The sequence below is a fragment of the Miscanthus floridulus genome, chromosome 15 (genome assembly GCF_019320115.1).
Source record: "Miscanthus floridulus cultivar M001 chromosome 15, ASM1932011v1, whole genome shotgun sequence".
Classification (NCBI taxonomy): Eukaryota; Viridiplantae; Streptophyta; class Magnoliopsida; order Poales; family Poaceae; genus Miscanthus; species Miscanthus floridulus.
The window spans coordinates 59,581,557-59,653,645 of record NC_089594.1 but is presented as its reverse complement, the minus strand read 5'-3'; the positions used below and the strand labels follow the sequence as shown (position 1 = coordinate 59,653,645).

Below are 72,089 nucleotides of genomic sequence, written 5' to 3'. Positions count from 1 at the left end.
AAAAATAAAAAGGAAAGGAAATAAAATAAGGATGAAAACATAGAAAACTATAAAGAAAAGAAAAAGGATCAATAAATAGAAGCAAGGAAATAAAACAATAAAAAGAAAACAAAAGAAAAAATAAAGGAAAGGAAAAATAAATAACGAAATAAATAAATAAGAAAGAATATGAAAGAGAAAAGGAAACATCAACGGACCATAAAAAACAACAGTGCAGCCGGCCCAATAGAAAAACATCAACCTGCTGCTGCCTCCCGCCTACTCTTCGGCGCACGGCTCCGGTCCGGCCGTTGATTTCCGCAAAGCACTCACGGGGCAGGTGGTAGCTTCCTCCACTCTCGTCATCTGAGTCAAAGACCCGGTAGAGGAGGGCAGTCATACAGAGATTGTTGGGGAGTTCGGTCGCACATCCGATCATGTGTAGATGTATCTGTCATGCATGCATGCTCATCCTTGTAGGTAGAGCACGATGTGACCTGGTTCATCGACTGGCACGGGGCTAGGATACGGAGGTGAAGTGACGAAGTCCAGGCTTCTAAATTAGAAGGCCTAGTTGCTGGCGAATGTGGAGGCATGGTTGAGTTTTGCCATCGAGTCAGCGACGAAGTCCAAGACGACAAAGGTGATGATGCAGCCAGCTGGTGCGAGATCACTGATCTCGTTGATGAAGAAACCCATCAGATCCATCTAGATGAATATATGCATGACAAACCCCATGAGTAATTATGTGTATCACGCATAGTGGATGGAGTAGCATTCAGGATGGAGAGATTATACTAGTCCAGGCAGGAGTGCTCTACATCCAGTATATATAATGGCTTATATCACGTGTCTCGAAGGTTCGCTTAAGGAAGGATATTGAAAAAACGCCCGTGTCGTCCGACTTCGGGCGGCTCAGGCGGAACCCACCGTGCCCACCGCCGGGGCGCCTCCTCCACACCGCCTCCCCCTCGCCGCTGCCGGAGCGTGCCACAGGAGGCTGGTGGCCGTGAGGATGGCAGCTGCGGGGCGTTCTTCCTCGCTATGTTCGCACGGCTCGGCCGGAATATGGCGCCGCCGCCGCTATCTGCTCCGACGTCCGCAGCCCGCGGGCCAAGATCCGTCGTTCCCGTGCGTGGATCCGCAGACCCCCGACATGGATCTGTTGTTTCGGCGGCTCCTGGGCAGCGGCTATCCTCTCTCTCTCCCTCTCTCTGCTGGTGATGGCCAAGGCACGGTGGCCGACGGCGGCTTGCTCCCGCCGTCCCACTACCGATCTGGTGCGGCCTTCACCGGATCCGGTGGCCCTGTGGCTGGATCCGGTGGGCCCCAAGAAGGAGGGCTCTCTCATGGAGGCAAGCAGCGGGGCGGCGCGCGAGCGCGGGCAAAGCGCCGGGAAGCTCGTGCTTGGCGTGCTGCAGTGGCGGCAGTGTCTGATGCGGCTGCGAGGGGTTCACCAGTGCGGTCTCGGCAGTGGCGGCGGCGGCGGCGTGGGCTCGTGCGCCGGCATGGGCCCGACGGCGCCTACTATGCACGGAGGTGGCCCTGCTGTGCTGCTGTCCGCATGTGCCCGGCGGCACGGGGCTGGCTTCGGACCTCCGCTGGCTGGGCCCGACCGAACAGCGAAAGCATCGCGCCAAGTGCGAGGGGAGGCGCTCCACCTCCGCTTGGTTATTTTGGTTCCTGGTGCTAGCTCCTCCATTGGCTTCGTGCAACGAAAGTGTCGCGCTAGGTGCGCGGGGAGGTCCTTCACCTTCGCACAAGCCACAGCTGCTGCTGGGCCTCTCCCCCTTGTTTCACCGATGTGAGATGCCTCCTGCTCCCTTCCTCATCTTTCTTCTCTTGAGCCTGCCTAATTCTGGCTAGTGCCTGCTACCGTGACTCTGCGAGTGTCTGTCTTAGGGGCCTCTACTCCGTCGGCACTCTCCTTGTTGGTGGTGTCACTAAAATCAAATGCCAGGTTGATCCACCTCTTCCACCATCCCCCGTTGTGGCTTTCTCCCCATGGATGGTGTTGGATGGCGGTGCGTGGAGCCAGGATGTGCTTACTAGTGTTCCTCCAGCTTGTAGGGAGATCGTCGGGTTTGGTGGGCTTCGGTTTGCGAGCATCTTTCCACCTTTAGTTCCCATTCTATGTGCGGTCCCTCATGGTGGAGGGTGGTGGCAGAACGGCATAGCCACGAGGGGTGGGGTGGGGTGGGTGTGCAATGGCTGCAGTTCTGTCGACGAGTATGTTGTTCGGCGGTAGCTCTTGTTCGACAAATGGTGGTTGTCCATGGGCCGGGGTCTTGGCTTGTCTTCGAGGTTGTACACTTCTTGGACATGGCTAGCAAGCAAGTTTGACTCCTATCATGGTCTGGCGAGTGTCCACCTTCGGCGCCTCTGCTCCGTCAGCGGTCTTGTGGGTGGTGTCATCAAATCTTATGTCAGGTTGTTATCAACCTCTTATGCCATTCCCCTTCAAGGATTCCTACCATTGTTTTGGCGTTGGATGATGGTACGTGGAGCTCGGATGTGCTGCGAAAGGTGTTGCCTCCAGCTCAAAGGGAGGTCGTTGTCTCCGGTGTGCCCTGGTTGGCGTGTGAAAGGTCCTGATGGCAAGAAAGGGGGGTGAATAGCCTATTGAAAATTTCTAAAACAACACTTAGCAAATGTGTTAGACAATTAAATGGTGAAGTGAGTGTTGCGCTAGCCGACTAAAAGACTAAGCCACCTACCACAATTCTAGTGTCTATAATCTCTAAGCACACAATGGCTATGTCACTACACTAAGTTAGTGTGCTCAAAGACTAACTAAAGAGCCACACTAACCACTACACCCGACACAAGCTTGCTCTTAAAACTAATTACACTAAAGAGCGAAGCAACACTAGAAAAGTAAATGCAAGGTAGGGGATGTGATGATTATACTGTCATGTAGAGGAATTGAGCCAATCACAATGGAGCCAATCAATCGCAATCAATCACAATGGATACCAAGAAATCCTCGGACAATGGTGACATAAGATTTTTTACCGAGGTCTACTTGCTTGCCGGCAAGCTAGTCCTCGTTGTGGCGATTCACTCACTTAGACGTTCACGCGCTAATTGGCATCACACGCCAAACCCGCAACCGGGTGCCGCACAACCAACACAAGATGAAGATCACACAAGCCACGAGCAATCCGCTAGAGCATCTTTTGGCTCTCTGCCGGGGAAAGGTCAAGAACCCCTCACAATCACCACGATCGGAGCCGGAGACAATCACCTTTCTCTGCTCGACAATCCTCGCTGCACCAAGCCGTCTAGGTGGCGGCAACCACCAAGAGTAACAAAGTGAAACCCGCAACGAAACACGAAAACCAAGTGCATCTAGATGCAATCACTCAAGCAATGCACTTGGATTCACTTTCAATCTCACAAAGATGATGAATCAATGATGGAGAAGAGTGGAAGGCTTTGGCTAAGTTCACAAGGTTGCTATGTCAATGCAAATGGCTAGGAGAGTGAGCTTGAACTGGCCAAACACCTTTTATAGAGGCTCCATCGAAATAAAACCGTTGGGCTCATAGAGCAGCCCAACTCGGGGTGACCGGACGTGCTGGTCATCGTGACCAGACGCACAGCCCCTAGCGTCCGATCAACGGATGCTTTCCACGTGTCCCCTAATTAAACTTCTACCGACCAATCCCAACAATCGAGATCCAACGTTCATGCGGTTAAGTTGAGATTGAACGCAGCTGAGCAAGACCGGATGCGCCGGTGACGGTTCTGCCCACGTCAACATGCCTTAACTAGACGCACCGCTCCCCATGGCTTCACGGCGTTAGGTCATTTCCAGTAAGCATCCAGAGAATAAAAACGGTAACCGAACGCGTCCGTTCACAGGTGATCGGATGTCGCTTCAAGTCTGGTCCTCTCTGGCTCGCGAAGAAGCACACATTAGCGTACGTCATCCCCTGATCGGACGCAGGCCCTGCGCGTCCGGTCACTTTTACTATGCTGAGTCCGGTCATGATCCAATCGAACCCGAGCGCGCCTGCTTCGCAATAAATGACCGAACGCACCCAACGCCGTGTCCGGTCACACCAAAAACCGTGTTTGGTCAGTGAAAGACTCCTCCACTTCACCAACTTCGCCACCCTTGCTCAAATGTGCCAACCACCAAGTGTATCACCTTGTGCACATGTGTTAGCATATTTTCACAAACATTTTCAAGGGTGTTAGCACTCCACTAGATCTAAATGCATATGCAGTGAGTTAGAGCATTTAGTGGCACTTTGATAACCACATTTCGATACGAGTTTCACCCCTCTTAATAGTATAACTATCGATCTTAAATGTGATCACACTCAATAAGTGTCTCGATCACCAAACCAAAAAGCTCTTATCAAGTTTTACCTTTGCCTTGAGCGTTTTATTTTTCTCTTTCTTCTTTTCCAAGTCCAAGCACTTGATCATCACCATGATATCACCATCATCATGATATTCACCATTTGCTCCACACTTGGAATAGTGCTACATATCTCATGATCACTTTGATAAACTAGGTTATCACTTAGGGTTTCATCAATTCACCAAAACCAAACTAAAGCTTTTAGCGTGTTTCTCACCACCTTTAGTTCCCTTTCCATTGTGCTCCATCGACAAGAGAATGGCTTTGGATTGGTGTAGCTACGAGGGGTGCTGTGGATGCACAATAATCGAGGTGCATCGACAAGTATGTTGTTTGGTGGTGGCGTTCTTCGGTGATTGGTGGTTGTCTTACTGGTTGTCATGTCTTGTCTATGACTTGTACTGAGTTGCTGTAGCAACTCTTGATTTCCCCTCTCTGTTTTGTCCCTCCACACCCTCCTCTTCTACACTTTGTACACCTTCTGGTATGTTGGAAGTACGTTGCATGTGTTTGAGCTTTTAGCTCAATCGATTCAATATAAGTAGGTGGGAACTCCCCCCCCCCCCCCCCGAATTGATCGAAAAAAATATTACGTGTCTCGAATGTTGGGATTTGGTATGCATATAGGGGTGCGCGGATGATCATTGTGGGATCCCTACCCCCGTGTTTACATAAGTTGATAGGTAGGGTTACGTGGGAATCACCCCCATCACAGTCATTGGTTCTATTTTATATTTGGTTACAAATTAGCTCCAAGTTAATCGGAATACATGTGCACCAAGTAGATGAGATACCCCGGACAGATAAGATCCATTATTAACCAATCGGCCCCTTTCACTTTGTCCGGGGGGGAGGAGTTATAGCTTTTGTGAGGATACCTGAGGTCTACATATTCATCACCCGAATACTGCTCTCGCCATGGCTCGCACAAGGTATGCGAATGTGGAGCTCATGTTGTTACCCCTTGTCTATGGTGTAGGCTAGACAAGACCCGTTCAGAGTCACGGGAGAGGCTGGTGTTCACAAACTGGAGGTGTGAGATTACGTCATGCAATAGGGTCTGTTTGGTTGGTGACCAAAACTTGACACGTCAAAGGTTAGTCATGCCATAATTTCTTCGGCAGCTATTTGGTTCACGACCACAACTGCCAAACTTTCTTAGCACACTGTCTCACATGTCATAGACTCATTTTTGAGCCAAAGCTTGCCAGAAGTGTGGCTTCGATTTTACTCGTCACACTTTTTGTGGTAGCCACAGTTTGTCGAAGGTTAGGCATGGCAAGTTTTGGTCACTCACCAAGCAGGCCCAAGCATGTGGTGTCGCTCCACGACAACCATCGTACACATGGTTTAGGAGCTCTTCTAGCACAAAAATGGTGCTAGGGAAGAGGGATGGCTATGACGAAGTGCACCCGTATATTTCAGCCAGCGCGTAGCGTGGTTTAACGACACCACCTACTTTTTTTGACGTGTTGTCGATAGAATATCATCGGTAGTCCTCCGAGGGGTATCCCATGAAGGTAGATTGATCGACAGAGGAGCGTGAGATCAAGAATAAGAAGGCAATAGAGACACACGAGTTAGACAGGTTCAGGCCATCAGTATGACATAATACCCTACTCCTGTGGTCTGTTGTTTGTATTAGCTATCGTATGATATTGCGTAAGTTTGGAGGGAGTCCCTGCCCACCTTATATAGTCCGGGGAGCAGGGTTACAAGTCGGTTAGATTTAAGAGATAACCGGAAAGTAATAACTGATTACAGGAATCTTGGGATCATACATATCCTAACAGATCTAGTAGTATCTTTAGGATATCTTCCAGATGTCTTGTGGAAGGCGTCGACCAGAGTCATGCCCCGTAAGGATTTGTCTTGTGGGTTGGGCCGCCCCTGAGGGCACAGCCCATGTGGTCTGTCGTGGGTATCCAGGGTCATACCCCCCACAGCTAGTCCCCGAGCGCCTTGTACTCGTAGTGCAATGTTGTCTTGAGCTTGTCCGAGCAGGTGCGAATGAAGCCGAGCAGTCGAACTCATGGTCCAACCACCATAATGAGTTGCCAAGCAGTTGTGAGTAGTTGCCGAGCAGCGTGTACTGTCATTGAGCAGCTTGAATTGTAGCCGAGCAGCATAACCTAAGCATGGCTTGCCATAAGGGTGTAAGGAGCTCAAGTTCAGAACCAAAAATTTCTTCGCAGGGGAACAAGTGTGCCCACTTAGAGTTCGACCACGAGAAAAGGAGATAGTCTTCTTCAACTTCTAGAGGCGTGGAGTCCTCACGAATAAAGCAGGCACATTCACCGCGAGGTGAAGTGTGCCAACTTAGTCCTCGAGCCTGATAGTAGATGACATAGTCATGTGGTTCCAGGGTCCAAAGTAGAAGAATAGTAAAAGACTAGCCGAGCAGGCAGCCAGTCCTCGAGCGAAGCTTTGAAATAAGAGAGAGCACATTCACCGCTAGGTGAAGTGTGCCCACTTAGTCCCCGAGCCTGACAGTAGGTGACGTAGTCACGTGGTGCTAGGGTCAAAAACTTAAAAATGATAAAAAGATCAGCCGAGCAAACAGCCAGTCCCTAAGCCGTTTATAGAGATATCTGAAAAACCCAATTGTGGAGAAAAAAACCAAAGTAACGGTTGTACAGTAACTATTACCGGGCCTCAATAAATGGTAGAGAAGTCGGCGATTTATTCAGCGAGTGATAACCAACGGTAGCGATAAATTAGCAATGTGGGATGCGGTTGCATGAAAGCCCATGTTACGGCCCAACAAGCCACGTCGGAGAATTCAGGGGGGGCACAAATCGTGGGAACGGTTTCCCAAAAACCCTCGAATGCGAAAGGGTGGGGAAAGTGCTTTATAACTGCGCCGTAGCATCCCTTGTTCATACCTTTGCCACTTTGCCATTCTGTCTTCATCCTTAGCCCTCACATTTTCAGATTCGCATCCACGCACGCTCCCGATGCCAGTCCCCATCCAGATCTGAGAGATGGCACAGAAAAGGAGAACTATGAACCCGAAGAAGGCGAGCCCAAAGAAGGCAGGAGCGGGAGCCAGTCACGACGAAGAGTGTGTGCCATCGCGCATGGGGGAAGCGGAGCTCAAGAGATTGGTGGAGGCAGGCGTGCTTCCTGACCGCGTCAGCACCGGATGGCGACCAGCCAATGCTGAGCCCTTCCTGATGCCTAACACGGATGAAGCTATAGTCTTCGAGGATTATTTTTGGCGTGGGTTGGGGTTCCCTGTTCATCCTTTCTTGCGAGATCTATTGGAGTTCTAGGCGATTAGTCTCTGTAATCTCCATCCTAACACCATATTACACATCTCGATCTTTATCCATTTCTATGAGATATTTCTAGGGGTTCTGCCACACTTCAACCTCTTCTAGTTGAAGAAGAAGCACGACGGTGGATCCAAGGTGGTCGGCAGTGTATATCTACAGCTCCGGGATGGAATGGCCAGCGAGTACATTAATGTACCACTGAACACTTCTCTAAAAGGGTGGAACTCCAGGTGGTTCTACATGAAACAAAGTCACCCTGCAATCCACTACGACGTCCACCATATCCCAAAGAACCAAAAAAGCTGGTCAGAGAAACCGAACAGTGATGACATGGAACAAGTAAGGGAGCTCCTCAACCTACTTGAAGGCGTAGAGATTAGCAGCGAACTAGTGGCGGCGAGCTTCATAGTGCGCCGAATCCAGCCCTGCAAGGAGAGGGCCCACCTAGGCTTTGACTACAGAGGTGATGACGACGGGACCCGGGAGAGGATGGAATGGCTGATGCAACAAATTGTCCTAGAGTGGGTCGTAGAGCTGTTCGCTCCTAGTGCCTCGTTCCGCTGGCCAAAGCAAACGAGGGCCTTCAACTGCACAAACCACCTCCTTAGGTAAACATCTTGATTGTTTTTGCCCAACACTTATAATCCTGACACATTGTCAAGTAGTGAACTGATGCACTTATGCAAAGATCCATTCGCAGGAAAGAGCAGTGTACTTCTCTGATGTGCTGAGGGGTGATTGGCCGAGGGGTGTAGACACCCGGTCATCGGCTTGGCCTGAGGAAGATATGGCCAGTGCTTCGTCAGAGTCCGGGGATGGTCGGACAGAAAATTCGCCCCTAGTATTAGAGAAAGTTCGGGGAAAAAGAGTAGCATTAGACGAGCTGGCCTGGAAGAAGAGGAAGACGGTGGCTGCCTATCCCCTCAAACCAGGCGACATCTCGCTTGGTGGTGACCAGACCACTCAATAGCAGAGGACCGCGGTGCTCGAGTGGTCGGAGGACGACAAAACTTTGGTGGCTCCTCCACTGAGCACTAAAGTACCTCCGCGCAACACTCGCGCGGAGGAACAAGCGAGGAGAGGCGAAGAAGTTCCCGAGCAACAGGCGACGGGAGTCCCGAAGCAACAGATGACGGGAGTCCCTACACAACAGGTGGAGGGAGTCGCAGAGCGGCAGGTGGAACAGAGGCCAACGGTGGAGGAAACCGAACCTCCACCCCAGAGTACGGGAGTCGACCCCATGGCCACGCCTAGGTGCTCGGGTAGGCATCATCGGTTCAAGAAATTGTTCGGACAGACCAAACTGTGAGTATACTTTCCTTGGAGTTACTTTGTTGTCATTTCTTAGCTTTTTTGGTGCTTGATGAACTGATGTGATGTAGAGTAAAACGTATGGAGGGTCTGACCCCACCAGTCTAGACTGTTGAACCATCGAGGGCTGATCCCATAGTGGAAACAACGCTGGTAGCTACCGTCCCTGAGTCCCCGAGTGCTCGGCAGCCAGAGGAGGAGTCAAACGCTGCTGCTGGCGATCTTGGCAACGGTGAACGAGCAGCGTTGGCGACAGACGGATCAGCGGTAGTGCCCGAGGCAATGGCGGGAACCACCGTGTCATCGAGAGCAGAGGCTAGAGTTGTCGACAATGTGTCAGAGTCTGGGCGGTGAAGCCGGTGGTGCCCGTGGGACAAACGGCACCTCCTGAGGCGTCATAGGGCATGGTCAGAGCCGCTGTCCGGCCACAGAGCCCCCCCGGTGGTGCCTCGAGCTACAGTGGAAGAGGACGAGGTGGAGGAGATCAAGCGCGCTGAACCTCGACCCCAAGCTGTCCGAATCCTCCGCAAGCGTGGCGATGAAGTGGTGGTTATCGAGGAGGAAGATACCACCAGGGAGATGAGGAGATTGAAGACCGCCCTCGCCGGACTGATGAAACAAATCGAGGTCAGTACTGCATCTGGAGTGGTCATCTTTGACGTTGATGATCGAAGTTCATCATTATAATTGTGTATTTGCAGGGGATAACCCGGACTACCAAGCAGCGGCATTAGCTAATAAAGAGGATGGAACCCCTTGCCGAAGAGAACAAAAAACTTAGAGAGGCGATGAACCTGATGGAGAGAAACATCCGGAGAGCCCGACGCGAGCGAGACCTTGCTGAGTCCAACGCGCGAGATCTAGAACCCTAGAAGGGGGTCCTAGCCGAGCAGCTGGCGGCTACGTCTGAGCAGCTGCGGTGCAAGTCTGAGGAGCTAGTGAGGGCCTCCACGCAACTAGAACAGACTTCCGAGCAACTCAGAAGTGTATCCAAGCAGAAAGCAGGTATGGTATATCGGTGAATGTGCTTTGTATTGCTGAACAGCCATATTTTTGGCAATAACTGTTGTACTTGTAGAGCAAAACACGGAGCTCATCCAGCTGCACCAAGCCCTCAAGCAACTCCGAGAAGAAAAGGCGAAGGAGACAGGGCGAGCAGATATACTGGCCGAGGAGTTGAACGGTAAGTATTCCCTGGTCAGAGTTAATGCTGAAGTAGTTTCCTTTCTTGACGCAACTGTGTAATGCTTGCAGACTACCATCAGAGGGTCAAAGCGCAATTCGATGTGCTGGAGCAGGATGCACAAACACAGAGGGACAAATTTGACGCCATAGTTGCTGGAGTCAAACCAGTGCTTGACTGCGTCGACCTGGAGGTGACTCCTCAAACCGATGGCAGGCCGCCACGCCCGAACATCGTCATCGAAAGGTGCAAGAAGGCATGGGAGAGCTTCAAGAACTTCAATCGCGACGCCATTGTTACCGGCATTACTCATGCCCTTGCGGTGGTCCGGTCCCACTATCCATCCTGAAAGTATCTAGGCCCCTAGTTGGGTTTCAGTGATTAGTGACAATACATGATTACTATGACTAACGTGTGTTTTGTAGAGGCAATTAAGTTAGGTCATGATAATGGAGATCGATTGGGCTATCATGGTGGTCATACCTCTACGATGGAAATCGTTTTGGTTTTCAAAGGATGGATGACAAGGTTAAGGATGGACTAGTTCTAAGTGTCAATTGGAGTTGAAGAGACACTTAGAGTAGTTTAGGACTTTGTTTTTTTCCTTTGGCCATACTATTAAGGGGGTATGGACAGGTAGCTTGACCTAGGTGAGTCTAGTGAGTTAGGTGTGGTGCACACTTGCTAAATCTAGCACTAGGTAGCTCCTAAGAAGCCCTTAGATCCATTGGAGCAAACTTCATTCACATATGATCGAGAGTTGGAAGTGAATGGAGGGTCAAATACTGACCGGACGTTGGCTTCGGGGTGACCGGACGCTGGCGCAGAGTCCGGTCAATTCATTTGATCAAGGTGAAATCGTCTGGTGCGACCGGACGTTGAGGGGTGAAGTGACCAGACGCTGAGTCCTAGCGTCCGGTCGACTCCAGTAAGGTTCCAGAGAGGGAAAATCACGACCGGACACGTCTGGTCACAACTTTAACACTAGATTTCAGGGAGAACTGACCTGAGCGTCCAGTCAACATAATCGGAGCGTCTAGTCACCCCGCAGAGGCACATAATAGTTCGTTTTTTAGCCATGGTTATAAATACTTCCTCCATTCGTGTGTGGGGTGCTTTTGCTCATTTCAACAGCTGAGAAACACCTTTGAGAGTGCCAAGAAGAGCAAGGTCCTAGTGAGGTGATTGAGATTTGAGAATCCCAAAGAGAGCCCTCATTAGTGAGATCAATAGTAGCATAGTGTGCATCCACCCTTCTCATTAGGCTTGTCGTGGTCAAGTGAGAGTTCGTGCTTGTTACTCTTGATGATCGCCATCACCTAGACGGCTTGGTGGTGATTGAGAGTTTGGTGATCATCCGGCGGAGCTTGTGGATGACCCAACACAAGTTGTCAGCGGTTGTGGATGATTCACCGCGATGGAGTCTCAAAGAATCAACCTGTAGAGAGCACTTGATCCTTGCATGAATCAAGAGGGAGCTACACCCTTGCGTGGGTGCTCCAACGAGGACTAGTGGGGACTAGCAACTCTCTGATACCTCGGCAAACATCGCCACGTTCCTCCTCCCTTTACTTTGAGCAATTCAATTCTTGTCATTTACATTCATAGAATTGTCATGCTAGAGTAGGATTAGAACATAGGTTGCTAAACTTCTGTGCGATAGATCAATAGAAACACTTTTTAGGCACAATGGGTTAATTGGGCTAACCGTAGGACTTAATTGTTGAAAGAAATTTAGAATTAGCCCAATTCAACCCCCCCTCTTGGGCATCTTCATCCTTTCAATTGGTATCAGAGCCTTGTGCTCACATATTTAGGCTTAACCACCTAGAGAAAGATGTCTCACAGGGATGGACCTCCTCCTATCTTTGAGGAGGAGGATTTTTCATATTGGAAAATCCGCATGGAGGCGTATTTAGAAGCTCTAGATGTTGGAATACTTAGAGCCGCCTCACAAGGCTTTCCAAAACCTCGGGATACTACACACCTACAAGGCGATGAGGTGAATTATGAAAAGTGGAATGCAAAGGCTCGAAACACCATCTTTAGAGGCCTTTGCAAAGATGTATTCAACCGGGTGAGGAACCATAAAGACGCCCATGCACTATGGTTGGACGTTTGTGCACTCCATGAGGGAACAAAGAGTGAGCGTGAGGAAAGCTATCATCTTGTCATGAAAAAGCTTAACTCTTTTGAGATGCTTCCCAAAGAATGTGCTAATGAAATGTACTCATGCTTGAATGTTCTTGTAGAGGAAGTCAATGGGCTTGGACTCACTCAAATGCAACCATCTAATGTTGTAAGAAAGATCTTGAGTATCCTACCCATTGACAAATATAGGCATATTGTGACCGTGCTTCATCAAGGTGATCTTTCCACCGCTACATCGACATAAATCTTGGGAAAGATCAATGCTCATGAGATGTACATGCACATCACACCTCAAGATGGCCCATCCTCTAACAAGAAGAAAGACAAAGACTTGGCATTCAAGGCTAGCTAAGAGAAGGGCAAAGCAAGACTTAAATATGAGAGCTCAAGTGATGATGAAGTTGATGATGCAAGCCTTGCTCTCATGGTGAAAAGAACCGCCAAGATGCTAAAGAAGCTCAACAAGAGTGGCATCAAGTTCGATGGAAAGAAGAAGTTCTTCACAAGCTCTAGAAGGAAGCCAATCTCAAAGATGGATTATTACAATTGTGGAGAACTTGGTCATCTAGCACATCAATGCACAAAGCCCAAGAAAGACAAGTACAAGAACAAGTACAAGGGCAAGAAAGATGACTTAAGCAATGAAGAAGAAGATGAGAAGAAGAAAAACAAGCCATACAAGAAGAGAGATGGCAAGAAGGACTTCCACAAGAAGAAGAAAAGTGGAAAGGCATACATCGTCAGTGATTGGCTCATGGACATTGATTCAAGTTGCTCATCCGATGATGATAGTGATAATAAGAAGGTGGCCGCCATTGTGATTAACTCCTCATCATCTTCACCAACACCACCGCTATCATCCTCTACACACCTATGCCTTATGGCCAAGGGTGAACGAAAGGTATCAAATGATGATGATAGTAGTAGTGATGATCATGCTAATAATGATGATTGTGATAGTGATAGTGATAATGATGAATTTGAATAACCTTCATATGATGAACTTCTCAAATTGCTAAACAAATATACTAGAATCATTAGAAAGACTAGAGCTAAGAATGACAAGCTAGAAGCTAAGAATGATTCTCTTTTAGCTAAATGTGATGTAGCCGAAAAGGCTAGTGTTGAGCTTAGAGGAGCAAATGATGCTATATCATCCAAACTCAAGGAGCTCAAATCTTCTAAGAAAGAGCTTAAAGATAAACATGATAAACTTGAGAGGATACACAGTGAGCTCATCACTAGCCATAACAAGATAAAAGAAGAATATACTACTCTTAAGATTAATCATGATAATCTTGTCATTGCTCAAAAATTTCTATCCAATGAGCCACATGATGCTATTAACAATGTTGTTAAGATTGATATAGCTACATCATGTGATGATTTGATCATTGAGAGCATTGAGCAAAGTTCTAGTAGCAAGGGCAAGCAAGTGGTTGAGGCCGATGATTATGATGAGTTTGTCAAGCTCAAGAATGACAATGAAAAGCTCAAGATAGATCTTGAAGAGATCAAAAGCTACAACACTATTATGCTAGAAAGTCTTGATCATGATAGTGATTTAACTCTTAAGAATGAGATGCTCAAAGAAGAGAACAAGAAGCTCAAGGAAGAGAAAATTAATGATGCTCTCAAGGAAGAGAACAAGAAGCTCAAGTTAGAGAAAGAGCATCTCAAGATTGGATTGAGCAAGTTTACAAGAGGCAAGCATCTTCAAAGTGAGCTACTAATAAACACTGTCATGAAGATAGATATAAGTGGCATTGGGTACTTGGCAAACCAAGAGAAGAAGGTTCAAGCTCAACAACAACACAAGTCAAAGCCAAAGCCAAAGAGATGTTTTGAGTGTGGACAAGAAGGCCATTTTGCCCATGAGTGCCAAACTCCACCACCACAACCCTTGTCCAAGCATGCTAGACCTTTTGCCTTCAATGCTCATTACATACTTAGAAAGGATTCTAGTGGAAAGATGAAAGTTATGTTCTTAGGACCTCCCAATAAGAATAGGCCTAAGAAAATTTGGGTAGCAAAGTCACTTGTTGAGAAAGTCAAGGGCCCTCAATAAGTTTGGGTTCCTAAAGCTTGATCTCTTGTATGTAGGTGAACTACAAGACCAATAGAAGTCATTGGGTAATTGATAGTGGTTGCACACAATATATGACCGGTGATCCTCGTATGTTCACCTCACTAGATGAATAAGTAGATGGACAAGAAAGAATCACATTTAGAGATAATTCAAAGGGCAAAGTTAAAGGATTGGGCAAAATGGCAATATCAAATAATCATTCAATCTCAAATGTGCTATATGTTGCTTCATTGAGCTTCAACTTGCTATCTGTTGGACAATTGTGTGATCTTGGATTTCAATGCCTATTCACCAAGAAGGAAGTGGTTTTATCTAAGAAGGATGATGATCAAGTGATATTCAAAGGATTTAGATACAACAACCTATATCTAGTGGATTTCACCTCCGAAGATGCTAATTTGAAGACATGCCTATTCACCAAAACAACACTTGGGTGGCTATGGCATAGAAGACTTGCTTAGGTTGGGATGAGCTCACTCAAGAAGATAATAAAGAATGATTTGGTGAGAGGGTTGAAGGATATGAAGTTTGAGAAAGACAAGCTTTGTAGTGCATGTTAAGCCGGCAAGGAAGTTGCAAATACTCATCCAACCAAAGCTTTCATGTCAAACACAAGAGTGCTAGAACTCCTTGACATGGACATATTTGGACCAACAACATATAAGGATTTGGGAGGAAATCTTTATTGTCTTGTCATTGTTGATGACTATTCAAGATACACATGTGTATTCTTCCTTGATGAAAAATCTGAAGTTGCATCATGCTTCAAGAAGTTTGCCAAGAGAGCACAAAATGAATTTGAAGTAAAGCTCAAAAAGATTAGAAGTGACAACGGTAAAGAATTTGACAACACAAACATAGAAGCCTATTGTGATGAAGTTGGAATCAAGCATGAGGTCTCCGCAACATATACTCCTCAACAAAATGGTATAGTTGAGAGAAAGAACTGGACATTGATCACTCTTGCAAGAACAATGGTAGATGAGTACAACACCCCCGAAGCTCTATGATGCGGAAGCTATCAACACTGCACCTATGTATCAAACCGTCTATTCCTTCAAAAGTTTCTTGGCAAGACACCTTATGAGTTGCTCAATGAGAAGAAGCCGGACGTTTCCTTCTTTAGGGTGTTTAGTTGCAAATGCTACATCTACAAGAAGCGGCAACACCTAGGGAAGTTTCAAAGACGTTGTGATATTAGTTTTCTTGTTGGTTACTCATCAAAGTCCAAAGCATATAGAGTATGAGTAAAATGCACCCTGGGTACTTAAACTATTGGGGCATTACCATCTAGGTACTCGAACTGAAAAAGCTACCACCTGGGTACTTAAACTATGGGGGCATTACCATCTGGGTACTCGAACTAAAAAACCTCCCACTTGGGTACTTAAACTATTGGGCCATTACCATCTGGGTACCGTCGCCGCCGCTGTAGAGTGAACAGGAGCGCGGGAAAATGAATTTTGATTCTTTTTCTTTTTCTGAAAATGGATGAATAGTGCTGGAATTTGTTATTTTTGCAAAAAAATAATTAGAGCTCCAAACATTCTAAAAATTTTTGTGTAGCCTCTATATGATGTACTCTACCTAGTAAAAATATGAAACTTGGAAAATGAATAGTTTTTGTATGTTTAAAAATTACCTCTTTTAATTAATAAATGAACTTTCATAAATTTTATAATTAAAATAAATAAATGTCCAAAAAGAGGCGGCCTACCTGTGCTCGCCTGCTCGCTCGCACACAGTTAGGCCACCTCTTTTTGACATTTATTTATTTTAATTATAAAATTTATGAAAGTTCATTTATTAATTAAAAGAGGTAATTTTTAAATATACAAAAACTATTCATTTTCCAAGTTTCATATTTTTCCTAGGTAGAGTACATCATATAGAGGCTACACAAAAATTTTTAGAATGTTTGGAGCTCTAATTATTTTTTTACAAAAATAACAAATTCTAGCACTATTCATCCATTTTCAGAAAAAGAAAAAGAATCAAAATTCATTTTCCCGCGCTCCTGTTCACTTTGCAGCGGCGGCGACGGTACCCAGATGGTAATGGCCCAATAGTTTAAGTACCCAAGTAGGAGGTTTTTTAGTTCGAGTACCCAGATGGTAATGTCCCCATAGTTTAAGTACCCAGGTGGTAGCTTTTTCAGTTCGAGTACCTAGATGGTAATGCCCCAATAGTTTAAGTACCCAGGGTGCATTTTACTCTAGAGTATTTAATCATATCACCGGCTTGGTTGAAGAAACATATGATGTGGAATTTGATGAATCTAACGGCTTCCAAGAAGCACATGAGAATCTTGATGATGTAGGTGATGAACCATTGAGGGAGGCTATGAAGAACATTCCGGTTGGAGACATCAAGCCTAAAGATGATGAAGATGGTGTACAAGTAATCGATCCACCTTTTTTATCAAATGTGCCAAAAGATGGTGATAAAGATAGGAGAGTAGAAAATGAAGACACTTATGTCTCCCATGATCAAATGGTGGTACAAGCATAAGATGTTGATGCTCCACAACCTCCTCCTCAAGTGGTCAATAGAAGAAACACACCTCTACTACAAGATCATCCATAATATCTCATCATAGAGAGTCCATCAAACGGTGTAATGACTCGCTCACAAAAACTTGCTTCATTTATTGCACATCACTCTTTTGTCTCTTGTTTTGAGCCTACTAAGGTAGAAGAAGCTCTTCAAGATTCGTATTGGATAAATGTCATGCATGAAGAGTTGAAAAACTTCACCTGCAATGAAGTTTGGACTCTTGAAGAGCGGCCAAAAGGTGTAAGTTATTAGAACAAAGTGGGTGTTCTGCAACAAGCAAGATGAACAAGGCGTAGTTCTAAGGAATAAGGCAAGACTAGATGCAAAGGGGTTCTCTCAAGTTGAAGGTTTGGATTTTGGAGAGACCTTTGCACCGGTTGCAAGACTAGAAGCCATATGTATCCTTCTTGCATATGCATCACATCATGAAATGAAACTTTATCAAATGGATGTGAAAAGTGTATTTTTAAATGGCTTTATTAATGAACTAGTCTATGTTGATCAACCTCCTGGGTTTGAAGACCCTAGATATCCTAATCATGTTTATATTTTGTCCAAGGCGTTATATAGACTTAAACAAGCCCCAAGAGCTTGGTATGAGCGCCTTCAGAACTTCCTCATTAAGAAGGGCTTCACCATTGGGAAGGTCGACACCACACTATTCACCAAGAAGCTTGATGGGCATATCTTTATTTGTCAAGTGTATGTTGATGATATCATCTTTGGATCATCAAATGAAGATTCTTGCAAAGAGTTTGGTGAATTGATGTCGAAGGAGTTCGAGATATCAAATGATTGGAGAGCTTACATTCTTTCTTGGTTTTTAAGTCAAGCAAATAAGAGAAGAGATTTTCATCTCTCAAGAAAAGTATACTAAGAATCTTCTCAAAAGATTCAAAATGGATGAATGTAAGCCAATCAAGAAACCAATGTCAACTAATGGATATCTTGACCTAGATGAAGGAGGTAACATGTCAACTAATGGATATCTCGACCTAGATGAAGGAGGTAACATCGTTGATCAAACTCTCTACCGCTATATGATTGGTAGCTTGTTATATTTAACTGCATCTAAGCCCAACATCATGTTTAGTGTGTGTATGTGTGCTAGATTTCAAGCTAATCCTAAGGAAACTCATTTAATTGCCGTTAAAAGAATCCTTAGGTATCTTAAGCACACACCAAGCATTGGCCTTTGGTATTCTAAAGGAGCTATATTTGAATTAGTTGGCTATTCCAATTCGAATTATGCCGGTTGCAAAGTGGATAGAAAAAGCACATCCGAAGGGTGCTATTTGCTTGGTAGATCACTTGTGTCTTGGTCCTCCAAGAAACAAAATAGTGTGGCTTTGTCAACCGCCGAAGCGAAAAACATTACCGCGGGTGCTTGTTGTGCACAAATACTTTACAAGAAACAAACTTTGCTAGACTATGGTGTAGTTCTAGAAAAAGTACCTCTTTTGTGCGACAATGAAAGTGCGGTAAAACTTACAAATAATCTGGTTCAACACTCTCACACCAAGCACATAGATATCCGTCATCACTTTCTAAGAGATCATGTTGCAAACAATGATATTTCATTAGAAGGTGTAAGGACCGAGGATCAATTGACGGATATCTTCACTAAACCGCTAGATGAGGCAACTTTTTGTTGATTGCAGAATGAGCTCAATGTTCTTGATTTTAGTAACTTCACTAAAAAATTAGCTTGTGTTGTCCCTTACATTGCATTGTAATATACAACATGTTTAATCTTTGGTAATGCATATAGGGCTTGTCTAACATGGTTAAGATAACCACCGTAAAGTGAGTGAAGAAACTTAACCTTGGATCAAACTTGACAAGCAACTAGATTTACTTTCAAGTATTGCATTGCATATGCATGAATGTTGCTTTGTCGTTTATCTTTAATTGCCCTCTTATTGCCTATTTTCTTAAAAAGAATTATAGCCTAAGGCAAAATATTTTGAAAATTTTGAGGGTTTAAGAGAGGTCACTCACATCAGTCCCAATTGGTGTTTATTTGGATCTTATTGGAGTTGGGACTTGATTGGGAACAGACAGCACGAAGGAATTTGAAGATTTGCTGGAAAAAGAGTGACCGGATGCTGCACCGGACTCTAAAGTCCAGCGTTCGGTCAGTTCATAGGAGGTGAACTGCTGCTGAGAAGGAGTGACCAGACGCTGAAATAGTGCTTTCCCATCGTCTGCTCAAATGGTGGTTCAGCGTCCGGTCGATCAAAGATGAAGGAGATAGCTTGCACCGGACTCTGGCTGCGTCCGGTCATGGTTCACCGAATGGCTCCGGTCATGATTCTAGGGGTTTTGGACCTCTCTTGAATTGACCGGACGCTGGGTGGCAGCATTCGGTCGCTGCCACCGAAGTGTCCGGTCAATTGGGAATGTGCGGTTTCTGGACTCTTTCTTGTTTCCTTTTCTATTACGTCATGGGGGCCACCATATAACCAAGTTTGAGCCATGACCTGACCTAATCCACTCGTGACTGCGCCGACATCGCCGCCTCGCCTCGAGCTCGCCCTTGCTCGGGCCTATGCCCTAGCCGCTGCAACCACCAGTGCCCGTGCTGCACAGCCTCAAGCCGCCCACGTGCCACCACGCCGCACCGCGCCCTCTCGAGCTAAGCGTCGTAGCCTGCTCACGCCAAGCGCCCGCCGCACAGCTGTTCTTGCCTGCACCCTAGCTCCACGCTGCCACAGTTGCACCGCCCTACTCCCGCTACCTGCACCTCTGCTCCGTGCCGCCTCACCATAGCCGCGCCGCCGCACCCTGCCAGTGCTGCTGTCCTGCCTTCACTAGAGTTGCGCCACTACGCTAGCACCGCCACCGTGCCCATGCCATAGCTCACGCCAGTGCCTCCCCTACCGTATTGTTTCAAGCGCCAGTGCCCATGTCACCTCTCCATGGCTGATTCCTCGCCGAACTTCGCAACCCTAACCCTAGCTTCAATGCCAACCCGGTGGTTCCCTGATTCATTCCTTTTCTCATCGATTTGCCGGTTCATCAGGTAGCAAGCCCTCATTTCTGATTTCATATCTATTGCTTGCTTTCTTAGGGTTTCATATCTCTAGATATATTGTCTTTATTTGTATATCCTATCTATTCTATCGTGCAACGAGTCGGTGCTGTTGTGGTCCCTTTGGCAGTTGACAGTTAACTCGGGGCCAATCTCGATTACAGATCGAGGCCTAGCCTCAGAAGTGACAGTTGGCAGTTGATTCTTGTTAGGGAAGTTGTTCTTTTTAGCTTCATCAGATGGCTCATGTCAAGAACGTTGGAGGAGGTCCCAGTAATGAGGACCCAAGGCCCCCGCCTCGCTAGCCTACAGATGCAAAAGGCAAGGCGACAAAGAAGCTAGCAACAAGGAAGCGCAAGTACTGTGATGCAGATACAGCAAGAGCAGCCACAGTTGCAGAGGCCACAGAGCACGCAGAGAGAGGAGGTGCTCGGAGTGGTGTTGTTATTGTAGATCAGCTTTCTCCATCTACGAGGGCTACACTTGAGCAGGTTGAGCGCCGTCATGGTGGTCCAGCTGGGACTCTCATAGTTGGAGGATGGCGTGTTTCTATTGATGAGAGTCAGTCTCAGAGGGAGCCTCAGCAGCAGCCACAGCCAGCAGAGCAGACTCAGGAGGGAGAGCAGGCCGAGGAGATAGAGCAAGCACCTTAGCCATAGCTTCACCGCTCTGGTCGTACCTGTGCTCTAGTCACACCGAGGTCAGAGACATAGTGGAGAGGTTCACGTCCACCGCCTAGACCACAGGGTCTACCTCTAATGACTCACTTGGATTTGAGGGCCACCATAGCCAAGCAGGTTCAGCAGCTCAGATTTGTGGACTTTGAGCAGTGGTTCCCGCCGAGGAGGGATGACCGAGCTTCAGAAGGCTTCTACACACATATGCAGGAAGATTTTTATAATGCATATCTTAACAGTGGGAAAGTATTCAGATCTCAGAGGGTGTGCAACATTGAGACCATTATAGCAGCAGCTAGAGAACATATTTGCCCTTACCTATCTTACCTACTAGGGCTGATAGATTTACTTGGATGGACAGGCTTATATGTTCCATCTTAGGTCCGTCAGTTCTATGCTACACTTTGGATTGGCCTGTAGCATAGATTTATTCACTTTGCTTTCAGAGGCAGAGATTATAGGCTAATGAGCATTAGGGTTAGAAAGATACTCAGACTTCAGGGGCAGCCCATCCGGCTACATGAGGTTTGCTATGGTCAGACAGCGCCTCCCAAATGCCCTCACAGCGGTCTTGTGCTCCCTACAAATCTAGTCCACCATTGCTTTATAGAGCCATTCGGTGAGGGATCGAGCAGGACACCCAGTGATCTCACTCCTACAGCTAGAGTGTTGGATGCTATTATGAGGAGGACACTGCTTCCAAGGATGGGGTATCGTGAGGGCTTGACTCACATACATCTATGGCTACTGAACTCTTTGATGTAGCAGACTGTGTTTGACATTTGGGATCTCCTTCTTTTAGAGATGAAGGATACTATTGTAGAGGGATTCAGGGGTCATAGGCAGCTACCATATGATCACTAGATTACATTCCTGATCCATAGGGCAGTTACTGTGAGGCCACCTGAGATGCTGGCAGAGTATAGTGGTGCTACTACAGAGTTCCCTGCATACAACATAACTCAGATGATCCGACATAGTGCAGTGAGGACACCCTATTAGCCGAGCTGACATCCAGAGGTCCCAGACTATAGCTCAGTAGGATGAGACCATCAGGGGCATAGCAGCTATAGAGGAGGAGATTGATGCTCAGTAGGAGGGGTGGTCGAGAGCAACCCCAGTGATAGCTCAGATGAGGACTACCGAGATATCCCTCAGATGCCTCCATGACGACATGACCATGAGGCTGGTAGCTCTAGTTCAGCTCCACCTGCACCGTAGACAGACCCTGCTCTACTTGCCATCCTTGAGCAGATGAGGCAGGATCAGGCTCGCCAGGCATAGGAGACCGCCACTACTTTTGTAAAGTTCTAGACTCAGCAAGATGAGTTCCAGCGATAGCAATAGGCGATCCAGCAGTAGTAGGCTATACAGCAGCAGCAACAGGCCATGCATCAGCAATAGCTTCTCATGCAGCATCAGCTACTTGGGTTTATGCAGCATGTTGTGACAGCTATTGGGGCTCCACCACCACAGCCTTCACCCTAGATTGGCTAGCCTGCCACCACTTCTATGACTCCAGCATTATAGCCTAGTGGGCTTCAGAGTCAGAGACAACCACCAGCATAGTTTGCTTCACCTACAGAGTAGGTGTCCTAGTGATTTGCCTAGCTAGTGATAGCCCCGCAGTTCACACCTCTTTAGACAGGCTTCACACCGGCTCAGACTTCCTCGCTGCTAGTGCTAGAGACCTTAGTCTCCAGGAGCCTTGAAGCGACTTTTAGTGAGTTGATAGGACAGGCTACTCTGCCATATTTACATGTCCTAGGTCCTTCTATAGTTGCACCTATTACCGAGACTACAGAGACGCTCCCTTCTTTTGTTGCATCATCAGAGCCGCTTACTTCAGTGATACCTGCACAGTCTATGACTACTCTAGTCCCTGATCTGACCTAGACCGCTTCAGCATCGTTTCTAGCTACATAGGATTAGATAGCTCAGAGCTCAGGGTCAGATGATGATGGCACATAGTTCCAGCTCGCTCCTCGTACCTCAGTGCCTGACTCGTTCGCTGTAGCCCCATCAACCGACCCTTAGGTTTTGGTGTTTGACGCCAAAGGGGGAGAGGGATCGAGTATGTTAGACTTAGGGGGAGCGACTATTTATCTAGGGGGAGCTTAGTTTATCTATTATATTTGGTTTTTATGTGTGATACACTATTATGTATTTGTGTGTTTACTTTCATGCATCAAACTATATTTATGTGATAGTGATATCTATGTGATCGTGATATTTGATATGTGTGCTCTCTACTTTGAATCTTTTATATGTCATATCACTAGTGTTATGCTCATTTGCTTTGCTTCCGTGTTTTACTTCGATGCAAATGAGCTTTATTACTTATACTCATGCTTATTTCATATCTTTTGAGTACATCATGTTGGCTTGTGACATATAAGCTTGCCTAACTTCTTTGTTCTTATTGTCAAAAGCTTATATGAACCAAGCATGTTAAAAACCTTAACTCTTTCACATACTCGAGGTGGCATTGTCATCAATCACCAAAAAGGGGGAGACTAAAAGCATCTAGGCCCCTAGTTGGGTTTCAGTGATTAGTGACAATACATGATTACTATGACTAATGTGTGTTTTGTAGAGGCAATTAAGTTAGGTCAGGTAATGGAGATCGATTGGGCTATCATGGTGGTCATGCCTCTACGATGGAAATCATTTTGGTTTTCAAAGGATGGATGACAAGGTTAAGGATGGACTAGTTCTAAGTGTCAATTGGAGTTGAAGAGACACTTAGAGTAGTTTAGGACTTTGTTTTTTTCCTTTGGCCATACTATTAAAGGGGGTATGGATAGGTCGCTTGACCTAGGTGAGTCTAGTGAGTTAGGTGTGGTGCACACTTGCTAAATCTAGCATTAGGTGGCTCCTAAGAAGCCCTTAGATCCATTGGAGCAAACTTCATTCACATATGATCGAGAGTTGGAAGTGAATGGAGGGTCAAATACTAACCGGACGTTGGCTCTGGGGTGACTGGATGCTGGCGTAGAGTTTGGTCAATTCATTTGATCAAGGTGAAATCGTTAGGTGCGACCGAACGCTGAGAGGTGAAGTGATCGGACGCTGAGTCCTAGTGTCCGGTCGACTCCAGTAAGGTTCCAGAGAGGAAAAATCACGACCGGACGCGTCTGGTCACAACTTTAACACTAGAGTTTAGGGAGAACTGACCGGAGCGTCCGGTCAACATGATCGGAGCGTTCGGTCACCCTGCAGAGGCACATAACGGTTCATTTTTCAGCTATGGTTATAAATACTTCCTCCATTCGTGTGTGGGGGTGCTTTTGCTCATTTCAACAGCTGAGAAACACCTTTGAGAGGGCCAAGAAGAGCAAGGTCCTAGTGAGGTGATTGAGATTTGAGAATCCCAAAGAGAGCCCTCATTAGTGAGATCAATAGTAGCATAGTGTGCATCCACCCTTCTCATTAGGCTTGTCGTGGTCAAGTGAGAGTTCGTGCTTTGTTACTCTTGGTGATCACCATCACCTAGATGGCTTGGTGGTGATTGAAAGTTTGGTGATCATCTGGCGGAGCTTGTGGATGACCCAACTCAAGTTGTGAGCGGTTGTGGGTGATTCACCGCGATGAAGTGTTAAAGAATCAACCCGTAGAGAGCACTTGATCCTTGCATAGATCAAAGGGGAGCTACACCCTTGCATGGGTGCTCCAACAAGGACTAGTGGGGAGTAGCGACTCTCCGATACCTCAGTAAAACATCGCCGCATTCCTCCTTCTCTCTTTACTTTGAGCATTTACTTTGAGCAATTGAATTCTTGTCATTTACATTCATAGAATTACCATGCTAGAGTAGGATTGGAACATAGGTTGCTAAACTTTTGTGCGATAGATCAATAGAAACACTTTCTAGGCACAAGGGGTTAATTGGGCTAACCATAGGACTTAATTATTGAAAGAAATTTAGAATTAGACCAATTCACACCCCCCTCTTGGGCATCTTAATCCTTTCACATCCGTTGACCTTCAGGCGATAGGGGGTGGATTCACCAAAGGGCTGAACGGGGCGGAGACCCAGCAACTGGAGGATGAGGTGGAGGATGCGGCGAGAAAGCTGGGTGGCGACATTGACCTATTTGGCGAGACGAGTGGCGATGGTGAAGCTTGGTGATATGCTCGGTGATATGCTCGGAGATTATCATCTGTAATTTCTAGACAATGTAGTTAGAATGCACGATAGCGCAAAAAACACTTATGTATGTGATAAATGTTATAAGGTGCATGATATGCAGTTTGCTTGTAGTTCAGTGAAAAAATCTTTGTAGTTTTAACCATAACGCAATTATACATAGTACAAGTAGCGTCCAAGCAGTTGGTTTGCTACTGAACCCCATGGCCTCGGCTAGCCCATAGTCCATAACATCGAGCGCAGAGCCCGTGCACGTATAGGAAGAATAGGCGTGACCAAGGAACCACAACCGACCATCCACAACACAGAGCGCGGAGCCCGTGGCATGTGTAGGGAGGGATCGGAGACTGGGTCTTCTCCATAGAGAAAAGAGCGGAACGTGTGCTACTCGGCGGTTAACAAAATAACTTGGAGATATAGGTAGTATAGTTCTGTGCTGAGCTCTCGGCCTTAGCTAGCCCATAGTCCATAATGTCGAGCGCGGAGCCCATGGATGTGTAGGAAGAACAGACGTGACCAAGGAACCATAGCCGACCACCCATAACACAGAGCGTGGAGCCTATGGCACGTGTAGGGAGAGATCCAAGACTAGGTCTTCTCCGAAGAGAACAGAAAAGAAAGTATGATGCACGCTAATCGGCAAAATATCTTGGAGATTTGGAGTAAAGTGTTCGGTGATTTGGAGAAAACCATTTGGTGATTTGGAGAAAACTTATTCGGCGACTTTGGGAGAAGACGTGCTCAGTGATTTGGAGAAATCATTCGGCGATTTTGGCAAAAACGTGTTTGGCGATAACGTTGGAGATTTAGAGAAACGTGGTTGGCGCAGTTATGGTGATTTCGAATTGGAGTTCGCTATGGAGTAGCATAGAGCTCAGCGACCATAAGTGGGGGTTAAACCACAATGGAGAAAAAGTTGAGACAAGTTAAGGAGACCAAAACTTTATTCAATATAAAGTGGAGAGTACATATCTAGAGCGTTTCAAGTATAGAAACGTATAAGGTGCTCGATGTGCCATGAATTGGGAACATCGATTCCGTCTAAGTCACATAGGCGATAAGACCCTGGTCGGGCGACCTCTTTGACGATGTAAGGCCCTTCCTAAGGGGAGGAGGGCTTGTGCATCTCTTCGGTTTTTTATTTTCTACGGAGAACGAGGTCACCGATAGCAAATGAATGACCTTTAACATTGCGGTTGTACTACCTCCACAAGCCTTCTAGATATTGGGCTATGCGGACGCAGGTGATTAGGCATTCTTCCTCAGCCCTGTCGACGTACTCTGTCCGAACAGCTACGGCCTGCTCTTCATCATAATTTTCCACCCTAGGTGCATGGAAGGCGATATCCACAAGTAGTATGGCTTCTGAGCCATAGACCAAGAAGTATGGAGACATACCGGTGCTGCGACTAGCTTGAGTACACAGTCCCCAGACTATAGCTGGTAGCTCCTTGAGCCATCTGCCCGAGTGCTTTTCTTCTTTCTGATATAGTCTCTTTTTAGGGCATCAAGGATCATGTTATTTGCCCGTTCAACCTGGCCATTGGCTCTAGGATGAGCAACGAAGACGTATTTGATGGAGATGCAATGGTCTTCGCAGAAGTCCCAAAAGTGATGGCCAATAAATGTAGTTCTGAGGTCTATGTCTTGTCTTGTGGATACCGAGGGCCATACCCCCACAACTAGTCCCCGAGCCTGACAGTAGGTGGCGTAGTTACGTGGTGCCAGGGTCAGAAAGTAGAAGACTAGCCGAGCAGGCAGCTAGTCCCTGGTCGTATCCTCGAGATGAGAACAAGCACATTCACCACAAGGTGAAGTGTGCCCACTTAGTCCCCGAGCCTGCTAGAAGATAAAGAATGAATCTTGTAGCAGGGTCAAACAAAAAGAAGTCTGAAAGCTTTGCCAATGTCGTTCGACATGCGCGTATCAAGACCCCTATAAGGTGACCGTGACGCCAAAGAGGGGGGGTGAATTAGGCAACTTAAAAAACTAACTCTAAACTATGGCCTCCTTTTTTTTAACCCTAGCAAAACCTATGCAAAAGATAAACTGTCTAAATGTGCAACTACGGTTTTGCTAGTGTATTGCTATCTCTACCGCAAAAGGAGTAATGTAAACAATGTAAATGCGGAAGCTTAAAGAGCAAGGTAGAGATATGCAAACTCCCATCGACGACTCTGGTATTTTTATCGAGGTATCGAGAAGCACGCAAGCTTCCCCCTAGTCCTTGTTGGAGCCCCTCACAAGGAATCCCTCGCAAGGGCCAAGCTCCCGGTCGGGTAACTCCGTGGATAGTCTTGGGCCTTCTCCACGCGCAAGTGGGTCTCCGATGTGCCTTCCAGCAAGCCTCTCCCAGATGCTCCCCGCCGTCTTCACTATCAAGCTTCTGGCCAAAACGCCACGGGCCTTGTTCCCTCTGGTACGCAGTGGCGACCACACCACAAACGTGGTTGGTGTGATCTCACAAGACTACAAGCCCCTTCGATGTACAACAATGGTGCGCGCAAGCACCGAGTGGTAAGAGGTATGTAAACCTCACTAAACAATAGGCCTAAACCTAGAGCAAGGGCATAAGCGGTGGTCTAATCAACCTAAGTACTTCGCAAAGCACCTATGCTAATCACCTAATGAAACACTAAGCACTATGCAAGTGGAGATCACTTAAATGGTGTATCAACACCCTTGGTATGTTTCCTCAGCTCTACACTCCTCAAATGGCCGGTTGGGGGTCTATTTATAAGCCCCACTAAGAAAGTAGCCATTGGGGATGAAATCATATTTTTCTACTACTGACCGGACGTTGGAGTCATCCTGATCAGATGTGTCCGGTCATCCCGACCGTTGGAGCCATGAACAACTGATTGGACGCTGCCAGCGTCCGGTCGCATTTTCGCCGCTCTAGAACCTCTTTGTACTCGACCGGACTCTGCTGTCCTATGTCCGGTCGATCTACCGCTAGTGTCCGGTCCATCATCAGGTCATGCCTGTTGCCGAGCCTCTTGATCTGAGCATCCGGTCAGTTTCCTCCAGCATCCGGTCCAACGTCCGGTCACCTCTGTGAGCTCGTTTCTTCACGATCTTGCGTACGGCTTGGTTCCTATCTTCGTGCTTGGACTTTGCTTGATATCTTGGGTCTTCTCTTGTGCTTCTAAGGTCTTGCTTGAGGTGTTGATCATCAGATCGTCACATTGCCTTTGTCCAAGTCACATCTTGCATCCTACTGAACTACCAAATAATCACTTGCAAATTCATTAGTCCAATTTGGTTGTGTTGATCATCAAACACCAAAATCCAAAGTAAATGGGCCAAGGGTCCATTTTCCTTACAATCTCCCCCTTTTTGGTGATTGATGACAACACGACCAAAGCAAGCAATATAATAGAATAAACTAACTCTAAAAACTACCTACTTGCTAGGATGCAATGCAAGGGGCAAGATTATATGATGCTAAAAGATACTACTTGTAAGACTATATAGAAACTTATCTTGCCCTTGCAAATGTCCCCATGTGGTATTATAGATTTAAGCCTTGCTTCCTACAAGTTTTCCCATTACTTAGGCTAATCCATAATCCACTATTATCCCTTTCTCGGATCATTACTACAAATCAATGCTTGCTTTTGGTCCTCTAAATTCTCCCCCTTTGGAATCAAACACCAAAAAGGAAGACATTAGTAGCACAAGGGAGGGTCAAACTTTGTGATCCTTTATGTGTAGAGTGGAATAGATCACAAAATTTGACTCTCACATTATATAGATAAAGCTCCCCCTAAATATATGCATTCATATGATAGAAGGCAAAGCATATGCATAATTGGCAAATTTTTGCTCATGGGAATTTAATCTATATAATGCATGGAGAAAGCATATAAATATCAAAATAAAATCAACATAATGATATTGGTTTAGAAATACCACATGCGGAAACCAATTTGATTTCTACCACTTGCAACTAGTGGTGGATCTTTAAAGTATGATGCTTAACTCCGGAGGCTCCATTTTCCTTGCAACGAGACTACTACATACATGATAAGCTTGAAAAGGTGTTAGTCTCAAAGCATCCAACTTGTAGAGTAACCTCCCCCTAAAATTGTGCACACAAGTGTGGAATACTTGTAGAAGTTATGCATATTGATTTTAGAATCAATAATACCACTTGAAAGATGACATCTCATGAATGTGAGAATCATTTTCGAAGATGATATTTGGGAGAAATTATCTATAATTTGGACTTTGTCACATATTAGATGAACAGTTGAAGGACAAGCTATGTGCCGTGCTCCTAAACAATTTTAAACCATGTAGAATTGCTCCAAGGAATAAGAATGAAACCGAGAAAGCCTACCATATGAAATACCTAGTGTATGCATGACCAAATATAAGAGAATGCAAATGCAAACCTAAGCATGAGGAGTAACTAGATGCTAAAAGATTCCAATTGTAGGAAAATTTAAATCTAATACCAATTGAAGTAAATTGAATCTAGTTACCTAACATGGGAAGGGGAATTTGGGTCCATAGTATTCATTAATCCACTTGGCAATGATTTTGTCCATCATGATGCACCCCATGAAATACACCCATACTTTGCCAAGTCTCTAAATTTCCCAAAGTCTATAGGACTTCTCACTTCCCTTTCAGGATCCAAACCTTTTTGGTGCTCTTCATGTTGGAGATGATTTCCTTTGGCACCCAAAAGCGTTTGACCCCATTGTTGGCTTGCTTGTTTACCTTGATGGCCACCACCTTGTCATTTTTCTTCTTCTTCAAGAGATAAGGTGTGGAGGCCTTCTTGTCCACCTTGTTGGTGTAGGTGTTGGAGAGCTTGCTTGTTTGCTTTTTTTGTTTCTTGTTTGCTCCTCCCCCATTCTTCACCTTGCACTCATAGGACTTGTGCCTTCCTTGTGGCACACGTAGCAAACCATGGTTTATCCTTCATCAAGCTTCTTCACTCCCTTGACGGTGTTATCTTGATGAAGTTGGACTTGCTTCGCCTTGCCTTTCACTTGAGTCAAGTCCTTGGTGAGACGAGCTACTTCTTGCTTGAGTTGCTCATTCTCCTTTGCAACCTCTTGTGTGCATGTATCTACAACAACTTTCTCAACACAAACCTGGTTGCACAAGGATGAATCTAAACATAAATCATTACAAAAAGTAGAGGCATCCTTTTTAGACATGTTAGAACTTTTCTTTTTAGATGCCTTGGTGAGGGTTGTACTAACGGCTTCAAGATTAGCAACTTTATTAGTTAGCTCATCACAATGTTTGCACATGGTTTCCATTTTAGCAAGCAAACTTTTATAAGCATCTTGTGAGCTAGCTAACTTTTCTTTTAATTTTTCATTTTTCTTTACAAGTTGCTCATCATTGATTGTGCATGCATTTGTTGTTGCACTAGCCTTAAGTTGCTCAATTTTAGTAGATAGTTCAACATTAAGATTAGCAAAGTTCTCATATTGTTCAAGCAAAGTTTTATATGCTTCTTGTGAACTATCTAGCTTTTCTTTTATTTTCCCGAGCTTCTTTTGTTGACTAGTGCAAACTTTAGCATAATTAAGATTTTGTTGCACAATTTCTTCATAAGAAGGCATTTCATCATCACTATCACTTTCACTAGAGGATGAGCTTTCGTTACCTCGTGCCATAAGGCACACACGTGAAGAGCTTGATGATGAGTGCTTGCGCCCTCGCCTCTTGTGATGGTGTTCTTCTTCACTTGAAGAATCATCTCATGATCTTATTGATGTGAGGGCTTGGTTCTTACATGCCTTCTTCTTTGTCTTGGGTGTGGGCTTGTTTGGACAAACTTCCACAAAGTACCCTAACTCGCCACATACATAGCATCCTCTTTTTCTTTGCTCATTTCTTTGATTGGTGAAGATGATATCTTGAATTTGGATGGGCACACCCTTGACATTGAGCCTTTGGATCATCTTCTCCACCTTGTTGATAAGTTTGATTGATTCTTCATCAAGGTCGGAGGTGGAGGAGGAAGATTGATCATTACTTGAATCTTCATCATCATCATCATCCTCATCATCTTCTTCCTCTTCACTTGAGGAGCTTGAGCTTAAGCTTGTCTCAACTTGCTTGCTCTTCATCTTCTTTTTCTCACTACATGCGAGAGCTTTGCCTTTGCTTGATGAAGAGGCCTCTCCTTGACCCATCTTGTGTGACATTTCAAATGCCACTATCTTGCCAATGACAATGGCCGAGGTCATGGTGCTCAAGTTCTCCATGTTGTGAAGGATGGTGATGATGCTTGCATATTTCTTTTGTGGTAGCACAGAGATGATCTTCCTCATGATGTCCACATCATCTAGTTTTGTCAATCCTATTGAATGGAGCTCATTGATAATTAGATTCAAACAAGAATACATATCACGAACAAGCTCATCATTATTCATTATAAAAGAATCGTAATTTTGTTTAGCTAGACAATGTTTTTGCTCATGGACATTACTTGTGCCGTCATGGAGCTCTTGAAGTTTTAACCAAATTTCATGTGTGGTATTTAAAGTGAACACTTGGTTAAACACATCAATGCTAAAAGATTCAAACAAGCAATTTTTTGCTCTAGCATTGAAATGAATTTCCTTTTCATCACTCTTCGTGGGTTTATCAGGATTCTTAATGGGTTTCATCCTGTCATGAGTGACTCTCCAAACTTCTAAATCAACCGCCTCAAGGTAGCAAGCCATTCTGGCTCTATAGTATGGGAAGTTAGTGCCATCAAAGTACGGAGGCCTAGAGGTATCCATCCCAACCACTCTAATTAGCGTTGGTTCAATGGCGGTTAAGCCAAAGGTCCAAATTGAGCCAACCGGCTCTGATACCAATGGTAAGGTGACCGTGATGCCTAAGAGGGGGGGGGGTGAATTAGGCAACTTAAAAAACTAACTCTAAACTATGGCCTCCTTTTTTTTAACCCTAGCAAAACCTATGCAAAAGATAAACTGTCTAAATGTGCAACTACAATTTTGCTAGTGTATTGCTATCTCTACCGCAAAAGGAGTAATGTAAACAATGTAAATGCGGAAGCTTAAAGAGCAAGGTAGAGATATGCAAACTCCCATCGACGACTCTGGTATTTTTACCGAGGTATCGAGAAGCGCGCAAGCTTCCCCCTAGTCCTCGTTGGAGCCCCTCGCAAGGAATCCCTCGCAAGGGCCAAGCTCCTGGTCGGGTAACTTCGTGGATAGCCTCGGGCCTTCCCCACGCGCAAGTGGGTCTCCGACGTGCCTTCCGGCAAGCCTCTCTCGGATGCTCACCGCCGTCTTCACTATCAAGCTTTCGGCCAAAACGCCACGGGCCTTGTTTCCTCTGGTACACGGTGGCAGCCACATCACAAATATGGTTGGTGTGATCTTACAAGACCACAAGCCCCTCCGATGTACAACAATGGTGCGTGCAAGCACCGAGTGGTAAGAGATATGCAAACCTCACAAAACACTAGGCCTAAACCTAGAGCAAGTACATAAGCGGTGGTCTAATCAACCTAAGCACTTCGCAAAGCACCTATGCTAATCACCTAATGAAACACTAAGCACTATGCAAGTGAAGATCACTAAAATGGTGTATCAACACCCTTGGTATGTTTTCTCAGCTCCACACTCCTCAAATGGCCAGTTGGGGAGTCTATTTATAAGCCCCACTGAGAAAGTAGCCGTTGGGGACAAAATCCCGCTTTTCTGCTACTGACCAGACACTGGAGTCGTCCTGATCGGACGCGTCCAGTTGTCCCAACCATTGGAGCCGCGAACAACTGATCGGACACTACCAGCATCCGGTCACTTGCCACCGGACGCGTCCGGTCGCATTTTCACCGCTCTAGAACCTCTCTGTACTCAATTGGACTCTGTTGTCCTACGTCCGGTCGATCTGCCGCCAGCGTCCGGTCCAGCGTCCGGTCACCCCTATTGCCGAGTCTCTTGATCAGAGCGTTCGGTCACTTTCCTCCAGCGTCTGGTCCAGCGTCCGGTCACCTCTGTGAGCTCGTTTCTTCACGATCTTTCGTATGGCTTGGTTCCTATCTTTGTGCTTGGACTTTGCTTGATATCTTGGGTCTTCTCTTGTGCTTCTAAGGTCTTGCTTGAGATGTTGATCATCGGATCATCACGTCGCCTTTGTCCAAGTCACATCTTGCGTCCTATTGAACTACAAAACAATCACTTGCAAATTCATTAGTCCAATTTGGTTGTGTTGATCATCAAACACCAAAATCCAAAGTAAATGGGCCAAGGGTTCATTTTCCTTACAACCCCAAACGTGCTGCCCAAGATCAGCACCCTGATCCGAACAGCATGGAGCAGCTTGATAGCACACCAACGAGACATAGCAAGATCCGACCACTAAGGGAGCACCGAGGAGTCCCCGACGTCGCTGGCGATGTCCGAGCACCAAGGAGCGAGAAGTCCTCGGTGTCGCTGGCGATGACCGAGCACCAAGGATCGAGGAATCCCCGACGTCGCTTGTGATGTCCGAGCACCAAGGAGCAAGGAGTCCCCAGCGTCACTGGCGATGTCCGAGCACCGAGGTGCGAGGAGTCCCTAGCGTCACTGGCGATGTTCGAGCATCGAGGAGCGAGGAGTCCCCGGTGTCGCTGGCGATGTCCGAGCACCGAGGAGCGAGGAGCGAGGAGTCCCTAGTGTCACTGGCGACGACCGAGCACCGAGGAGTCCCCAGCATCGCCGATGACGACCGAGCACCGAGGAGCGAGGAGTCCCCAGCGTCGCTGGCGATGTCTGAGCACCGAGAAGCGAGGAGTCCTGACATCGCTAGCGATGTACGTAAGGTGAAGTGTGCCCACTTAGTCTTCGAGCACGAAGAATCCGAGCACCGAGGAGTAACCGACATATCTGGCGATGAAGCACGAGCGACGGATAGTCTGGTCAACTGGTCGGTGGTGAAGTGAGCATTGAGTAGAAGCGACCGGCGAACAGTCTGATCAACTGGTTGGCGACAAAATCTATGAACCTAGCGGTCCGACCAGTTGATCGGTGGAGAAATCCGAGCACCAGGTGGTCCGATCACCTGAACAATGATCCTGCAATACAAACATATAGAACGGGTAGTACATGATGTAAAAATATATGAACTCCGGAGAAAAAAATAGTGTATGAAGCTTGGTGATTAGTTGGTGTGAAGATGTATTTATATTTAATATAAACCGTCCAACCAGTTAGTGTGTAGCTAAGTCTCTAGTCCTAGCTAGCCCATAGTCCATAACGTCGAGAGCGGAGCCTATGCACGTGTAGGAGGAACAGGCATGACCAAGGAGCCGCTGCCGACCACCCATAACGCAGAGGGTAGACGCTCATGCACGTGTAGGGAGGAACCAGAGACAGGGCTGTCTCTGGAGGTGTCTGAGCATCAACATGACTGTTCGGAGGTTCAGAAAATCGTTTGGAGAGAAAACATGGAGAAAATAGCTCTGAGAAACATCATGGCGATTAACGAAGATTGGAGAATATTTAGGAAAATATTAAAGCGTGACTTAGCTTTAGATAAAACGACTAGTCGGCGGTGTATGGCGCTATCTGGTTGGCGAGAGGATGGACGTCTTCAACCTGGTTGATGAATTTGCCCCTTAGGGCATCTTGGAAGGTGGCGGCGATGTTGATGAACCCGAAGGGTAGGGCTGTAACCCCTAGAGTTTCCCGAGCAGCCTCCAATTGATCTGGATTGGAGGGTGGTCAGCGCTGAACCAGAGTGTCCAGAGCGATTTGGCGATGGAGAGGCAATCGACGAGCTTCAGACCGACCTGATCGATGGATATGATTAGATCGTCGTTGTTGATCTGCCTCCTCTGGTAGCGAGAAAGCGGGGGCGAGTTGTTGATGAAGGTGACCTCGGAGGTGGTTCCGAGATCGGATCTGCCGTCACAGGGGCTGATGTAGCCAGCGATGAATCGTCGTCGTGGGCCAGCATGGATCTCCACGAGATTGATGACGAGAACGTGCTGTTGATTTGAGGTCCATCTGGCTCACCATGGATCAAGCGCACACCCCTACCTGTCGCGCCAACTATCGACAGAATATCATCGGCAGTCCTTCGAGGGGTATCCCACGAAGGTAGATTGATCAGCAGAGGAGCGTGAGATCAAGAATAAGAAGGTAACAGAGACACACGAGTTAGACAGGTTCAGACCGTCAGTATGACGTAATATCATACTCATGTGGTCTATTGGTTTGTATTAGCTATCGTATGATATTGCGTAAGTTTGGAGGGGGTCCCTGCCCGCCTTATATAGTCCGGAGAGCAGGGTTATAAGTCGATTAGATCTAAGAGATAACCGGAAAGTAATAACTAATTACAGGAATCTTGGGATCATACATATCCTAACAGATCTCGTAGTATCTTCAGGATATCTTCCAGATGTCTTGCGGAAGGGGCCGACCAGAGTCGTGCCCCGCAAGGATTCGTCTTATGGGCTAGGCCGCCCCTGAGGACACAGCCCATGTGGTCTGTCGTGGGTATCTGGGGTCATAACCCCCACAGCGGCGGTGGTGGCCGAGCCAGGGAGGGGCGGGGGCGCCATGGCCGGAGGGAGTTGCCGCTGCCGAAGCTCGCCGTGATCGGAGGGAGAGGGGAAAAGGCGGCCGCTGCGGGCGCTAGGGGCTCGGTGAACCCTAGCGTCCACGGCGGGGCGGTGGGCGGCGGCGGGGGCGACGAGGAGGAGGAGAGCATGACCGCCGATGAGGATGAACCGAAGAAGAGGACCTGGTGGGGCAGGTGGGACGACCAGCCACGAGGAAGAAGAGGGTCGAGAGGAGAGGTTGATGACAACTGCTACACCATTGGATTACCATCCAACGGCTCTCACCGTCGCCTGATGGATATGCAGCCGGTCAGTCACCTGTGCCTGAGATACCCCGTAATAAGAAAAACAAAAGAGCCATATATTAGTCATCCACACGATCACAAAAGCATATCTTTCCTGTTTACCCCCCGCTTTTCTCGTAATCCGGGGACAGGGCCAAGAAGAGAGGAGACGTGGCCGGTGTGGCGGCGGCGGTCATGGTGATCCCCCTGGTGCTCGTCGTGCTCCCGCTCGGGCTCCTCTTCCTCCTTTCCGGCCTCATCGTCAACGCAATCCAGGTGATCTCAGCCGCCCCGGGCTAAGCGACCTCTTCTTCAGTAATTATTTTTATTAATAATTTCGGGGTTTCCTGTGGTGATCTGAATCTGTTCGGTCGCTATGATTTGTTTTTTAATCGGTAAATATATACGATATTGACTCTTCTCTAGCTGGAGGCCCTTTGCACTGATTTGCTGGGGGAAGTTCCTGTTGATTGTGTTGATTCTTTTTAACTGCGTTTGTTTTTTTGGCGCTTTGTTTTTCCCAATGGTCTGATCTGCTGCAATGCTTTCGGTTCAGCTGTTTAATTCGGAAACTGTCCAACATTTGGCTATTTTTTTGTTACTTTCTGGCCTAGCTAAATGGGCAAACTTACTTCTCTGATCCATTAATTGCATACTCGAATCACCACTGCCTTGCTCTTATCTTCCGCTTACTACACATTGCAGGCTATCTTGTTCGTGTCTGTAAGGCCATTATCGAAGAGCTTGTATCGTCGGATCAACAGATTCTTAGTCGAGCTGATATGGCTTCAGCTAATCTGGCTTGTGGACTGGTGGGCTGGTGTTAAGGTAATTTAAGAAACATAAACTTGAGCAATCGAAAGTCAGGTTCTTTTCTGCATAGAACTCTGATGCATTTCAATTGGCCAAAGGAAAACAAACTTCAATACTATTTTGTTTCTTCATTTGGGCTACATGGTCCCTCATACTAGTTTTAAAGTTGGCTTATTGGTTTGAAGTTGTAGTGTGATGTGTAACTATTAGGTTCTTCTTAATGCAATGATGTGAAGCTCACTTGCATATTTGAGAAAAAAATAGTAACATTAAGACGAATACATTGGCTTATTGGCTAACTACTTGACTGAAGCTTGGTAGTATGCCTTTGAATGGTCCACTTGGCAATGAGGCAATCTGGCATGACAATGGCATGGATCAATGGAATTTGGGCCATGGAGGGAAATATGGAAGACCTGGGCTCCACCTCGATGCAAATTATTTGTTTCGTTGGCCTCCTTGAACCATTGTTGGATGACTGATCGTTTGTCCCATCGTGGACTTGATCACCCACAGAGTGCTGCCCATTGTGCGATCAAGAGGAAGAGACGGTGCAACATTTTCTCACTTCTTGTGTGTTTGTAAGGAGTGTGTGGTTTTCAGTGCCATCAATAGTTGGGCTGCAGCACTTAGCTCCGGACATGGAGAACTACAGAATGGTGGTGTCATGCTTTACAGAGGGTTCCCAATTTATCTCGCAAGGGCTTCAACTCTTTGGTTGTGTTAGTGGCATAGTGGATTTGGAAACATAGGAATGGCTGCATTTTCGAGAGGTTTTCTCCTAATCTTGCTGCCATCTTGTGGGATATAAGAGATGAGGCAATGTTATGGTGTAAGGCGAGAGTCAAAGGGCTCCGTAGCATGTGGCCTTAGTTGTTTCACTCATGGTCGCCTGTTGCGGTTAAGCTTTATTTGTGAATCCTTTTTGTAACTTCTTTGCCCCTATAAGGGTTTTAAGGGTCATCTAGACTCCTTTCTTCTTAATATAACACACTTCTCACGCTTGTTTGAGAAAAAAAAAAAGAGTGTGGAGTGTTGGGGGTTTGGCCGTTTGGGTAGGCTGGTCACCATCAAGACAAGAGAGGGCTAACACTATACATGATTTGAAGTCAACATTCTTTTTGTTCTTTTTTAAAATGGCCAAGTCTCTACAATTTAAGTGGCTAGCATTTGCTTGTCTAGCTAGGTTAAGTGAAATTTGGGTGTCTGATGAGTTTGCTCTGTGTCTTGTTCAGTTATACTGTTCTTCTTAACCTTTTTGTACAAGGTCATATTATATAACAATAACATTGAGGGAGGGAGGGACACAGGGACACAGGGGTTTGACATGGTGGCATGCAATGGAATTGGAGTTGCTGACATTGTTTGAGGTGGCTCCTCACCATGGTCAGTTTGGACAAGAAGGAACTTGTAGCTAAGATTAAATTTCGGCCAATCCAAGATCAAAACTATTAACCACCCTTCTGTCCACCCCAACCTCCAGTCCCTCCCGTACCCACACAGAAACAACTGAACTGCTTGCTTGGTTGGCAATGCAAAGTGTTTCTTCTTCTCAACCTCTTAAAAAGAACTAAGGCCATTTTTGCACAAGGAATTTCACAGGGAAAAAGTTTAATTCCCAGAGGAGTCAGGAAAGTTCCTATATTTGGGCTAGAGGATCAGAGACACTTTAGAGTTCTCGGCAGAAAATCTTAATTTGTTTGGGATCTTTGTGAAATAGTTAGTTTCACTTTTTTTTTTTTGATATGTTCCCTGGTTTCAATCATTCCATTCAAATTCTGCAGGTACAATTGCATGCAGATCAAGAAACTTATCAGCTAATGGGTAAGGAGTTGAGTTCCAAAATTTTCACGTGAGCATTGAGCATTGATTTTATAGCGTAGTTCAAAAAAGGATGGATTTTTATTAGTACCATTTGAAGAATTCAATAGGAAAAGAGCATGCCCTTATCATATCAAATCACCGGAGCGACATTGATTGGCTTATTGGATGGATTTTGGCACAGGTGATTATTTTTTCTCATTAAATATTTTTCTTGGAACTAACAGTTTTATTACTAATTCATTGTGACGAGAGTTGGGTTGATTTGGTGACTAGCATTCAGGATGTCTTGGGAGCACACTAGCTATCATGAAGAAATCTTCAAAGTTCCTTCCAGTAAGTTTGCTCATACATTTCTATGATGGTATGCTGTCTCATGTTTTAGTTCTGTATTACTCGTAATTCCAATTTATTTCTGCAAATCTGTGTCAAGTAATGTAAGAAAGGGGGGCAAATAAAATAAGATTTGGGATACACTGATACGGACCTGTACCTTTCCCTTGGTCGATCGGAGGTTGTACGTGTGCTGGGAGATTGGACGCGCGGCACGGCGGCGGGGCGCCATGATCGCGAGGGGAAGGAGAAGAACAGAGGCGGCGGCTAGGGCAACTCCCGGCTCCCAAAGGAAGCCGAGTAATTAGATTACTCTTCCTTGTTTTCTGTCCACGGGAATTACAACTCCTATATATGGCTAATTGCTCTCTAATTATGGAAATAAACAATTAAAGATAAATATGGGTTTTTAGCCCCTAGCTCCTGCGCCTAATCCTCCTGGCCGATGGTGGCTTTAGGCACTAATGGGTTGGCGCCTTTGATACTGGATGCCGGTCATAACATCTCTCCCCGCGTCGACAAACAACTCGTCCTCGAGCTGTACATCGGGGTAGAGGGCTTTGAAGTCGTCGAGAGCTTCCCATGTCGCAGCATCAGTCGGAAGGCCGTGCCACTTGACCAACAGCTTCCAATGGCCGCGGCGCAGCTGAGCGCGCACGACCTGCTCCGGGGTTGGTATGCTGTCTCAAACTTATCAGGCATGCTCTTTTCTCGAACATATACCAGCTTCATTGTGCATGGTATTCCCTTTCATCATTAGTTTGGTGACCTCATGGTTATCCATGGAGCAAAGAATGATTTCCCATAAATATCTATAAGATTGTGTTCGAGAAAATATCTATAAGATCATCCCTGGTGCCAAAGTCTCAAGCAAAGCAACAAAATCTCTAAGAAGAGTAGATGATCATCCATATTGCGAGGGTCCTGACCAGCGAAGTACTAAATCAGTTTCAAATTATAAGACGTTTTGGCTTTTCTAGATACATTGCTTTTACTATGTATCTAGACATAGTGTATATCTATATGCATAGCAAATGCAACGTATCTAGAAAAGCCAAAACGTCTTATAATTTGGAACGGAGGGAGTACTATATAAGAAGAATATCAAAATTGAAGATATACTTGAAAGTTTTCTAACTGAACTTATACCAGTTTCTCACGATTTATACCGGTTAGAGCAGTGTGCTCGGGGGTATCCCCTTGCTGGTCCGCGTTCGAATCCTGGTACAGCTTCTTATTTCAATGCCCAGGGGGGGTGTCTTCCCCCCTGTGGTCGATTCTTTTTTTCTTACTGAACCTATGAGGAACCCACAAACAGGCACATTGCAATTCATTTGTGAGCAAGCTGACAGCCTGATAATTGATTTGTTGAACATACTAATTGGCTTTAATGTTACATGTTCAGTTATGCTTGTATGATAGCAACATGAAACTATGTATAATCTTCAAGTTTTTCTTGAAAATTAGTCTAGGCTCAATTGTTGAAGCGATAGGTACTAAATAAACTTGAAGTGATGTAATAACTCAAAGTGAATAGTACTGAGTTATGATTCCTGAATATGGCTTAGTCTTGACTCTTGAGTACTGAAAGGTTTGAACATACTCCGTATTATCTTACCATAAGGGACTGCATGTATCTGTGTCTCTTCTTATTCTGATAAACTATTGCAGGTTATTAGCTGGTCTATGTGGTTTGCTGAATATCTATTTCTGGAGAGAAGTTGGGCAAAGGACGAAAAGACACTTAAAGTATTTTCAACCTTACTTAATATGACACTTAACAGTTGACACCTTTCTGTTAACAGTAATTAAATGATATTTATGCTCTTTAATTCAGTGGGGTCTCAAAACTCAAAAGGTTGAAGGACTTCCCCAGATCATTCTGGCTTGCCCTTTTTGGTGAGGGTACACGGTTTACACCAGCAAAACTTTCTAGCAGCTCAAGAATATGCAGCCTCACAGGGTTTGCCAGCCCCTAGAAATGTGTTGATTCCAGGTGCCAAGGTTTGCATTTTTGCTGCTTCCTGACTGAAATTTTGTATTCTGCCATGGAAGTTTCCCCTGTTGCATGTGAAATGTTAAAGGTCTGTCCCAAACATCGACAATTTCCTTCGCCTACGTGACTCAGCTTTATGTGAAATTCTTAGATATTTTAGTTTGCATTCTAGCCTTAGTTGATCAGGTGTGCTTATCTTTTTCTGCTAATTGCTTATTGAGGTCAGAACTCAGATGGAAGAAACTTCTTGCAAGGGTCAATACTATATTTCGTAGTTTTTGGTGTGATGCATTATACATTTTGTGCAAATTTGATCTCTTCCTTGTTTTTTTCACTTTCCTTTCTTTTTGTCCCAGCTATCTATGATACAACAGTGATAATCCCTAAAGATTCACCTGCACCAACAATGCTGCGTATTCTCAAGGGACAATCATCAGTGGTAAGTGTTTCGACTTCTTTAGACTCAAATTGCTGAGATGCTGCTGATTTTGATCATGGAAACTTTGATTGGATCAAATGGATACCTTTCTGATGTCCAGTTACGGATCCACAATTTTCATTGTAGGTTCATGTTCGCATAAAACGCCATGCAATGAGTGATATGCCTAAATCCAATGAAGATGTTTCAAAATGGTGTAAGGACATCTTTGTGGCAAAGGTATTTGACTACTTGGTGAAACTATGAGCATGTAAGATGTCACATTTGAAAGGCTCCACAAATTGGCTGATTTGTTAATTATTATTTTTCTATGACAGGATGCTTTATTGGACAAGCATATAGCAACTGGTACTTTTGATGAAGAAATTAGACCGATTGGTCGTCCAATTAAGTCTTTGCTGGTAAATACTTGACTAAGAGTTCAAGTCATCATGTTATGGATTAGCATTATCCATCACAGTTGTTAAAGAAATCAAAATAGTAAATGGACACATGCCCTGTTAGGATAGTAATAAACAGTAAACATACCTTATAATTTTAGGTTGCCATCTTCTTGTGATAGAAAAGTGGCATAGTTTGATATGATAATGGCAACACATCTTTGCGACTTTGCTAAATCACTGTTACTAGTACCTCATTTCATTTGTGTTCGAGAAAAGAGTAGTACCTCCATTCCCTTTTATAAGGTGCACACGCATTTCAAGATTCAAACTTTTAAAATCTTTGGCCAATAATTTGGCTAACAATTTTTAATTATTATAAAACAAACTTGATACATTTAGATGTAAGCAACTGTACTATCAAATAATCATAACTTTATAAGCGTAACGATATAATATAAAGTAAATGAATGGTCAAGTATATTTTAGGAGACCGTGTCATTCTAAACCACGCCTATAAAATGGAACGCAGGGAGTACCTCATTTCATGTCGAAAGCTTTTGTTATTCCTATAACAGAATGAGCTCAGTTCCCTTAATGCATCAAATGTGCTTGATAAAAGATCACATTGCAGAGCATTTAGGCAGATCACTTTGGCACTTAACTATTTTGCTATGAGAATATCTTGTAAACATACCCCTTCAACTTTGTCCTGTGTCGCCCTTAAAAAACTAGCTATTATCTTGCAGCTGCTTAATTCTGTTTCTGCTGTTGGAGCAGGTGGTTCTGTCTTGGTCATGCCTCCTCCTATATGGTGCCTACAGATTCTTACAGTGGACTCAACTCTTGTCAACGTGGAAAGGCATTATCATCTTCGCTGCTGGATTGGCACTGGTGACTGGTGTTATGCATGTCTTCATCATGTTCTCTCAGTCAGAGCGTTCAAGCTCCGCCAGAGCAGCGAGGAATCGGGTGAAGAAAGATTGATGACTCTTGATTCCAGTCCATCCCCAGCTGCCAATTTGTTAGGCACAAGCATGAGGCAATTTTTCTCAGTGCTTGTACTCTCTAGTCTAGGAACAGAAGAAGTCATGTGTCAAGAATTAATTGTGATCTCCTGGCCTCTTCTTGTACCTGTATCCATAACACAAGTGTAGATTTGTTTTCAGTATAGCAGGATCTATTGATTGATTTTTTCTTGCAGACTGGATGTGCAGACAATCTTTTATGGTTCACTGCTTGGTGTATCTCCGAATTGTCTTAGACCTCACCGTACTCAGAAATTCCAGAATTGCTTCAGTATCAGTAGAACATAAGGCTGATGACCTACCTTGTTGGGCTGGTCTACTAACACAAGCCTGATACATGTACATGAGTATAGCAGAAAGATTATTACTGGTGATGATAAAAAAAAAAGGTTGTGGGGTGACCACAAATGCAACACAGATGGACCTAGTATCTTTTATAGTTCGACATGAGGGGCCTCACAATTTTTTCAAAGGCTGTGGGCAGCTTCTGCAGTGAAAATGGGTTTTAGATGGAAAATAGGAAACAGCAAGAAGGTGAAGTTTTTGGGGCACAACTAACCGGCTGGGTACCTCAAATCTAGCTATTCAGTTTGAGAGATTTACATCATGATCAATGAAAAGTCTGAAACAGTGGCTAATCTTTGAGATGGAACTAACCTTAAATGTATCTTTAGAAGGTGTGTTGATAATAGGCTTATGAACCTCTGGTTAGAGATAGTGCAGTTAGCCTCTACTATTTGTTTTCTTGATGAGGAAGGTTCTTTAATGTGGCAGTTTACTTCAAATGGTGTTTATTCTTCTCAATCCATGTATAAAGTAATCAATTTTAGAGGTGTATTACCTATGCATATTCCTGCAGTTTGGAGTCTGAAGATTCCTCTTAGAGTACAATTTTTCCTATGGCTGCTTTCTAAGAATAAATTGTTAACTAGAGATCAATTTTGCTTATTCTGCAATGAACTTGAGTCAGTCTATCACCTCAAGCAGCTTTGATGTTGTCTCCCGGAACCTTTGAACAAAAACTTGAGTGCTGATTTTTTGTCAGTAGATGCTATGTGGCTGAGTCGACGGGTGCGAAGGGTAAGGAAGCTAGTCGAAACAACTACGATCCGTTTAGGTAGTTGGAATATAGGGTCGCTTATAAGTAAGTTAAGAGAATTAGTTGATACCGCGACTAGAAGGCGTATAAGGCCCTGTTTGGTTGAGCTGTGGCTGTGGGAAAAAGCTGCTGTGGGCTGTGAGCTGTGGGAAAGCTGCTGTGGGCTGTGAGCTGTAGAAAAGCTGAAAGCTGTTTGGTTAAACAAGTATAAAATATACCTTTTATCTTTATCTCTCTTGAAACAACTATGGAAGAGCTTTTTATTCCACCAATTTCGAAAAGCAGAAAGCCCAAAGCCAAAAGCAGGGTCAACCCAGCTTTCAAAAATGAACTACGAAAAAGCAGCTGCTTCTGAAAAAGCACCCTCCAAAAGCAGCCCCTTTGGTTGGGCTTTTGGCTTTTGGGGCCAAAAGCCAAAGCCAAAAGCCCAACCAAACATGGCCTAAATATATTATGCGTTCAAGAGACTAAATGAAAGGGTTAGAAGGCGAAGGATGTGGACAATACAGGTTTCAAGCTTTGGTACACAGGGACAGTCACGAATAGAAATTGAGTAGGAGTTTTGATTGATAAGAGCCTCAAAAATAGTGTGGTGGGAGTGAGAAGACAAGGAGATATGATTATCTTAGTTAAGCTTATCATTGGTGATATGGTCTTGAACGTAATTAGTGCGTATGCCCCCCAAGTAGGCCTCGACGAGAGTGCTAAGAGAGTTCTGGGAAGACTTAGATGGCCTGATTAGAGCTGTACCTAGTAGTGAGAAGCTTTTTATAGAAGGAGATCTTAATGGACATGTAGGTACTACAAGCGTAGGTTTCGAGGCAGTTCATGGAGGTTTTGGGTATGGTAGTAGGAATTAGGAGGGGGAGAAAGTTCTGGACTTCGCGGTAGCTTTTTGACCTGATGATAGCCAACACTTTCTTTAGAAAGAGAGAATCTTATCTAGTGACCTTCAGTAGCGGACAACACTCTAGCCAGATTGACTTTGTTCTCGCAAGAAGAAAGGATAAACGAGTATGTTTGGGTTACAAGGTGATACCATGGGAGTGTGTTGTTTCTCAACATAAGCTTTTGGTGGCAGACTTTCATTTTTAGGTGCGTGCCCGTAGAGATAAACAAGCTAAGATTAAAAGAACAAAGTGGTGGGAACTGAAAGAGGAGACGTCAGAGGTATTCAGGGAAAGAGTTATCAAAGAGGGCTCTTGGAAGGAAGAAGGGGACATAAACAACATGTGGGAGAAGATGACAATCAACATTCGAAAGGTGGCCTCAGAGGTGTGTGGAGTAACCAAAGGAAGTGGAGGCGAGGCTAAAGATACTTGGTGGTGGAACGAGGAAGTCCAAAGGGCTATTAAGGAGAAGAAAGAATGCTATAGACGCTTATACCATGACAGGAGTGTGGACAACATAGAGAAGTACAAGGTGGCAAAGAAGACTGCAAAGCGAGCTATAAGTGTGGCAAAGGATAGAGCGTACGAGGATCTTTACCAACATTTGAGTACGAAGGAAGGAGAGAAGGACATTTATAGGATGGCTAGGGTTCGTGAGAGAAAGACAAGGGACTTCAACCAAGTTAAGTGCATTAAGGATGAAAGGGAGCATCTCTTGGTGAAGGAGGATGAGATCCGACATCGATGGCAAGAGTATTTTGACAAATTGTTCAATGATGAGAATACGGACACAACCTTTCAGTTGAATGACTCTTTTGATGACACCAATAGGCGCTTTGTGCGGAGAATCCAAGAATCTAAGGCCAGAGAGGCGTTGAAAAGAATGAAAGGAGGTAAGGCGATGGGACCGGATGGTATCCCAATCGAGGTGTGGAGATGCCTTGGGGACATAGCTATAGTATGTGTAACCAAGCTGTTTAACCATATTTTTCGATCGAACAAGATGCCTGATGAGTGGAGTAGAAGTATATTGGTACCGATCTACAAGAATAAAGGGGGTATTCAAAGTTGTAATAATTACTGGGGAATTAAGTTGATGAGCCATACTATGAAGCTATGGGAGAGAATTATCGAGCATCGCTTGAGAGCAATAACGCGGGTCTCTATGAACCAATTTGGTTTCATGCCCGGAATGTCAACCATAGAAGCAATTTTCTTAATAAGACAAGTTATGGAGCGGTATAGGGAGAAGAAGAAGGACCTACATATGGTTTTTATTGACTTGGAGAAGGCTTATGGTAAAATATCAAGGAATGTTATGTGGTGGGCTTTGGACAAACATAAAGTCCCAACAAAGTACGTCGGGCTCATTAAGGACATGTACAACAATGTTGTGACTAGTGTTTGAACAAGTGATGGAGACACGGATGACTTCCCGATTAGGATAGGACTACATCAAGGGTCAGCTTTAAGCCCTTATCTATTTGCCTTAGTAATGGATGAGGTCACAAGGGACATACAAGGGGAAATCCCTTGGTGTATGCTTTTCGTGGATGATGTAGTGCTAGTTGATGAAAGTCGGACAGGAGTGAATCGGAAACTGGAGTTATGGCGGGAGACTTTGGAGTCCAAAGGTTTTAGACTCAGTAGAACTAAAACTGAGTATATGAGATGTGACTTCGGCACTACTACTCGGGAGGAGAAAGATATTAGTTTGGAAGGTCAAATAGTGCCTAGGAATGATACCTTTCGATATTTAGGATCAATGCTACAGAGAGACGGGGATATTGATGAAGATGTTAGCCATAGAATCAAAGTAGGATGGATGAAGTGACGCCAAGCTTCTAGTGTCCTATGTGACAAAAGGTACCACAGAAGCTAAAAGGTAAGTTTTATAGGACGGCGATTAGACCTGCTATGTTGTATGGTGCAGAATATTGGCCTATGAAAAGACGACATGTTCAACAGATAGGTATCGCGGAAATGCGTATGTTGCGTTGGATTTGCGGTCATACAAGAAGGGATCGTGTTTGGAACGATGATATACGTGATAGATTAGGGGTAGCACTAATTGAAGAAAAGCTTGTCTAACACCGGTTGAGATGGTTTAGACATGTCCAACGGAGACCTCCAGAGGCACCGGTGCATAGTGAAATCCTAAGCCAGGATAGTAACGTGAAGAGAGACAGAGGAAGACCGAAGTTGACTTGGGTCGAGGCAATAAAAAGAGACTTGAATGGATGGAATATACCCAAAGACTTAGCCTTAGATAGGAGTGCTTGGAAAACGGCTATTCACGTGCCTGAACCTTGATTGCTTCTGCTGGGTTTCAACTCTAGCCTACCCCAATTTGTTTGGGACTGAAAGGCTTTGTTGTTGTTGTAGTAGATGCTATGTAGCTGAGTAACTCAAGGTTTTTAGTAGATAATATGTTCTGTGCTGCTGCCCTATGGGGGCTTTGGAGGCTAAGAAATAGTTTATGCTTTCAGGGAATTCGGTGGAAGGATGGGCAATCCCTGTTATTAAAGGTAATAGTTATGCTCCAAGGTTGGAGTGATCTCTGTCCAAAGAAAAATAATGTGGAGTTCAAGACAAAGTTGGAGAAGCTGAAGCACTTAGCCACAAGACCTTAAAGGCTACTTGGATCACTCAAGTCGATAACAAGTGGAAGAAGTTTCTTTACCAAAACACAAATGATTGGAAGCTGTCAGGAATCCCAGCTTAAGCCAAAAGCCTCCTGGTGGATGGCATGAAGGAGATGTTTCAAGAAAGGAAATGGGTTAGCCTAGTGAGATGAGGACCGAGTGGGGTATGTAATCTATGGGGTGTATGTCTGTGTGAGTTTTGGAGAGTATCTTTGGCTGTGTTTGTTCGGTACTTTTTTTAACATAAATGGCAGGAACTCTGCCTTTCAATTAAGAAGAAAAGAGAATTTTAAGATACAACGGCTCCTAGACCGTGAACCCACAATGTAGCCAAGAATTGGCTCTGCCACCCTGACAGCCCTTACACCATGATTGCAATTACACTACCTTAGGTGATCACCCTGAAAAGCCCTTCTATACTCTCTAGATTTTCTTTAATGCAGGGTTACTACTTCCTGAGCTTTAAGAACTTTTGATCGAAATTTCTTCGATTTCGTTCCTTCCAAATATTTCACATGGTGTAGATAATCAATCCATTGAAGTGTCGCCTTTTATCCTTTGGTACGGATATTGCCGCCTTTTCCCACCATTTACCAATATTATCAAATTGCACCGGGTGAGCAGCTTGAAGAATATTGAAATTCTCCCAAGTTGAGATTTGGTTCCACACCACTTGAGCATATGGGCAGGTTAGGCAAAGGTGTAAAGCCGGTTTCCAATGGCCCGCTGCAGACAGCACACGAGTTCTGGTGTGGACCATCCTCTGAGTGCTAGGTTGTCTGAGGTAAGGATCTTGTTCTGTATTAGTATCCAAGCAATCAATTTGCATTTGTTCTCGGGATGTGCTCGCCATATTAGTTTGGTTTGATGCCGATTGTATGTCCCGAATAAATTGAGCTCGATAGGCTGATCGAGCAGAGTACTTTCATCAGCTGTCCATTTCCACTTGATTTGGTCCTCCCTCTCAGGTTGTAGATGCATAAGTTGAATCCTGATCCATAGAGAGACAAATTGCTCCACATGTGTGGCGGTTGTTATTTTGCGGTGAAGCGTTTTGATCCAGGGCGCTATTATTCAATTCTTGCTCGACTGGTCTTATTTTTTCTTTTGACCAAATCAAAGAGATGGGGTGCAAGGTTTCAGTGGGGCCTCGCCATCAAGCCAGCTATGATGCCAGAACTTCAGCCTTCTTTCCATTGCCAATGGAAACAGTAGTGGAGGCGTTTAAGAAAAATCTGTCCACTTCATTGCATGGGACGTCTGTACCAGACCATGGCTTATGATCATCAGACCATTCTTGCCAAAGCCATCGCACGTGCAGAGCCCTGCCGAATTTATCTAGGTCGGTCACTCCTAGACCGCCCATGTCCTTGGGCTTGCTCACAGTTGGCCAGTTCACCATGCAGTGACCGTCGTTGGCATTATCATCGCCTTTCCAAAGGAATGAACGGCAAATTTTGTCAATTTGTTTCCTTGCCCAGACTGCTAGCGGGAAGATAGCTTAAATGGTAAGTCAGCATGGAGGAGAGCACTGATTGGACCAAAGTAAGTCTCCCTGCGCGGTTGAGAAGCCGTCATTTCCATCTTGCAAGACAATTGACAATCTTTTCAATGAGGGGTTGTACGTGCACTTTTTGCAGGGAGTGAGTGTGAAGCTGCAGACCAAGGTAGCGGCACAGGGAAGGTATTGCAGGCACCCGGGAATGGTTCAAGTACATGATCTAGATCAATGTTTTCACCGTGAATTGGGTGGATTGAACTTTTTTTACAAGTTTGTGATTAAACCCGTGACTTCGCCAAACATTTGGAGGCATGTCCTTTACTTCTTGCAATTCCTCTCGATTTGGATTTAGGAAGATAGTAGTGTCATCGGCATAAAGGAGAAGTACACAGTTTCGCTTGTAGCTAGTGGCAACGGTGTAAGGATACTATTCTGAGTTGCGAGATCAAGCATTTTTTTGCAGCAGGTCGATGGCGAGAATGAATAGCATAGGTGATAGTGGGTCACCTTGTCGCACACCCCGTTTGTGACTGAAACTACTTCCCTAACTACCATTGAGAAGAGCTCTTGAAGTGGCTGTGCCAAAAAGGATAGAAATCCATTCACGCCATCTTAGCCCAAAACCAAGAGCCTGTAGTACCTCCAGCATGTAGCTCCAATTGATGGTGTCAAAGGCCTTTTGTATGTCCAGCTTCATGAAGAGGGCTGGCATTTTCATTTTGTGAAATCTCCTCACCAGTGTTTTGGATGTACATAAAGTTGTCCTAAATGCACCGGTGTTTGATGAATGCACTCTGGCATTTGGAGACCAAGGTGTTTAGATGAGAGGAGAGTCTGTTGGCTAACAATTTGGAGAAGATCTTTGCAATGCTATGAATCAAACTTATTGGTCGGTAGTCTCCAACTTTTGTAGCGTCCATGTTTTTGGGAAGGAGAAAAATATTGGCTGAGTTCAGTAGATCAAATCCTTACGCATTCATGTTGTAGAGTTGATTGAAGGCGGCTGTGAGATCATGTTTGATGATCTCCCAACACTCTTTGAAGAAAAGTCTAGTGAACCCATCGGGCCCGGTGCTTTGTCCCCCGGCATGGATTGAATGGTGTCCTTGATCTCATCTTGCGAAAAGGGTGCCTCCAGTGAAGATAGGTCATGTGGTTGATAGCCGAGGGCCTCCCAGTGAAAGGTGGCTGGCCTCACGGTAGTGGTGCCAAGGTGCTTAAGGAAGTGCTCAGTAATGATTTTCTCCTTATCATCATGTGAGAAAGCTATGCCGTCATCAGTTTGTAGGCAATGGATGTAATTTTTCCTCGACCTTGAATTAGCACGCAGCTGGAAGAATTTCGTGTTAGCATCTCCAAACCGAATGTAAGTGAGGCGTGAGCGTTGCCGAATTCTTGCTTTCTCAATGAGGGCCAGACCAATGGATCGAACTTTGAGCCGTTTCAATAGATCGAGTTCATCTTGTGTGAGGGCTCGTTCTTCTTGGGCAGTCTCTAATCGAAGGATGATCTCCTTAACAATTGCAAGCTGAAGTCTAGTATCAGCAATTATGGATTTCTTCCAATTCTTGATGCCCTTGATGGTACGTGCCAATTTGATGTGAAGGCGTTTAAGGGGCTGCACCGAATTCACTGGCTTATTCCAAGCAGTTTGGATAGCCTCAAAAAAACCTTCCATTCGAACCCAAAAATTTTCAAATCGAAAGCGGTTGTTCGACTCCCGACTTAGCTCGCCCTGAAGTAGCAGTGGTGTGTGATCAGACATTTTCAGCGCACCGCTGACCTGCAAAGGGGCCGGTACGCCAGCGGTAGCGTGCCGCGCTCCCGCACCGCTCACCTGCAAAGTCCCTGGTACGGTACCAGCTGCACAGGAACCGCTGAACTCAACGCATGAGAGAGGCCACGCTAAACGCTGTAGCAACACTGTAGCTGCGAGAGAGAGAGTTGGTGGGAGAGAGAAAGAGGGAGGGAGGGGAATAAAATATGGAATAGTGGGTATAGAGTATGGGATAGAGATAACACGGGTGCGGGAGAAATGGGTATAGAGTAGAGAATCTCGATGGCTAAGATATAATATTCCTTTTTAGAGATGAAAATAGAGATGGACGGGTGCGAATAGCCTTAGCGACGGCAAGGAGTGGAGGTAGCAGGTTGGGAAAAGGAGTTTTCAATTCGGGGTGCAAAAGACCCTATCGATTCGTGTTAGAGTTGGGTTGTTTTGGCCATTGCTCCAAGTGAACCGGCGACCATTTAGTCGGCTTCCTTTTAGATGAAGATCATCAATGGTTTCCTTAAAGGATCCCATTAGGCGTCGATTGAGGTTTGTGTTGATTTTATCCGCAGCTTGGTAGATAAGATTGAAATCTCCAATAACTAGCCATCTATCATGCCCAGGGACTGCAAGGTCCTTCAGTTCTTGGAGGAACAGAAGCTTGTCTGCATCTGTTTGAGGTCCGTAAACCACCGTAATCCACCACTCCATGTTGTCAGCTTTCATGGTGATCATTGCCGTAACCGTGTTACGGGAGAGGCTCACGTTTGAGAGGTTGAAGTAATCTTCAGAGACAGCAAGCAGAATTCCACCTCTTGTTTGCAGTGCCGGAAGAACTGCATAGTTGTTTAGAAATTTTGTGCCCAGGGTGCGCAGTACTACTGCCCGATCGATGGCCGCTAATTTAGTTTCTTGTAGACAGACCACTGAGCTTCCAGTATCTCGCACCAGATCAAACACAGAATCACGCCGAGCACCATCATTTAGCCCCCTGACATTCCAATTGAGAATGTTGCAGTTATGCTGTGACATTTGTAACCATATAGAACCTAGGAGGAGAAGGCAGCAGATTAAACTCATTTCTTAAGGTGCTGATGACACAGACATACATGAAGTTGTGGACTGTAGAACCTTGCTTTGCATACCGAAGGCCTCTGGCTGCAAGCAAGACATCAAACCAACAGAAGATGGAGGAAGTGGCAGCGACGACCCGGCGGTAGGACGATCTAAAGTAGATGGCCGTGCAGAAACTCGGTAGCTGTAGGCCCCTGGCTGCTACTAGAGGACTGCACGACCAGGCACAAAGGCGGACGCATCCGCGACGACGAACAGGGAGGGGTACAACAGTGAGGACACGTCCTCGGCCGTCGAAGAAATGTTGTCGTAACATAAAGTAGCTAAGTAACCCGGATACGGAGGAGCGCTCAGACTGCTGCGCGCTGCATCGCCTTAGAGCCGTCGAGGCCGGAGAGCTCGGCGAGAGCCTTCATCACCAGGTCGGACAGAGGACCCTTGAAAAGGTTGATGTAGCGCAGCAAGGCTTCTTTCGAGGACTGGCCCTCCTCCTGCGTGACGCCCAGCCGCTTCATGAGCACCTGGCGAGCACGGCTGAGGGAATCTCCCCGCGGCCAGGTAAGTGCAGCCAGCCGTGCGCTCTTCCTGGTGGGCACGCCGAGTTTCTTCTTAGTGTTGCGAGGTGCAGCCTGTTGTTTCTGCTGCTGCTGCTGCTGCTGCAGCAGCAGCAGCAGCTGCACTAGTGGCTTGGTGGTGTTGCCGATGAAGTTAGAAGCCACTGGTGCTGCCTCCGTCTTCTTTCCAAGGATGGTGCCGCTTGCAGCTGTGGTGGGGAGGCAGGCCAGCTCGCCTCTGTCAGCAGCAGCAGCAGCAGCTGCACTAGTGGCTTGGTGGTGTTGCCGATGAAGTTAGAAGCCACTGGTGCTGCCTCCGTCTTCTTTCCAAGGATGGTGCCGCTTGCAGCTGTGGTGGGGAGGCAGGCCAGCTCGCCTCTGTCTCCTGAGGTGGTGGCAGTGGTGATGCACACGCTGCCAACTCCGTGCTCATGGGTATCAACACCAAGTCTGGCGCCCCCGCTGCTTGCTGTTGTGGTGGGCTGCAGTGCTCAACAGGAAACTCTGGATTTTCCATCGTTAGCTCAACCTGTGAAGGTGTCTTCCACCTGGATGCTGTAATCTGCTGATCTTTGGTAATGCTAAGCCAGGGCTGTGCCCTTAAACTTAAACTCTAAAAAAAAGGCTGCGGGGGAGGTAAGTGCATAGGTGAGAAATCTCTCGCAAACATTTATCGCTGACAGGGGATATATCAATCCCGATGAACTTCCAAAACAAAACCAAGAAACTGACGGAGAGATCGAATGCTCTGGATGGTGCATGGGAGGAAGCTTTCTACCAACGGCTCAGATGGCGCGGGAATCAAATCCAACGACCAGCGATCTCCACGCATCTCATTTGTATACACCGGCGGAAAGTGCGTCAACGGCAGCACGCCTCCCCGTTTATTTAACCACCCTGTGCTCCCGCTCGTGCCCGGAGAAATTGTTTTCGTCTTTTTTGAGTTTTGATGGTAAGTATACGAGACGATCCTACTCCGCGCTTGCGTTGGAACGAGATAGCGATGCGCGCCCGCTAGGACAGGTTGCAACGCATGCGCCTCGGAGCGAGCGTCACTTGCAGCATGTGGGAGCAGCGCATCACGTCTGACATAAACTAGGTGAGCTAGGAAAGACTAGTTTCCTCATTCGCATATTATATTTTTTTTCATGCTGCTATCGGCCAGTAGATGAATTTAAAAATAACTTTCTACTAGCACGCCATAAATTTTGTATTTCAAGATTTAAAACTTTGTCATTTAAAACTTTACATTTTTAATTCAGAACCTATATACGAGCACATTTAAAGCTTTGTACTTTAAAATTCAAATTTTGTAATTGAAAACTTTATTTTTAAAATTCAGGATATACTATCACATTTATAATTTTGTATTTCAGGATTTAAAACTTTATAATTTCAAACTTTGTATTTTAAATTGAAGAACTTTATACTAGCGCATCCCTCTAGCCTCCACACTTAGTCCTCGCTTCCCCTTGCGCCACGCGTCTGTGCGCTGCTACATGGCGCTGGGCACGCGCCCTAAATAGTAATTGGCCGTTGTCGGATATCTATACTGGGTATCCGAGCCAAATGATTAAAGAGTGTCACGTCGTCTCATCCGATGGTTAAAGACGCAACTACGGCCTCATCCGACTCCGAGGGCGAGGTTTCCGCCTCGTCCGACCCCCAAGGGCCGGGCCACGCCTCGTCCAACGCCGAGGACGAGGTTTCCACATCGTCCGACTCTGAGGGTGAGGTTTTCGCCTCGTCCGACCCCCAGGGGCCGAGCTATGCCTCATCTGACGCCGAGGACGAGGTTTCCGCATCGTCCAACCCCCAGGGGCCGGGAAACGCCTCGTCCGACCCCCGGGGGTCAGATTCCGTCTCGCCCGGCTCCCAGGGATAGATTTCGGCCTCGCCCGATCCTTGGGGATTGGATCTGCTACCGGACCAAAGCAGTGGTCCCAGGGTAGGGCTCGAACCGCTTCAACCACTACTACATGGAGGCGCACGCCCGGGAGCACGTCTCGAATGCGTCCTAATCCAACTGGCGGTCGCATCGGGCCATGCTGGGACACTCACGTCGCCCATCACGTCAACAGGCCAGTACTATGATGCCAACTCCCTGCCTGAGCACCGTCTAACGTCAGTCAACCAGCGTCAGTTGACTGTCGCTATACTGCCAGCCCCTCGTATGGCCTCTGTCAGGGAACCCTCTGACCATTCCGTCCACTCGGATGGGACGGAAGACAAGAATGGCATGCGACACCCACACGTAAGCTGCAGCGACCAACATGACCCCGGTACAATGCTGTGGCCACAACGATCTACAGGGTCAGTGGGACCCATGCGAAGAGGAGGACGGTATACATCCAGGAGCCTTATTTCTTTCTCTTTTTCCCTCTTCCCTTTGGCTGTAACCCCTTCTTTCCCTTGGCCTATAAAAGGGAAAGCAGGGCGTCCCACTTATGACAGGGACTCATCGGTTCACCGCGCCGCATCAGACATCGAGCACTGAGCAACCGAACCTGAGACTTGGGAGCTATCTCCCTCTCTCGCCAATTTAGAACCCCCTACTACAAACTCAGTGCTATTAACACGAGCAGCTCGAAACTGGACGTAGGGAAATTCGGCCCGAACCAGTGTAATCCTTGTGTCCTCCTAGCACACCATCCGGGTCTAATGCGCAATATACAAATTTACTAGCCGGTGGTTACTCGAAACACCGATAGTTGGCGCGCCAGATAGGGGCCTTTGGCGACACCAGGCCTCGGATGGCTAGTCATGGCATCAGCTAGGTCTTGGGTGCACACGTGTGCTTCGGGGACCTAGACTTCATCATCACGACGGAAGGAGAGCTAGCGCGGGTGCCCTTCGTCGTTCAACCCTTCCACTCCACCAGCCTCAACGCGATCGCCGAGGCGCTTGAGGAGCTGTAGCTGCACGCACTGGAGGCTCGCTCCCTTGAAAGTGACCAGCTCCTCAACTTCGACTACGGAAGGTTGGAGCATCAGCTCGGCGTCTTCTTGGGACCCCAACCGTCCCAGGAGGACCTACGCCATCTCACCTTCTTATTCGCCAACGTCATGACGCAGCTTACCGGGGGAGAGCCGCTCTCCCCAGAATATCTCATTTGGAGCACCCCGACGGTGCTCCCGTTTGGTCTCCGCAACGCCACAGAGACCGTTGGCCACCTTGTGGCGCAACACATGATTCCGTCCCCCACGAGCAATGAGTTCATGGGGGTTATCGAACATGTCGTGTAATCTTTCCATGACCTCTTCGCAGAAGAGCCAGAGTCACTCTCTGGCCCTGACTTCAGCAGGGGGAGCCATCACCCCTCTCGTGAATGCTTCATGATAGGTACCCCCGAGGGACATGTCGAGAGCATCCATGAGGAGGAGGCTACCCCTACCAACAACCTCGATGATGAAGTCGAGGGGGGTGTAGGAGCCCCACCTCGCCTGTGGGTGGAGCAGTTGAAGGCCCGACACCTGGAGCTTGAGAAAGCGCGACTCGAGCTCGAGCAAGAACACACGGAGCTCGATCGCGAGATCGAGTGCCACAGAGACAGAGGACACGCACGTGCCATGGCTCGTGATGTGAACCGAAGGATCGTCAAGGATGATCAAGCACTCCCACACTTCGCCCAGGCAAGCCAGAACATCGCTGTAGCTGCAGCCTTGCTCAGGGGGCTTTCGGAGCCCACGACGCTCGAGGATCGATGGGCCCACTGCGAGGTTCGAACGCTGCTCGAGCATGTGGCTGCGTAGTAGGCTGAGAGCTTGCTATCTCAATGATGGGAGCTCGACGCCAGCTAACGCTCACCAGGGACGCATCAGTCCACCAAGTGCCACATGGCGGTAGGCCGTGCATCACGGTTCCGATGCAGGAGTGCCTCGACCGTGACCTTGACGCATGCAACACCTATCGGTGTACCCACAACGATGCGGGGGGAGGGGGCCAGCCAGGGTTACCACCCTCAATGGGGTGGACGATATGACCGTGAGGAGGACCGGAGTCATAGCCCCAAGCCAACGAGGCCCTAGGCTTTCGGTTGGCATATCCTCAAGGCGGCACTCCTGCCCCGATACCGCCCACCGACTAACGTCCCAAAATACTCTGGGGAAACAAACCCTAGCCTATGGCTCGAGGATTATCGGCTTACCTGCCAGGCTGGTAGTGCGGTCAGTGATGACTTCGTCATATGCAATCTCCCCCTGTTCCTAGCCGACTCGGTGCGAACATGGCTGGAGCACCTTCCGCCCAACTGCATTAAGAGTTGAGCAGACCTGAAACAAATCTTCATAGGGAACTTCTAGGACACCTACATGTGCCCTAGGAACCCCTAGGACTTGAAGAACTATCGATAGAAATCAGGAGAGACTCCCTGCGAGTACATCCAACGCTTCTCCTAGCAGTGCAACGAGCTCCCTAATGTCACCGATGCCGATGTCATCGGAGCCTTCCTATCAGGGACCACCTGCGAGTCCCTAGTCCATAAGTTGGGACGTAAGGGCCCATGGACTACCAAGGAACTCCTCGACATTGTGACCAGCCATGCTTCTAGTGAGGAGGTGGTTGGAGCAATTTTTGATCGCTCTAGAGGCAAGGTAAAGCGGGACGAGGACACCATTGAAGGCCCCTCTGACCATTCGAATAAGAAGGAGAACCGAAAAGGCAGTGGGGGCTCGCTCGTGGTCGCCGCTGAGCAAAAAGCCAATCGAGCGCCGGCCGAGGGCACCCCGATCACTTCAACAAGCTGCTCGAGGGGTCATGCCCAAACCACCCTTCCCTATCAAGTACAAGTACAAGGACTGCTCCCTCATGAAGCATTTCTTCACCGGTGGCTCCAAGAAATGGGAGCAGAAGAAGAAGCCCGAGGCAGAAGCTGACAACGCCGAAGAGAAGGACGGTGGCTTTCCATCGCCAGATGGTTGTCTCATGATCTTCGGTGGGCTAGACGCATACGGCTCCAAGCATTGACAGAAGCTTGCATGCTAAGAGGTCTATGAAGCTGAGCCCACCGCGCCCACTTTCCTCAAATGGTCAGGGTCTCCCATAACCTTTGACCGATCTGACCACCTGGATAACATCACACACCTAGGCAGGTACCCGCTCATGGTTGACCCTATCGTCAGCATGAAGCGGCTCACCAATGTACTGATGGATGGAGGCAGCGGCCTCAACATCATGTACGCCGAGATGCTCGATGCTATGGGCATCGACCGAGCGCGCATATGGTCGACCAGGGTGCCTTTCCACGGCATTGTGCCAAGAAAGCAGGCCATACCACTAGGGCAGATCGACCTGCCTATCACCTTCGGGAATCCATCTAGCTATAGGATAGAGACCCTCACCTTCGAGGTAGTCGGGTTCCCCTAGTCTACCACACCATTTTGGGGCGACCATGTTACACGAAGTTCATGGCCATCCCCAACTACACCTACCTCAAGCTCAAGATGCTAGGTCCACGCGGGGTTATCATTGTTGACACTTCTTTTTAGAGGGCCTATGAGTGTGAGGTCGAGAGCTGTGAGCTCGCTTCGATGACCCTCGCTTCTGAGGAGCTCGCAACCATTAGGAAGGACATCATCGAAGGAGCGCCCGATGCAAAGTGGGCGGCCAGATCCTTTGAGCCCATGGAGAACATCAAGGAGGTCCTCATCGACCCTGACAACTCCATCGACAAGACGGTGCGCATCGGCACCGCCCTCTCCCCGAAGTAGGAAGGTGCGCTTGTCGACTTCCTCTGTGCCAATTGAGACATCTTCACATGGAAACCCTCGGATATGCTGGGAATTCAGAGGGAAGTCGCTGATCATGCTAGGCTCTAGGCCAGTCAAACAATGCCTGCACCGCTTCAACAAGGAGAAGCGGAGGCTCATTGGCGAAGAAATCGATAAGCTCTTGGCGGCCAGTTTTATCAAGGAAGTATACCACCCAAAGTGTTTATCCTATCCCGTTCTTGTAAAAAAGAAATGTGGGAAATGGGGAATGTGTGTCGACTACATGAGCCTCAATAAGGCGTGCAAGAAAGGATTTGTTTCCTTTGCCATGCATAGGTCAGGTAGTTGACTCGACCTCAGGTTGCGAAACCCTATGCTTCCTTGATGCGTACTCTGGGTATCATCAGATCACAATAAAAGAGTCTAACCAGCTCGTGACCTCTTTCATCACCCCATTCAGATTATTCTGGTACGTTACAATGCCGTTTGAACTCAAGAATGTTGGGGCTACGTACCAGCACTACATGACCAAATGCTTTGGAGACCTCATCGGGTGGACCGTTGAGGCTTACGTGGATGACATCTTAGTCAAGTCCAAGCATACTGACTAGCTCGTGGCTGACCTAGAGCAGACCTTCTGGAAGCTCTGGGAGAATGGCATCAAGCTCAACCCTGAGAAATGCGTCTTTGGGGTCCCAAGGGCATGCTGCTTGGATTCATCATCTCCGAGCATGGCATCGAAGCCAATCCAGTTAAAATCTTAGCCATCACAAAGATGGGTCCGATTCCAAACCTAAAGGGAGTTTAGAAGATTACCAGGTGCCTCGCAGCGCTTAGTCACTTCATTTCATGCCTCGATGAGCGGGGGCTCCCCCTTTACGAGCTCTTGAGGAAAACCAACCAATTCATGTGGACACCTGAGGCTTAGAAGGCGCTTGACAAACTCAAAGTGCTCCTAACAAAGGCCATGATTCTGGTCCCACCGGCTAAGGGAGATCCACTCCTACTCTACGTCATAGTTATGACTCAGGTGGTCAGTGCTGCCTTGGTTGTAGAACGGGGAGAAGAGGGACACGCCCTCAAGGTACAGTGCCTCGTGTACTTTGTTAGCGAAGTCTTGTCTGACTTCAAGACACGCTACCCCTGGATCTAGAAGCTCCTTTATGCCATCCTGATCATCAAGAGGAAGCTACGCCACTACTTCAACTCACACCAGGTGACCGCCGTGTCATCCTTCCCCCATGACGAGGTTATCCAGAACTAGGAGGCCATGGGGAGAATCACAAAATGGGCGCTCGAGCTGATGGATCAGGGCATCATGTACGCTCCATGAATGGCCATCAAGCCTCAGGTACTAGTTGACTTTATGGCCGAATGGATTGAGACCTAGATGCCATCGGTGGCTGTCGATCAGGAGTACTGGATGATGTACTTTGATGGATCACTGATGAAGAAGGGTGCCAGCATTGAGCTAGTTTTCGTTTCCCCCACAGGGTGTGCATGAGGATTTCTTCTTCGAACTACTTTGCTAGGTCCCACACCGGGGACTCTGCTTCCTTCTCAATTTCGTCTAGCTTAGTGTTAGTGTAGCTAGGCGCAAAGCCCTCACTGATCACCGGCAGGTCGATGTCGATGTAGTGGGAGCGGGCGATGGTGAACGCATGATGGATGCTGGTGTGCAGGGCCTCCCTTGCAAGCGCGTGCGCTCGATCCGAGATCTAAGTAACTCAAACTAGGAGCTAGCTCGTCTCCATGGCTAGGGCAACCCTGAGGTCATCAGAGACCAACCCGACGACAGCGTGCAAGGCGTTGTGATTGTCGCTCTCTGACTAGATTTGACCCCGCACCTCAGAGAGTTGCCTCTGAAGGGCTACCCAAGCCGAACACCAAAGAGTGTAAAAAAATTGACTTTGAATGTCAACCAAAAAGGTAACCGGAGCCTCACCTTTCACTTGCTCCTCGAGGACCGTCTTCTCCCTCTAGAGCATGCCAACATCCCCGGCCAAGGTGGCCGCTAGGCCCTTAGCTTCTTTCTTCAACTTCCACTCATTTTCGAGCATGTGTCGAGCAAGGTTGAGGGTCGAGCGGAGTCGTCCAAGCTCCATAGCATCTTCCTTGGCCTTGGCGACCATAGCTTTGAGCTTGTCCTCAGCCTTGTCGGCCTGTTGACGGGCTTCCCGTTCCTTGGTCTAGAGGCTCGCCAATTCCTCCCATAGCCATGGCACTTCGGCAGCAAGCCCCCAGACCTCCCTCTCATAGTGGAGGAATAGGGACTTCTCTCGGCTACGCATCGCAAGGGACTACGAAAAAATCAGGTTAGAATCATATAAACAGGGCTCGAAAATAGAAAACATGAAGACATGGCAAACCTGGCCAGCCAAGGCGATGTCATCCTTCAACACCCCCAACACGTCGGTCAGGGAGCGGAATACGGACTCAAGTCCTGAGCTCATGCTCGTCTAGTCCTTCTCCTCCGCTAGGTCATTGAGGGTGAACACTGAGTCGGTCAGGTCTAGCTACTTGGCCCATTAGAGCCGGCCTCCTCCCCATGTGAGTGGATCCTCGCTCGGTCAGACAAGGGACTAGGAGGACCTAGCCCCAACCGAGGGTCGGTCATGGCAACCATCGGTGTCGGCCTGACAGGGGCTGATGGCACCCCCTCCATCACCGGCTCTCCCTCAGGAGTGGACCCTTCAATGGCTGAGGAGGCTGGTAGCTCTAGCTCCAAAGTTCAAGTTGTCATTGCATCTGTAGGGGACACCTCAATCGTGCCTCCTGCCATCTACCCCACCTTGGGCGCTCAACCGGTGCTGGCGCTGATTCCACGAGCGCCTACCCTAGCACAATCGACACCTCTGCCTCCCCCACTTCCTTAGGCCATGCTGTGTCTACCTTGGTGCCATCATGATGTGCCCCCAGCACCATGCTAGGTGGCTCCTAGGGGATTGGCCCATGCGCTAGGATCTTTCGTGGTGTCAATGTTAGGGGTCTACGGGGGCCGGTCCTATGGAAAGCACCAACATCACACAAAGAAATCCAAGAACACAACAAAAGGATGAGGAAGTCATTAACTCACCTCGACGCCATTACCCGAGATCATTTCAGGGGCTGGCCGCTTGACTCCGACTCTACCATGTTGGCAATTAGACGCTTCGATCCCCCGGTGGGGTCGATCAGAGCGCGGTGGACTTACTCCGCTAACCTCAGGGGCGCATCCTCCCCTGCCGATCTTGGAGGCGCATTAGGGTCAGTCAGAGCGGGGAGGACTCACTTCGCCAACCTTAGGGGCGCGTCATCCCCTGCTGAGCTTAGAGGCGTATCTTCCTCAGTTCATGCCGGGGCGTGCTACGGAATCAGGGTCAAGTTGACCTACCCTGTGTAACACCTTGGGTGTTAGCCTTGCATAACTTGACTTGCATAACATGAGCATGATCATCACGCATTCATAAACAAGCATTTACAATTGAAACATTTGATTGAAACATCTGCAACATTTGCTTGTTATCGCATGTTTCATTATCATATGCAACCTTTCTCGTTATTTCATGTCTCCATGTGTATATGCATATGATTATGAGTGGACACATGTACTTGGTTAATATGAGTCACCAAAAATCTTTTGGCAATGCTTAGGTTCACTAATTGGAGCATGGTTCATGAATGTCATTTTCCATGATCAAGTCCTTAAGTCATGTTTCATGTGATTACTTTAAATGGCCCTATGAGTGACTACTACATGAAATGATTGAATGACCTTGCAAATTGCTTAAACATGCTTAGGATATCATCATGAACAACTTTGGTATTTAGGGCTAGGGCTAATTTGGTCATTAAGCCATGCTTTGATGTGTATCATCATTTAAAAGTGACATGTTTGACTAAAGTTGAACTAGGTGTTAGAGACCTTGCATGGAGGAGATCACTAAAGCAAAGTTGTAGTGTTTGACATAAGGAACAACTTTTATTTTTAAGTCATGGACTGATTTAGCTTCTAACATGCTTGAATGGGTCCCACAAAAACTAGCAAAATCAAGCTTTCAACACTTAATGAATTTTTCTAAGTCCTGGATCACTGACAGCCTGACAAGCTGACCTTGAGCATGATTTTACTCCAGTTTCTGTTGTGAATTAGAACAAGTGCTTTGAACAAGAATTGTAGCTGGTACATAGGTCTACAAATTCGGTTTAGGATGTTTGCTCAACGGAGCCACGGATTCTCAGTTAACTCGATTGCAAAACTCGTCGTCAGGCTCGGCACTTCGTTACTGACGAACTGAATCGAAGTCGTTCAGTGGACGACCACCGCAGAGCCTACGCGCCACGTGTCCGCGGCGACGGCCACGCGTCGCCGGTGCTCTACCCAGCGTGGCCAAGGTAGGCAGACGCGCACCTTCAACACGCCAGCACCCGCCCGCTCCTGTCCGTGCCCTCATTTCGCATTTCCTCTGCTCCTTCTTCGCCCACAGCGCAGCCGCCGAGCTCCCGCAGTGCCGAGCAGCTCCGCCGTCGCCTCGCAGTGCGCTACAGTCGCAACACCACCGCCTCCATCTTGCCCATAGCTGCGCCACACCTCCCTCCACCCCTCGTCTTGATTGCAGCAGCTATCATGCTTCGGTGAGGGCAGTATTCACCATTTCCTTTCTCGCCGGAGTTCTCGGTCGCCATGGCTGGCCTCCATGGCAAGCTGGCCATAGCTCGGCTCATCGGCGCTTTTCCTTTGATTTTGAGCGTTAGCGATTGGTCAGGATGTGTCTTAGTCGGTGCTAGGACGTTACCTTCGTTAGGGAGCCTCGCCGGCGGGGAACGCGACAACCCTCGCCGCCGCATTCTAACCCCTCGCACCACCGCGCCGTGGTCAAGAGTCGTCGGGGCTTAGCGTGATGCATTTGTTGATGAAATAGAGTCACTAGGACACCGTGGTACTGTTGCGCGCCTCTCCTAGCTTTCCCGTGGCCAGAGACGGCCAGCACAGGGTTGAGCAGTGCCGCCGTGCCGCCATGGCCGGCGACGATCATGCTCCGCCGCACTAGCACTGTCACCACCTAGACCATTCAACGCGTCTTGAGTAGTAGATCACGATGGTGCCCGTGATTTCACCGGGGAACTCACCGGCGACGAGCTCTGTCCACGTCCGTAGAGTGGCGCCGCCGGCCCTATTTTGTCTCGATGACATGTGGGTCCAACTGACGCATAGGTCCCACCTGGTCAGCGACAGAAGAAGAGAAAGCTAGTTCATTCTTTTTAGATTTAAATCCTGATTTCATGTGTTTTGTTATTTTTAGATCTCTAGTCTGGTAGCTTCAAAAAATTGTGAAATAAATTTGGTTGTGTTCCTTAGGAAGTGTAGTATTTAGGAAAAATATATTCTGGACATTTACAGTAGAATTTTTGGGAGATTTAAATAGGGATTTGAAATGTGCTTTTGAATGCATTCAAATTTGTTTATTTTATATCTAGAGTTCCTGTGCTACAAAAATTATGAAATTTTTGTGGTAAGCTAGTCTTAGCATATATGAACTCTGGTAAAAATTTGAGGACCAGTGCATGTGTAGATTTATAGTTATAGATTTTTCTTTTATGAATAGTTAATCATTGTGTAAATTTTTATAAATTATTTATGAATCCAAAATTCATGAAAATTTTTGGAGGTAATCCTAGTAGTATATGGATGCTAAGAAAAATAGGAAATCTGTTGCTTGACACTTTTCAATAGGGTTTTCCATTTATGCTATTTCAAGCCTTGCTGCCTTATCATTTTTGTATAGGATGTTCTACTTGGTAAAATGACATGAAATTTTTATAGTAGTCCTTTGATAGCATTAGTAAGGCACTGTAAATTTTTGAGAATTTATGAAGTACATCTGATATGTGTTTATTATTTAACCTAGATATCTAAATAAAATAATAAAGGCTTTTAAATAAATAGTTTGGGCTTCACCATTATATTATCTTAAATGTATTTGGTATGCTTAAACTGTTGGTAGATTCTATGTTGTCAAATTTTGAATGATTACATGAAGTAGAAGTATTGTTACTTTGTATTGCATATTGAATAGTTTTCCGGATAGATTCTAGAGTTTGATGAGTTGCATGTTGAAAATGATGTGTACTGTAAAAATGGTTAATAACAAAGTTGTAGAGAAGTTGATAAGCTTTCCAGAAAGTCTAGGATCACTGTATTTGGATTAGTAGAACTCCAGTTATGAGTAAAACAAATTGCTATTGTTTTGTGGCATAGTCGATGCATTGTAGAAGTAGTTAATTAATAATCGAGAAGAGATATGCACCTACTCAATAGACATGATGCACTTGTTAACATATATGCATTCGTAATACTTATGCCATACTCATGCATCTAGGATCGGAGGAAGAGATCACGTTGCTGGAATTCGAAGAAGCAGAGGAAGGGAATCAGCAGGAGGATCCACAAGCCACAGCTCCCGAAGGCGTGGAGCAAAACCCTAAAGAGCTTCCGGAGTGTCCTGACCACCAGCCATACTTCCTTTCTGCGAGGCAAGCCCCAGAGCATTATAAGTCTCCCAGTAATTTACAAATGTTTACTTACGTACTTATGATTGATGCATTAGGTTATAAGAGTTGAATGGAACCACTTGATGCATGTACATTCCTTGTCCAGATATTACACCTTTAACCGGTATAGGTCCAGGATCGAATATATGCTTAGCCATGCTTAGACCGGTAGAAGTCGGGTGATATCCTATCACCTACGAGATATAGGTGGATACCAGAGCACGGTTGGCTATATTTGCCATCGTGGAACAGAACCATGAGGTAAAAGTATATCAAGACCGGACGGGAGGTCGATAGAGAAGCAACAAGGCATGGAGGTCTTGGGTGTGGATCTATCCCCGTCTGTGTCGATCAAGGACCGTACCATTGTTGGAACTTCTAACAAGATTGAACGCATGCCTCTCACTTAGCTGGCCGGATAACTCATTCCGACCGCGAAGCCGAGTAATTCAACTCAGGCCGGGAACCGTTCTAGTTGTGCGCTCCTTCCGGGGAACGATCAGACTGAGCCCAAGGGTAGGCTTGGCCTGAGCATCCTGGCATCTGGTGTTCCAGATTGTGCGGCACGGTATGGACCCACGAAATGTGTACCTGAGTTGTACCAAAGGTGACCTAAGGCTATCGTGGCTGGTAGACCTGGGTTTGTGTTAGGAATAAATTCCCAGCTGGTTGAAATCGATTCGAATCGCCGTCTCTCCCTGATAGTGAGAAACTTGACTAGCTCCAACATCGTAGTAACTGTGTTATGGAACATGATGGTTCAGATGAATATGGAATTACAATACCTGCTATGGTTACTATTGTATGCTTTTAAATGATATACCACATGTTTGGCACAGGATAGTTGCTAATCTAGCAATGGATAGTTATAATTAACTTGATAAAGGAATCGTAATTGTACAATGGGTCAATTGCCTTTTACGCAAAATGTTATCCCGTTATGTCCACTTATACAGCCTTGCATAATCCTTGGAGTCATTTTATTTCTGGTTCATGACGGGTAAGTCTAGCTGAGTACCTTCTCGTACTCAGGGTTTATTTTCCCATTGTTGTAGATGGCACTGTGTATCATGGTTATTGCAAGAGTTGCTTCTATCCCGCTGTGGATGAGGAGTAAGCCTTGGGCAGGCTTCTTTAGTAATTCCTATCTTTGCTTTTGTGGACCGTGATCTTACTTGGCACTGTATCAAACTATGTTGGAAACTTTATCTTCGAACTTATTTGCTTCCGCTTTATTTATCAAACTTGGTTTGTAATAACTTTTATTCGTACTCTGATGACAAAATATATCTGTGAACTTTATGTAATATGTGGCATGTATGTTGAATCCTGTACGATCTTGGTTGTTGTAAATCGTTTATCGAGACCTGTCGTGGTACTCGACGGACTACCGGGTTTATATGGGTTCAAGTATGACAGTATGACCGCTTGCGGGCTGCCATTGTACTTGTACTCTTATAAATTGGTCGGTTCTGCGACAGCTGGTATCAGAGCAAGATTCAACGTTAATTGTCACAAGTGTATTTAAAACAAAAGTTTTTGTTTTCCAAAAACCCTTCTCTAGCAACTAATAGTTATTAATAGGTATTTGAAATCTAAAGTGTGCCAATGATCACTTTCCTTATGCCCAAATTAAGGACTATTAGGTGGCTATTTAAGTACTAACATGGGGGTTTTTACTTCGTCGTCCATACGGCGTGCTATTGTATGGATGCCATTCACTTGAGTGGTAATGTATGGATCAAATGCCTCTACGCCAAGGTAAGATGATAAGTGACATGACCGCAAGATGTAAGCGTGCGGTCGGGAGAGTTAGCTTTGGTACGGCTATGTATGCATGCTTACATGTGTATATGGTACGTATTTAATTGTGGGTTTAAATTATTGTCGGGTAGATTGATACGGAAGTATATGTATGGGTATACATATATGGAAGTATTTACAATTACATTCTGCATATTTCATTATGGGTTTAGGGCTAAATGAAATTTGATGCAGGTACACTAACAACGAAACGTGTAGCTCGACTAGTTACGCTATTTATGAGAGAACGTATGTATGCCACCGTGTCTACCGTTAGAAACAAATTTTTCCTAAGTTTGTGAGGACGTACGGAACGAGCATGCATCATGATAATTACCATTCACATAACTACATTGTTCCTCCCCTTATAAAATTCTTACTCGGTTATGTAACTCTTATCCATTATGGCATTGTCTCACCAAAGGGTACATGTTAATGGTGCAGATGGCACGCACAAAGCAGACTGCTCGCAAGTCCACCGGAGGCAGAGCTCCTAGCCGTCAGCTTGCTCCACGTACCCATCAACGTCATACGTTTCTTGGAGAGTTTGGGATGCCTACACTCTTGTGGAGAGTGCTCAGCTATGTAGGCTATCCTGATGGAATGGAACCCCGCTACTTCTGGGCGAATGAGCAGTTGGGAGAAGGTCTCTTAGTTACTGTGGAGGCCGTTGTTCGTCCCCTAGGTGACGATTCTGAGTGGACAGGTTGGTGTTATGAGTCAACTGGCAGGACTACTGAAGAAGCAGCTGGCAGAGCAGCCTTTGGGATCCTGAGGGATATCATGGATCGTTTTCCTCAGGAGCTGGCAGCCGCTTTGGCTGGAGTCTTTCCGAGGGGTAACCCCTCCACTGACTCATGGCAGCAGGCGAGAGGAAGATCTTTGGAGATTGGTGCAGCAGAAGGGCAGAACAGTGATAACCCTTCCATGAGCGCCATGTTCGCAGTGATGAGAGTGTTAGATGGAGTAGAAGGTAGTCTCAGATGTGTGTCTGGTGCTCTTGGTCATGCCTACGAGGACCGACGTCAGCTTCAGAGGGAGCACGACGCTGAGATGGAGAGGCTCACTGAAGAGATGACTCGGTTAACTCACCAAGGAATGCGGCCTGGACCAGGGAAGATGTCTGAGAGCTCGACAGTTCGAGCTGGGGCAGCAGCTGGCCAATGCGGAAGAATACAACGATAATCTACATGAAGAGGTTCATCTACTGAACAACCAGCTCCACCCTTATGTCCCACCTGGAGCCATAGAAATGGATCTAGAAGGGTACGAGGAAGAAGAAGAAGTAGAGCCTAAAGAAGAAGTGGAGCCTGAGGAAGGAGATGATCCTACGTCTGACCTCGATAGTGATCATGATGAGGATTAGATCGCTTAGCACTTAGTGGAAGGTCTAATGTATCGCCTTTATTCATGTAATGGACCTGTAGTTCGAGTTTGGCATTAGTAACCCGACTATCATGTAATGTTGATTAAATTGCACGTTTGGTTGAACATCAATGCAATTCCAGTCCTTTGTCGGTAATCACGATTTAAATTTGCATGCGTTATGAGCACGATAAGTGGTCAAATTGGTGATGTCATGTTGCGAGAATGAATTGTTATGCCTCTATTTTTATTGTGATTTTGAGAATTTTCTCAGTAATTTTAGTTTGGCATGAGTACCTAATTCATCTGCAATCTCTTGGCATCAACCAATAATCGCTTATTGTTGCAACTTCGCAGATGACGCGCACCCGTGCTGGAGCTGGTGGCAGCCAGGATGGCAACCATGATGACTTGCCACCCCCACCGCCACCAGTCTGCTCAGGAGTTCTTTACCCAGTTCCTAGGGAGCCAGAGGACAATGGAGGAAGCTTTGCGCCTTATCGCGCAAAACACTGCTCGTGGCCACCCACATCAACCAGGGGCCGAGCCAAATCAGCACAGTACATTCAAGGAGTTTCTGGATACGAAGCCTCCAATCTTCAAGGTGGCTGAGGAACCACTGCAGGCCGATGAGTGGCTGAATACCATTGAGCATAAATTTCGTCTGCTAAGGGTCACTAGAGCACCTGAAAGCTGAATATGCTTCTCATCAATTGCAAGGACCAGCAGGGATCTGGTGGACACATTTCCTGTCGTCTTTACCTGCTAACGCACGAGTGACCTAGGAACAGTTCAAGCTAGCTTTTAGGGGACACCATATTCCCTCAGGCCTGATGCGCATGAAAGCGCCGAATTTATGAGGCTCACTCAAGGAACGAAGTCACTCATAGAATATATGCACGCATTCAACAACTTGTCAAGATATGCTCCAAGTTTCATGGATACCGAGGAGAAAAAGATAGAGAGTTTCAAGCGAGGGTTGGGTACCAAACTGATGAAGACTATGGCAAATTCTCGATGTGCCACGTACAATGAGTTCATTAGTGATGCCTTGACCCAAGAAAACCACAACAACATGCATGCAGTTGCCAAGGGTCGCAAGAGGGCATATGAGGCTAGTGCATCTGGATCTTTCCAATCAAAAGCGCCTATCACAGCTAGGCCACCATTCCGTCCACCTGCACCCAAGTTTAGGCCTCCACCACCTAAAGCTCAGAATAACAGGCCACAGAAACCATTCCGTAAGGCATTCACTATTGCCTTACCAAAAGGAAATGGCAATCAGGACAGCTCCACCGGATTCAGAAGTAATCAACCATGTTTCAACTGCAACCAACTGGGTCATTGGTCCAAGGAGTGCCCCCACCCCAAGAGGAATGGCAACCCAAATTAGAACAATCAGAGGCAGGTGAATGCCAGGGCACGTCAGGGACAAGTGCATTATACCGCTATAGAAGAAGTGCCCGCCGGAGAAGTTGTCACGGCTGGTATGTTTCTCGTCAACAAGCATCCCGCTGTTGTTTTATTTGATTCGGGAGCTTCTCATTCATTTATGAGTCAAGCATTTGCATCTAGACATGATCAAGAAATAATTGAAGTAAGCAAAGGGGGTTTTAACATAAGTTCAGCAGGGGGAACTATTACTACCAAAAAGATAGTCAAAAATGTACTCATCTCTATACAAGGGAGGGAGTACACCACAGATTTGATAATATTGCCGGGGTTATCGATAAGTGTAATCTTAGGCATGAATTGGATGAAGGATCATGGTGTTCTTATTGACACTAGCACCCATACTATTATGTTGAGAGAACCCATGGGAGGGAATGCTTTTCTAGTACCACTCTCCTGCGATTTCAAACCCCAACATTTAGCTTGTGCTATCCAAACCACCACAATATGTGATATCCCCGTGGTTTGTGAGTTTCTGGATGTATTTCCAGAAGAATTACCAGGTCTACCACCGGATAGGGACGTGGAATTTAAGATCGAATTAGTGCCAGGTATGGCACCCATATCCAGAAGGCCCTATAGAATGCCACCCAATGAGTTAGCAGAACTTAAGGTTCAATTGCAAGATCTATTGGACAAGGGTCTTATCCAACCCAGCTCATCTCCGTGGGGATGTCCAGCCTTGTTTGTGAAAAAGAAGGACAAGTCACTGAGGATGTGTGTAGATTACAGACCACTCAATGCTGTGACCATCAAGAACAAATATCCATTGCCCCGCATCGACATCTTGTTCGATCAGCTAGCGAAGGCAAAAGTATTCTCCAAAATTGATTTGAGATCCGGTTACCATCAGATAAAGATCAGACCGAGGATATACCTAAAACTGCTTTCTCTACTAGGTACGGCTTATACGAGTATTTGGTTATGTCTTTCGGACTAACAAATGCTCTAGCCTACTTCATGTACCTGATGAACTCGGTATTCATGCCCGAACTTGACAAGTTCGTGGTCGTGTTTATCGATGATATATTGATTTATTCAGAAAATGAGTCAGATCATAAAGAGCATCTGAGGATTGTCCTATCCAGACTAAGGGAGCATAAGCTATATGCCAAGTTTAGCAAATGTGAATTTTGGTTGAGCAAAGTACCTTTCTTAGGTCACATTTTATCAAAAGATGGAATCTCTGTAGACCCATCAAAAGTACAAGAGGTCATGGATTGGAAAGCCCCCACTTCGGTTCATGAAGTTCAGAGTTTTCTAGGGTTAGCAGGATATTATCGTCGGTTTATTCCAGATTTCTCAAAGATAGCTAAGCCTATGACCAGACTACTACAGAAGGATGAGAAGTACAATTGGACACCAGAATGTGAAGCAGCTTTTCACACCCTCAGAACTTTGTTGACTACAGCACCTATGCTAGCACAACCAGACATTGAAAAGCCTTTTGATGTATTTTGTGATGCATCAGGAATAGGTTTGGGATGTGTGCTTATGCAAGAAGGGAGAGTTATTGCATATGCTTCTCGGCAATTGAGAAAACATGAAGTCAACTACCCTACACATGATTTGGAACTTGCAGCCGTTGTTCATGCATTAAAGATATGGAGACATTACTTGTTGGGCAATGTATGTCATATCTATACTGACCACAAAAGTCTCAAGTATATCTTTACCCAGCCAGAGCTGAACATGAGACAACAAAGATGGTTAGAATTGATTAAGGACTACAATTTAGAAGTGCATTACCATCCAGGTAAAGCTAATGTAGTAGGCCGATGCACTTAGTCAGAAGTCCCATTGCAACACTAGTAGAAGCATTGTTGGAAGATGGATTCAACTTGCTACATCCTGCTATACTACACAATATCACAATCAGTTGTTCACTTGAGGGCAAAATCATAGAGCTACAGCAGACAGATGTAGGAATAAGTCACATCAAGAGAAAAATTGCAAGAGCAGGAAACCAAACATTTTAGATTGGATGAAAGAGGTGTATTATGGTTTGAGGACCGGCTAGTGGTACCAAAAGACCGTGAGCTAAGGAATCAAATTTTAGATGAAGCTCACTCATCCAAATTGTCTATCCATCCGGGTAGTAGTAAGATGTATCAAGATTTAAAAACCCGTATTTGGTGGACTAAGATGAAGAAAGAGATCGCAGCCTATGTTGCTAGGTGTGATAACTGACAGTAGAGTGAAAGCCGTCCATATGAAAACCGCTGGATTACTTCAGCCATTGCCGATTCCAGGATGGAAATGGGAGAAATCAGCATGGACTTTATCACAGGCCTTCCAATGATGCCAAAAGGTCACTGATTCAATCTGGGTTATTATTGATCGTCTCACCAAGTCAGCACATTTTGTACCAGTTCACACAACATATCACTGTGGGGAAATACTCTGAGTTATATATTTCCTAGATCGTGAGACTTGCATGGAGTACCCAGGACTATAATCTCAGATCAAGGACCACAGTTCATAGCTCCTTTCTGGGAGCACTTACACCAGGCTTTGGGAACCAAGCTAATCAGAAGTTCGGCATATCATCCGCAAACTTTAGGACAGATAGAGCGAGTGAACCAAATCCTAGAAGATTTACTTAGAGCTTGTGTTATATCTTCAAAAGGTTCATGGGAGAAATGGTTACCTTTAGCTGAATTCTCCTATAACAACAGTTATCAAGCGAGTATCAAAATGGCTCCATTTGAAGCCTTGTATGGTAGAAAGTGCAGAACTCCATTGAATTGGATTGAGCCCGGTGAAAGGAGATACTTTGGTATTGACTTTGTCAATGAAGCCGAAGAGCAAGTACGTATCATCCAACAACATATGAAGGCAGCTCAATCAAGACAAAAGAGTTATGCCGACAAAAGAAGAAGACCACTGACTTTTGAAGTGGGTGACTATGTATACTTGAGAGTATCACCCATGAAAGGTGTGAAAAGATTTGGGATGAAAAAGAAGCTTTCACCAAGATATGTAGGGCCATACAAAATTTTGGAACGAAAAGGAAATGTTGCGTATAAGTTACAACTTCCACCAGAGATGAGTGCAATCTTTGATGTGTTCCATGTTTCTCAGTTAAAGAAATGTCTTCGCGTACCTGAAGAAGCTATTGCACCCACCAACGTACAGCTTCAAACGGATTTGACCTATGAAGAAAAGCCAATTCGAGTATTAGAGGAGATGGAGAGAGTGACAAGGAGTAAGATTATTAAGTTCTATAAGGTGGTGTGGAACAATCATAGTGAACAAGATGCTACGTGGGAAAGAGAA

The 72,089-nt window shown here is 46.2% G+C and overlaps 1 pseudogene; it reads left to right on the top strand.

Annotated features, from left to right (window-relative positions):
- The first annotated feature begins 35,578 nt into the window (after positions 1–35,578).
- Positions 35,579–42,669, top strand: LOC136509602 (1-acyl-sn-glycerol-3-phosphate acyltransferase PLS1-like; annotated as a pseudogene).
- Positions 42,670–72,089: the final 29,420 nt, after the last annotated feature.